Source organism: Peromyscus californicus, unplaced genomic scaffold, assembly GCF_007827085.1.
Source record: "Peromyscus californicus insignis strain IS unplaced genomic scaffold, ASM782708v3 Scaffold_16__1_contigs__length_79575227, whole genome shotgun sequence".
In the NCBI taxonomy this organism is placed as follows: domain Eukaryota; kingdom Metazoa; phylum Chordata; class Mammalia; order Rodentia; family Cricetidae; genus Peromyscus; species Peromyscus californicus.
The window spans coordinates 5554115-5615062 of record NW_026294458.1 but is presented as its reverse complement, the minus strand read 5'-3'; the positions used below and the strand labels follow the sequence as shown (position 1 = coordinate 5615062).

Genomic DNA, 60948 nt, shown 5'->3' with positions numbered 1-60948 from the left:
TAGAGTTAGGGTTACAGACAGTTGTGAGCTGCCATGTGGGTGATGGGAATTAAACTCAGGTCCTCTTGAAGAGCAGCCAGTGCTCTAACCATTGAACCACCGTGCCAGTCTCCCTGCCTTAGCCATAAATTTCTGGGGATCACAGATATGCACCTGTCTGTACACTAGGCTGAGATTGCTTCTTCCATTATTCCCAAATTTTCATGATTGACTTTTGCCTTTCCCTAGGAGCCAGTGATTTTTTTTTAAACAGCGAATGTAAAATTGCGTTTTTTTGTTAGAATGCGTCAGTTATTTTGGTGCAACATTCAATTTCCTTTGTTAAAAGGCCTATTAAAGATTAAAATCTAAAGTATTTTCAGAGGCTACATAATTTGTAGTGTACCATTTACTAGGGCAGGACTGCGTTTAAATTCAGCACTCTCAGCTCCCGGCCGTCAATTCGCATAGCACTCACGCGCTCAATAAATGCTTGCACAAAGTATGAATGAACTAAAGAACCGCCAGAGCCTCAGAGGGGGTCGGCCTGGGAGTTCCAAAGTTCGGGAGGGGACACGAGGGCGGGCAGTGGGCGTCACGTGACGGGGCGGAGCAAATCCCATGTGCTTCCCCCAGCGCCAGCGCGGCTCCGCCCTCTGCGCCGGTCACGTGGGGCGCCGGCTGCGCCTGCGGAGAAGCGGTGGCCGCCGAGCGGGATCTGTGCGGGGAGCCGGAAATGGTTGTGGACTACGTCTGTGCGGCTGCGTGGGGCTCGGCCGCGCGGACTGAAGGAGACTGAAGGTAAAGCCGCCATGTCCGGGCCCGACCCGGCCCCCCACCCCTCCCCCCGCATCCGCCGCCATCCGGGCCGGGGCCCGCCACCCTGCGCCGCCGCCCGGGCGCCCCGGCCCCGCGCCCGCGCCCAGGCCCTAGTCGCCAGGCCGATCCCCGGCCCACGTGTGCCGGGCCGGGCCCGGGTGGGGGTGGGGAGCAGGGCCCGGCCGGCCCGGGCAGGGAGGGCGCTGGGGCGGCGGCGCGACAGCCACCTCCGCTGGGCCAGGGCCGCGGCCCGGCGCAGGCTCCACGGCGCAGACCCGCCGCCCCCTCCCCCTGCGGGGCCCGGGCGGCCGCCGGGAAGTGACACGTTGTTCTTTGGCACTGGCCGCGTTGCGCAGGGCAGGGAGGCGGCGGCGAGCAGGGAGGAGCCCCCAGCCCCGCCCGGCGGCCGACCCTCGCCTGCCCCGAGCCGGCTCTGCGGCCGTCGCCGCCCGCCCTGCTGGTGTGGCCGGACTCGCGCCCTTCCTGGCTTGTGTTCCCGGGCGGTCTCAGGCCTCTCCGGCCCCGTGCGAGTGCCCCGCGGCAGGCTCCGAACCCGGTGTCCCCGGGTGGGGGGTGGGGACACCACGGCCGAAGCAGCCGGCTTCATTTGTGATCCGGGAGCCTGGTGCCAGCGAGACCTGGAATTTCCGGTCTGGTTGGTCTTGGGCCCCGTGGAGCCAGGTTGATACCCCTCACCTCCCAACCCCAGGCCTTCGGATGCCCAGAACCTGTAGGCCGCACTGTGGACTTATTCTTAACCGAGGGGGTGAGTGTGGGGGCTGTTTGGGCAGACAAGGGTGGGGTCCACAGTCTGGATCATTTCTGTTTTCTGCATTCCCTTGGCACCTCCCTTGATCGTGTTGGTCCTAGCTCTTGATACAACCTTCCCCCCAGCCCATTTGCCATGAGGCTTGGGTCCTTTCCCCGTTCCGAGCTCTGCTCTTTCCAACAGGTGCTGGGGGGACCCTGATGTGGCACCAAATGAAATGAACAAAGCTCCTCAGCCCACAGGCCCCCCACCCGCCAGGTCCCCTGGACTCCCACAGGTAATCCAGGCGAAATGAGCAGGACTCCGGTGGGGTGGAGGTCATGCAGCTCTCGGTTTTCCCACCCCCCCTCTGTGTCAGGGCAAAGTGCAGCTGCCTGCTGCCAAATTGAGATAGGGCCCCTGGCTGTCCCTGGGGCTGTCACAGGGAGGGAGCATGTGAACTACTGAGGCTGTTGCTGCAGGTCTGCTCCCCTTATTTCACCGGCTTGGGTTGCAGCCCCACCCAGGCTTTTCCCCTCTTGCTGAACTCTGGTCTCTCCCCTTCAGCCAGCGTTTCCCCCGGGGCAGACTGCACCGGTGGTGTTTAGCACGCCACAAGCGACACAAATGAACACGCCTTCTCAGCCCCGCCAGGTGAGGGAGGGGCTGTGGATAGAGTAGGTCGCTGGGTGGGAACTGGGAAAATGTGGTTTGGGATATGGAAACTATGGAGGCTGTGTGCTTGCCCCCAGTTTCCTGACAGTCGCTCTGTGTTCTTTCATGCTGTGTTAGTTACTTATGGTGGCTCGCCTTTGTGAAATTTGTAGTCTGAGAGTGGCATTACTGGGTCTTCGTACCTTTGAGAATTGGGGGTAGTGTTGTGGGCCCTGCTGCCAGCTCTTAACACTAGGAGGCTGCCATTACCCTCTTCCTCTTCGCTTTCTCTTTGAACTGTGATGAGATAAACATTCCAGCTGTGCTTTCATTTTTTTCTGTTCTCCAAGTTCTTCCCAAGTGGAAGGATTCTTTTTCCTACCTACTTCACTCCCCCTAAACCCCCTCCATCACCTTGGGGATAATTGTCGTCTTTCCTGTCCCCATGTGCTCTCAGGGAGGATTCAGGTCTCTGCAGGTAATATCCCTTTCCTAATCCTGAGCCACCTCTTGGTGTCACCCCATCCCCTACCCTAGTCCATAGCTAGATACAGATGGGGTATTCAGGGTGGGGCCTTGTTTGCTGTTTAGGTCTTCAGTTTGAGTCCAGAAACTGCATGTTAGAGGTTAACTGTTGAAGATCGAGTACCCCAGAACTGGGACATTGTTGCATGTAGCAGTTAACCTCGGTACTTGAAGTGGAATAGTGCATGCTGGGGAGTATGTTGCTCTCAAGGGCCTTACTTAGGCATGATGCATCTTGATGTTAGGAAGACTCTGGAGAGTTAGTCTAGAGGTGACAGAGTGTGCATGGCAGTGAGAGTACAGGATACAAAGTATTCATCTAAGTTTGGAGGCAAATGTTAGTACAAGAGACCGCTAGCCATCAGTTGATTATGTGGGTTGGAAGGATTGGTCTCCATGCTCTGAAGTTACAGTACTCTGAGACTGTATAGACATTGTGGAGTGCTGATTTTGCTGTTCACTCCTCCCCTTCTTGACTCCAACTGCTTCCTCCTTCCTAATAGCACTTCTACCCTAGCCGGGCCCAGCCCCCGAGCAGTGCAGCTTCCCGAGTGCAGAGTGCAGCCCCTGCCCGTCCTGGCCCAGCTGCCCATGTCTACCCTGCTGGATCCCAAGTAATGATGATCCCTTCCCAGATCTCCTATTCAGCCTCCCAAGGAGCCTACTATATCCCTGGACAGGTGAGGCTGGGGGCTGGAAGCCAGATTACCTTGTGCTTATCCTCCACCTCTCCTACCTGGCCTTCTGGATGCTTGTACATCTAGATCCTCTTCTAGATACTCTTGGTAGAGGTGGGACTTAGAGTCATTGCCCAGGCTTGGCTTACCCTACTTCATAATCACATGTGATGTTCGTAGCTTAGTTCCTCATCTCCTTCTTTTCCCTCCTCTCTCCCCAACCCCCATCAGGGGCGTTCCACATATGTTGTCCCAACACAGCAGTACCCTGTGCAGCCAGGAGCTCCAGGCTTCTATCCGGGTGCAAGCCCTACCGAGTTTGGGACCTACGGTAAGCAGGGGAAGGAGTCAGTGATGAGAGTGCCTCCTGGGGAACATTGAAGTGGTCTGCTTTCGAAGACCTTCCTAGGCGTGCTTCTTATTTTTAAAATGATAGGGTTAATAGATGATAGGGATTAGTGCCTAATATTTAACTGTTGGTAAGGGAAGGAAGCTTTGACTCTTTGCCAAGATGGTTGGAATCTTCTCCATTTTAAGAAACACAGGATCGGCCGGGTGGTGGTGGCACATGCCTTTAATCCCAGCACTCAGGAGGCAGAGCCAGGCAGATCTCTGTGAGTTCCAGGCCAGCCTGGTCTCCAAAGCAAGTTCCGGGAAAGGCGCAAAGCTACACAGAGAAACCTTATCTCGAAAAACCAAAAAAAAGAAACACAGGGTCAAGATAGGTGTGGTGGCTCCTGCCTTTAATCCCAACCAGCACTCAGAAGGCCAAGGCAGGAAGAACTCTGTAAGTTTGAAACCAGCCTGATTTACACAGTGAGTTCCAGGACAGCCAGGACTATGTGTTAAGACCCTGTCTTAAAAAACATAAAAGAAACGCAGGACCAGGACCTTCAAGATGGCTCTGTGGTTAAAGGCAATTGCCCCAAGCCTGATGACATTAGTCATTGATGAGTTTGGTCCCTGGGACCTGGGTGGACTGAGGAGAGAAGTGACTCCTATAAGTTGTCCTCTCACCTCCACTCATAAGCCGTGACACTCAGGCATGCATACACTAAATGAATGAATAAACCAATCATTTGAAAAAGAAAGGGCTGGAGATAGAGAGCTCAGTGGCTAAGAGGGAACTGCTCTTGCATAAGGCCCAAGTTCCTACCAACACCCATGTCAGGTAGCTCATGACTGTCTATAACTTTCAATGCTTGGAGATCCAAGTCTCTGGCCCCTTTGGGTACCTGCAGGCATGTGCATACCCCCACACAGGCATATCAGCATAAACTGAAAGAAATGCAGCTCCGATCTGAAAGCCAAGTTAGTTAGACTTCTTGCTGTTTCTGTCATAGTTGGGAAGCAATGACATGGGTTTGAGTGGTTTTTATAACTCTTTCATTATGTTCAGTGAGAGAATTATTATGATGTATATAGCAGTTGATTTTGTTTTTGAGACAGGGTCTTGAATTATGTAGTTCTGGCTTGGCCTGGAACTTGCTCTGTAAATCAGGCTAGCCTCAAAGTTTCAGTGATCCCCCTGCCTCTGATTGCTGGAATTACAAGTGTGCACCACCATGCTAGCTTACAATAGGATCTAAAAATTTTTCCATTGGGAAGATGGAAGTATGTACATTTAATACATTTATGATTGTATATATGTGTATATATGTGTGATTCGAACAGACATTGCCATTGGTGTTTTCAAAAGGAACAAGTGGGAATTAGGAATGAGTTATAAGTGCACCCCACTTTGGAAACAATTGCTTTAGGGAATTCTTATTTTTCTTGGGTCCAGTGTTACTTTTTGTTACTTTACCCCTTGTAAAAGGCTAGATTGGGAATTGGAGTCAGCTTGAGTGGAATGGTGTGAAAAACCTTTTTCATTCCCTGCCAAAGAGCTGATTGTGTCTCAAGTTGAGAGTGTACATGCGTGTTGCTTAGGTTGGGTACATAAGAGTGCCGTGTGGGATAAAACAGGTACCTTGTAGCATAGAGAGGAAGGAGTTCCTGCCTACAAGGTGTGTGTGTGTCTATGTGAGGAATTCTTGTAAATGCAGTTCAAACAGGTTCCCCAGCTTTGACAGACACCTAATTCCCTAGGGAGGCGGGCAGGGCAGGGCGAGGGGCCGGCTGTGTGTGATGAGAGGTTCTGCAGTGGGAGGTGGTCAGGCAGACATTAGTGTATGTTTGGGTCCTGATGCTGTCACGAATCCTCCTTTCTGTCCTCCTTCCCTCAAGCTGGTGCCTATTATCCAGCCCAAGGTGTACAGCAGTTTCCTGCTAGCGTGGCTCCTGCCCCAGTTCTGATGAACCAGCCACCCCAGATTGCTCCTAAGAGAGAGCGGAAAACCGTGAGTAGCAGCAAGGGGCTCTGGGATATCTGGGAAGGGAAACTCATGGTCTGGTGTCGCTGGGATGTTGTGATATTGTGCCTGTGGGTGCAAACCTTCATAGACCTTCCTCTGAGTTTAAGCAGAAATCCCGGTCTGTGGAGTACAAAGATTCCTTGTAAGGTGATTGCAGTGTAGAAGGAACTCACGGCAAGACTAAAGTGAGCAGCAGGGAAATTGCTAAGAGACTTGGACTCCAGTAGGTTCATAAGACCTGTGATTGGTTTGGGGTTGCTGGTGGTTAGCTTTGGAAATGGTTTGTTTTGTGCTCCTCGCCCCCTAGTCCTGGAAGCTCTGGAGGCCTACGCCTCTGCTCAGTCCTCAAGCCCTGGGCATGGTGCCCAGAATAGGGTGCCAGGGCTGGGGAAGCCGCTGAGTCACCCTGGCTCCACCCACTGCATCTGGGCCCTACCCCTCGAGATCAGGCCGACTAGCCACAAGTGAGCTAGCTGGATGCTAGATGGGGGGCTTGAGCCCCAGGGTGTACGGCCATTGACTTAGGGATTGCCGGTGGGTAGAGGGGAGGGGCATTGTGATGTACAGGGCTGCTCTGTGAGGTCAAGAGTCTTAGGGGTGGGGGCTAGGACAGTGACTACAAGAGCAGCCGGATGGGTTGACAGTAGAACTCATGGGGTTTCTGGCACCCACCCACCTGCTTCCCAGTAGGGGTGGGAGGTTGGCCCAGAGTCTTAGGAGTGGGACAGGGTGGAGAGGTGGGCTCCTCCTGCTTCCCACTCAACCTGTAGCATTTTTTCCCCAGATCCGAATTCGAGACCCAAACCAAGGAGGGAAGGATATCACAGAAGAGATCATGTCTGGGGCCCGTACTGCCTCCACACCCACTCCTCCCCAGGTACTGTCAACTCTTGGAGTGATACCTTGGCCTGGACAGCTATTCTGCCCTGGAATCCCAAACTCCTTGATCTTTGCCTTCATCTAAGGGGTTTATTTCCCTGCTTTCCTGGATTTCTAGGCAGAGCTAAAGTAGAAATGACTCTAGTAAAGAAGGGTGTGGAACTCTTCAGTGCAAACTTATAACGCTTTGTGTCCTGCAGACGGGAGGCGGTCTGGAGCCTCAGCCTAATGGGGAGTCGCCTCAGGTTGCTGTCATTATCCGGCCAGGTAAGGAAAGCAGTCGCACAACTTTTATGGGGAGATGATGTATGAGTGTTTAAACTTGAAGGAGGTGGAGTGATGTGAACTGAGTACCAGAGAAGACTGAGTTGGGTTTCGTATAGTAGGTTTGAAATTAGACTGTTTTGGAAGAGAAGGGAAAACAGCCTTAGTGGGAGAAGGTTGGGATGTGGGGTGAGAGTATTAAATTGGAAGTAACCTTGGCTAGGAGGAAGAACACTGTTGCTGTGAAGGACTTGCTGTCATGACTTCTCATTCTTGTTGTACAGATGACCGGTCACAGGGAGGAGCCATTGGGGGGCGGCCAGGACTGCCTGGCCCAGAGCACAGCCCTGGCACAGAATCTCAGCCTTCATCGCCTTCTCCAACCCCATCACCACCCCCGATTTTGGAGCCGGGGTCTGAGTCTAACCTTGGAGTCCTCTCTATTCCTGGGGACACTATGACAACGGGGATGATACAAATGTCTGTAGAAGAATCGACCCCCATCTCTTGTGAAACTGGGGAGCCATATTGCCTCTCTCCAGAACCCACTCTTGCTGAACCCATCCTGGAAGTAGAAGTGACACTCAGCAAACCCATTCCAGAGTCTGAGTTCTCTTCCAGTCCTCTCCAGGTTTCCACATCCCTGGCACCTCACAGGGCAGAAACTCATGAGCCCAATGGCATGGTCCCATCTGAGGATCTGGAACCAGAGGTGGAGTCGAGCACAGAGCCAGCTTCTCCCCCTCTTTCAGCTTGTGCTTCAGAATCACCTGTGCCCATTGCTCCAACTGCCCAACCTGAGGAACTGCTCAATGGAGCCCCCTCGCCACCAGCTGTGGACTTAAGCCCGGTCAGTGAGCCAGAGGAACAGGCCAAGGAGGTTTCATCTGTGGCACCAGCCACCATTCTCTCTGCCACTCCACCTGTGGCTCCTTCAGATACCTCTGCTCAGGAGGAAGAAATAGAGGAAGAAGAAGAAGGCGGGGAAGGCAGGGAAGCCGAGAGTGAGAAGGGAGCAGAGGACCTCCCCCTCGACAGTCCTCCTGTTCCAGCCCAGTTGTCTCAGAATTCAGAGGTGGCAGCAGCCACCCAAGGTGAGGTGTAGCTAGATGATGATGAATGTTGCCCATTTGGGCGTGTGCTCTTCCTTGACCTCCCATTTGGCACCTTTGCCAGCTCTTCTGTGTTGTTTTGAGACAGGGTACCTATATAGCTTGGCTGCCCAGGAACTTGCTCTGCAGAACAGGCTGGCCTCAAGCTCACGAGTTCTTGAGTGCTAGAATTAAAGGCGTGCACCACTTTTTTGTGCATAGCCTCCCACAAATGGGCTCCCATTTTTGGGCCTGTGATAGACCCTAAGAAGTAAGTTTTTTGAGACAAGGTCTTATGTAGCCCAGACTGATCCTTATGTTCTGTCTCCCAGTTCTGAGATTATGGAAATGTGCCACGATGCCTGGCTTACAGGGAGGATTTTAGAGCCTAAAGTGGGAGTCATGGGTAGAGGGAATGCTGTGGCTGGTTTTATTTTATTTTATTTTTCTCCATGTGTTAGGGATAGTTGGGTACTTATTAAATCATTCACACCTTGGTCCCCCTCTCCCTTCTTCTTTTTTTTTAGTGGCAGTATCTGTGCCAAAGAGGAGGCGGAAAATTAAAGAGCTAAATAAGAAGGAGGCTGTGGGTGACCTTCTAGATGCCTTCAAGGAGGTAAGGGAGCAAGAGAATTAGTTGAGGGGAGATGGCACAGTTTGGGGACAGTGACCATCCATGCACCTGAACCTGGGTGTTCATCTATGATTGAAGGTGGATCCAGCAGTACCAGAGGTAGAGAATCAGCCTCCCACAAGCAGCAACCCAAGCCCAGAGTCTGAGGGCAGCACTGTGCCCCCACAGCCTGAGGAAGCAGATGAAACTTGGGACTCTAAGGAAGACAAAATTCACAATGCTGAGAATATCCAGCCTGGGGAACAGAAATATGAGTACAAGTCAGGTGTGTTTAAGGAAGAATTGAGTGGTTGGTTAAGCAATACTTGTCTATTTCTGTGAGAATGTAGCCCTATAGCAGGACATGGGAATGTGACTGATGCATCCTGTCATGCAGATCAGTGGAAGCCTCTGAACCTTGAAGAGAAGAAGCGTTATGACAGGGAATTCCTTCTGGGCTTTCAGTTTATCTTTGCCAGTATGCAGAAACCAGAAGGATTGCCCCATATTACTGATGTGGTGCTGGACAAGGTTGGTGTTTTGAGAAAGGAAGTGCCTGAAGTCCACAAGGAGACGTCAGTAACCCTAACCCATTTCTAAGACATCCGCCTTCTCTGCAGGCCAATAAAACACCACTTCGGGCGCTGGATCCCTCCAGACTACCTGGCATAAACTGTGGCCCAGATTTCACCCCATCCTTTGCGAACCTTGGCAGACCAGCCCTAAACAACCGTGGGCCCCCAAGGGGTGGGCCAGGTGGGGAGCTGACCCGAGGGCCGGTGAGTGGGGCTGGCTGCGGGGCAGATGGGTAACAACAGGGTGGGATCTTAAGTCTGTCTTGAGACTGTGGTAATGGGGTCCCACACGGTGCCTGCTATTCTGCCTTCATTTGTCCTCCTCCCTTGTCCAGCAGGCTGGCCTGGGACCCAGGCGATCTCAACAGGGCCCACGAAAGGAAACACGCAAGATCATTTCCTCGGTGATAATGACTGAAGACATAAAACTGAACAAAGCCGAGAAGGCCTGGAAACCCAGTAGCAAACGGACAGCCGCTGATAAGGATCGAGGGGAAGAGGATGCTGATGGAAGCAAAACCCAGGTACTGGGACATCCTGCCTGTGGTCTCCATCCTGTTCTTCAAGATCCGCCTTCTGAGCCACTCTCCTAAGTCCACCATACTTATTACCAGTGTCTGGGCCCAGTCCTTACCATTTTGTCCTGTTTCAGCATCCTGTGTTTATCTTGAGTACTAAACTAGAGCCTGTCTACTCTGTCCTCTCTCCCCACAGGACCTGTTCCGCAGGGTGCGCTCCATCCTGAATAAGCTGACACCCCAGATGTTCCAGCAGCTGATGAAGCAAGTGACCCAGCTGGCCATCGACACCGAGGAACGCCTCAAAGGCGTTATTGACCTCATCTTTGAGAAAGCCATTTCGGAGCCCAACTTCTCTGTGGCTTATGCCAACATGTGCCGCTGCCTCATGGCGGTTAGTTTCCACTGTCCAGTCTTTCTTAGAGATTTTTTTTCATGCTTGTATTAATTTAAAATTTTATTTTATGTGCGAGTGTATGTATGGGTGCATGTTTGCTGCGGTGCCCATGTGGCAGTCAGGATAACTGGAGGTTGAGACTGCCAAGCTTGCATTGCAGGCTTCCTCACTCACTGCGCTGTCTTGTAGCCCAGTTCTCTAAATCTTACTGCGTAGCTTCTTACATCTTCCTGGGGATCCTGGAGTCCAGCTGTCCCTGGTGCCTTCTTGTCTTACGGCAGCTAAGTGTGTGGTGCAGTATAGGCATTCAGGGTCATGGAGACTTGAAAGGCCTGGGCTGATTTTAGTGTGATACTTACTCTCTTTGGCCAACAGCTGAAAGTGCCCACTACAGAAAAGCCAACAGTGACTGTGAATTTTCGAAAACTGTTGTTAAATCGATGCCAGAAGGAATTTGAGAAAGACAAAGATGATGATGAAGTTTTTGAAAAAAAGCAGAAAGAGATGGATGAAGCTGCTACGGTGAGAAAACGTATTGTCAGTTTCACTCTGTACTCACACCTCCCCACCAGTTAGACCTTGACTTTAGAGGTCTGGGGAAGGTCTCTTCTTCCTTAGAACACAAGGCTGGCTCTCTAGATAAGAGAGAAAAGGGGGTTTTAGCCAAGTAACTTTTGTTTTGTTCTTAGCTTTATTTTTGTATGTGTTTTGCCAGCATGTACGTGTGTATACAGTGTGCATGTCTGGTGCCAGAGGAGGCCAGAAGCAGGCACTGGATTCCCTGGAACTGCAGTTATAGATGGTTGTGAGCTACCACCTGTTAGGAACTGAATCCAGGTCTTCTACAAGAGCAGCAAGTGTTCTTCACCACCGACCCATCTCTCCAGCCCCCCGGTTTATCTTTTTGACATAATCTTTGTCCTATGACTGACAGGCAGAAGAACGGGGACGCCTGAAAGAAGAGCTAGAAGAGGCCCGGGACATAGCTCGGCGGCGCTCTTTAGGGAATATTAAGTTCATCGGAGAGTTATTCAAGCTGAAGATGTTAACAGAAGCAATAATGCATGACTGTGTGGTCAAACTACTTAAGAACCATGATGAAGAGTCCCTGGAATGCCTCTGCCGCCTCCTCACCACTATTGGCAAAGACCTGGACTTTGCAAAAGCCAAGGTAGAGGTCCTGGGATAGGGGAGTGGGTAAAGCATATGGGCCCTCCCGTTTACAGGCTGAGGACATACAGGCTGCTTAGCCAGTGTCGGGTGAGGTATGAGAGGTTATTGACTTGATCCTTTTTTTGCTTCCTAGCCTCGAATGGATCAGTATTTCAACCAAATGGAAAAAATCATTAAAGAAAAGAAGACCTCATCTCGAATCCGTTTTATGCTGCAGGATGTACTGGATCTGCGGCAGGTATGTCTTCCTCCACCTGCTGCTCCAGGTCCTGACACTGTCACCCCAAGATAACTGCTGTTTTCCTTTTGTTCCCAGAGCAATTGGGTGCCACGCCGAGGGGATCAGGGTCCCAAGACTATTGATCAGATCCACAAGGAGGCTGAGATGGAAGAGCACCGAGAACATATCAAAGTGCAGCAGCTCATGGCCAAGGGCAGCGACAAGCGTCGGGGTGGCCCTCCAGGCCCGCCCATCAGTGAGTGAGGCTAGGGCTAAGGAGGAGACAGTGAAGCTCCTGGAGGGTATGAGGGTGTCATGCTTTCCACTGATGACTTCCGTTAGTGCCACGTGTCTGGGCCACTGAGACCACATGATGGGATTGAGGATCTGAGGAAGAGAGGATGAGGGTGGCGCAGGAAGGGTTGTTAAGACTTGTTATTCCAACATTCCCCCCTCCTCCCCTCCCCCCGACCTTTTTCCCTTTTTTGTCTCAGGCCGTGGCCTTCCACTTGTGGATGATGGTGGCTGGAATACAGTCCCCATTAGCAAAGGCAGCCGCCCCATTGACACCTCACGGCTCACCAAGATCACAAAGGTAGGCTTGTATTCTGGAGTAGATGAGGTGGAGGGTGAAGAGAGATTAGCCGTGCGTTAGTCCCCATGGTTAAGTGGTGATAGCTGGACTTGTTAGACTAGTTGAATGAAGCGGCACCAGCAATAGTGTAAACTGACAGGAACACCAGAATCCAGGCAAGTGATTGAGAAAAAAAATAGTAAAAGCTGTAGAATTTGAATTCCACTGTCTCTGAGTAACTACCATGATATAACAAGCTATTCCTCGTGTATTAGACTGTTTCACACTGTGGTGGCAGAAGTAGACTGGGTTGTAAAGCTCTAAACAGTTCCTGTCAGACTGTAGCAACAGCTTGCCTCCCCCTCAGTTGGGCCGCTCATTACCAGTGTGGCTGTGTGTGGTGGGGTCGGCTAAAGGCTTAGCTAGGTCAGACGTGTGAGTCGACTGTCTGTCTGTCTTTCTGCAGCCTGGTTCCATCGATTCTAACAACCAGCTCTTTGCACCGGGAGGGCGACTGAGTTGGGGCAAGGGCAGCAGTGGGGGCTCAGGAGCCAAGCCCACAGACACAGGTATGGAGACCACTGTAGGGAACTGGGTAGTTGCTCTTCTCAGCTCCCTCAAGGTATAGTCTTTCCTCTACCGACAGGAAACTCAGAGTAAGTAATTAGGAATGAATCCAGGAGGCATATACATGTCGGGGTGAATTACTTCCTGTCAACATTATGACCAAGAGTCCTAAACGATCGAGGGGTGCATAAAGTAGGAGTGAGTGAGGCATGGCAGTGCTCTCTTGTAACCTCAGCTCCTGGAAGGTGGAAGTGGGTTCATGCAGTTTTTTGTCTCCTTAGCATCAGAAGCTACTCGTCCAGCTACTAGTACCTTGAATCGCTTTTCTGCTCTTCAACAAGCATTACCCACCGAGAGCACAGATAACAGGCGTGTTGTACAGAGGTGAGAGTTTTAGGGGTGGGGTTGTTCTCATAGACTACTGTGATTAGCTTTGGTTGTCAAAGCATAGAGATTTCTCATACCTGTATTGCTTGGACATGTCCTTGATGCCAAGAATGAGACCCAGTAGCTGCCCTGCATGTTGAAAGTGCTTGAACCGGTACAGATGAGAAACAATGTATCTCTTCCAGGAGTAGCTTAAGCCGGGAACGAGGTGAGAAGGCTGGGGACCGGGGAGACCGACTAGAGCGGAGTGAGCGGGGAGGTGACCGTGGGGACCGACTTGATCGTGCCAGAACACCAGCCACCAAGCGAAGTTTTAGCAAGGAAGTGGAGGAGCGGAGTAGAGAGCGGCCTTCCCAGCCCGAGGGACTGCGCAAGGCAGCTAGCCTCACAGAAGATCGCGGTCGGGATCCTGGTGAGAAGGAAGGGAGAAGGCTACCGGCCAATGTGGGACTGAGTGCTCCCCAATTTCCTTTGGGCCTCTAGACTCTGTTAAGATGGGTAACTGAAAAGTTCTTCTCCCGTAGTGAAGCGGGAAGCCACTCTACCTCCAGTGAGCCCTCCAAAGGCTGCGCTCTCTGAGGATGAGGTGGAGAAGAAATCTAAGGCCATCATTGAGGAATATCTCCATCTCAATGACATGAAGGTTGGCACTGGGAAGGGACTAGTGATTGCTGGGAAGGGAAGGGAGGGGAGCTGTGCCGACTGGCTCCCCTCCCTTCCCTTTCCTGATGGTTTTCTCCCTTGTGTGCTTTGCCCTCCTCAGGAGGCGGTTCAGTGTGTCCAGGAGCTGGCTTCACCCTCGCTGCTCTTCATCTTTGTGCGGCATGGCATTGAGTCCACGCTGGAGCGGAGCACCATTGCTCGTGAGCATATGGGGCGACTGCTGCACCAGCTGCTCTGCGCAGGGCACCTCTCCACTGCCCAGTACTATCAAGGGTAGGAGGAACTTCTGTGAGCCTTCCATGTCCGCGTACCCACTCCACTTCCTGCTCTCCTGTGGAATTCCTGGAACTTGGCATTAAGTGTACAGGCCAACCATTCCAGTTAGCTTTTGTGAGGGGTGAAGGTAGCTTTAGCTTGAGATTGTCTCATGTCTGGAAAATGTTTCTGTAGGGCTTCCATATTTGATTCTTGGTTGTGCTATACTTCCCTAGAAGGCAGGGTAATCTAGTCCATCTCCCCAAATGCGCTGACTTCTTCCCCTTTCAGGCTGTATGAAACACTAGAATTGGCTGAGGACATGGAAATTGACATCCCTCATGTATGGCTCTACCTGGCAGAACTGATAACACCCATTCTCCAGGAAGATGGGGTGCCTATGGGAGAGCTCTTTAGGTAAGTCCTCCCTGTCTCCCCTGTGGATGTGAGAGAGGTAATGGAGTGAGGCAAGTTGAATACCTGTGTTTGGAGAGGGATGGAGTAATACTGAGGTCTATGGAGGCCATCAAGACTGATTTCTCTTACAGGGAAATTACGAAGCCTCTGAGACCCATAGGCAAAGCTACTTCTTTGTTGCTGGAGATCCTGGGTCTCTTATGCAAGAGCATGGTGAGTTTGGCCTTTCAAAGGGGATATATTCAGGGACTGAGGTGACTTTGGCTGCCTCTGGTGACCATGGAGAGCTTCTTGGTCCATTGATAGCCTTTGGTACTTTCTGGTACTTGAGAAGAAAAGTTTAAGTAGGTAGTTTCTGTCATGACTTCTGCCTGGGCTGAAAGAAGATTGGCAAAGACCCTAGACCTGTGGTTAATTCATTTATTATTCATTTGATCAGTGTTTCTTTGAACATTCACAAAGTACTGTGCCCCTGGGGTTAAAGCGGTTAAACAGTATGAACTCCAACTTGGTACAGAAAAAGCAAGAGATGGCAGCTTCAGCAACTTGAGTGAAGTATATCAAAGTTAATGGAAGTGACTAGAATGTAAAGCCTTGAGAAAAGCAAGTTGGGAGTGTTGCCCGTGGTGGTAAGAGGTTGGGGTGTGTAGTTTGAAGAGTTTGGGTTTCTAGAACTTGGAGAGAGAAGAGAAGATTGAAAGGGACTCAAGGGGACTTTTTGTGAGGGTGTTGGGGGTGTTGCTGCTGCTAAGATTTTCTGAACTTAGGAAACCAATTCACGTATCTATTCTTCTTTGGTTGTTGTTTTGGAGACAAGGTTTCTCTGTGTGTCCATGGCGTTCTGGTGCGCCACCTCCACCTGGCAGTTGTTTTTGTTTAAAGCTGACATTCGTGTACTTGGGGTAATGAAAAAGCTCAGTGGTTAAGAGGGAGGGAAAAATGCATTTTAAAAATCTTAGATTTATTTCTTTTTGTTTTGTATTTTTTTTTTAAATGTATGTATGTATGTGCGTTCTCATGTGTATGCCATGTACCTGCAGAGTTGAGTGAGAAGAGTGTGTCAGATCTCCGGGAACTGGCCTTATGGGTAGTTGTGAAACTACCATGTGGGTGCTGGGACCCAAACAAGTGTTAATTGTTGAGCCATCTCTCCAGGTCTGTCAAACAATAATGAGTATAAAAAAAAGAAAAAAACAAAACAAAAAACACCTCAACAAAGCTGCTTTGGAAAAGAAATGTAGGTGAAATATATGTGCTAGGAATATATTAGGGTGAGGTCTCGTGATTTCTTAAGAGTCCTACAGATGCTAATTGGTTTTTTTTCCTAGAGGCTTTTCCCTCTCCTAATGCCACACCACTGTGGTGGTGGGTGAGTTCCCTTGCTTGGGATGTTGGCTGGATTTAGACAGGGAAGGGTGGGATCTATGTGGTATACTTAGAGGACTGTTGCAGACTGTTGATTGAGTCCTGAGAGCTAGAGGCCATGGGTAGAGAGGTAGATAGTGAGGTGCTGATTGGTCTTTTGTTTTCCAGGGTCCCAAAAAGGTGGGGATGCTGTGGCGAGAGGCTGGGCTGAGCTGGAGGGAATTTCTAGCAGAAGGCCAAGACGTTGGCTCATTTGTGGCTGAACAGGTTTGAGTTTAGTTATTCTGCATTTGGTGCTAGCTCATCTAGCTATCTCAGCTTTTTGACACTGTAGTCTTGACCTTGGCTGTGTGTGGATCATTTGCTTATAGAAGGTGGAATATACCTTGGGAGAAGAGTCTGAAGCTCCTGGCCAGAGGGCGCTTGCCTTTGATGAGCTGCGAAGGCAGCTGGAGAAGCTGCTCAAGGAGGGCAGCAGCAACCAGCGGGTGTTGGACTGGATCGAGGTCAGTTCCTCTGGGTAGTGGGGGAAGACGGCAGGGAGGTGCTTAAAGATGGGATGGTCTGGGAGGTTACGAGAGTGGGGGTTTAGAGGCATAATTATAACCTAAGGGCCTTTGTTTTTCTGCACAGGCCAACCTAAGTGAGCAGCAGATAGCATCCAATACATTAGTTCGAGCCCTCATGACAACTGTCTGTTATTCTGCAATTATCTGTAAGGAGCCAGGGAGACAGACGGGGGAGAGGGGCTTGGTCTTGGCCCTCTGGGCTAAGCCCAGTGAAGTCTTCGTTCCATTTGTTCTTGTCTTCTCCTGTAGTTGAGAACCCTCTCCGAGTGGATGTTGCGGTGTTGAAAGTGCGAGCGAGACTGCTACAGAGATACTTGAGTGATGAGCAGAAGGAGCTACAAGCTCTCTACGCCCTCCAGGCCCTTGTAGTGACCTTAGAACAGCCTGCCAGTAAGAGCCCGGCTGCAGGGGTGGGTGGGCAGAGGGACTGCCAGGCAGAAGAGGGTGGTCACGGAAGGTACTTGACCCAAGAAAGTTGGGTGAAGAACAAGATGCCCTGAGGTTTGATCGATGCCTTACCTACCCAATGCATGTTTCCTTGCCTACAGTGGAGTGAGTTCATCTAACCTTGAGGGTTGATATGCTGCCGGCTTTGTGCTTGGCTAGTAGGTGACAGCAACACGGAGGTGATGAACAGTAGTGTCTTTCAGACATGACGTGTCTGGCACAAGGCTGCAATGCTTGGCCCACCTTGCCTTCTTATCTCATAGCCATTGTGGGTTTATCTCCTTTTTCCACACTGGAAGACTGAGGTTTACAAATTCAGCACCTGGGTAGGCTGAGGGGTTTAGGTAACTGTAGTGAGGAAATAGAGCACAGTTCTGTGCTGGCCTCGAGTCAGTGACAGTGTGAGTGTTGGTCTGATAGGTGATGGGTAGGAATTGGTTGACTGACAGCAAGCAGGCGGGCCCTGAGTTGGAATGAAGACATGAAAAGAGCAGCTAAAGGAAGACTGCAGGAGTCATAAGAGGGGACTAGAAGTGGACGGGGCTGGGGGCTGGGGGCAGGTTCTTAGGCCACGTAAGTAGTGGTAGGGGCTTTTGTGGGATTGTAAGCAAAGAATTTGAGTTGAGCATGGTGCCTACACGCTGTGATCCTCACACCAGAGGCCCACCTATGCTGATTAGGCCGTTTGAGAGAATCTCCACTCTAACCCCTAGCTGGTCTTGGTGACACTCTGGAGACAGGATGGTGGGTCTCTTGAGTTGAAGACAGCCAGGGCTACAGACATCAAAACAAAAACAAAATCCAAAACAGCACTTGAAGCATAAATACCTTTAAAATGTTGTTAATTAGCTGTTTACTTCCATTTTACAGTGGGGGAGACAGGCTTCTTGGAAAGATCCTGCTGGGACTCTCACCTTCTCCAACATGTTGTTACAAAAGGATAATGGGATTGCCTTGAGGAAAGAGAACATTGGAGAAGCGGAGGCATACAGACAGGGCAGGGCACAGTGAACAAAAGAAAATTTAGGATAGGGAAGTGGTGGAAAATGCTAGATGCTACAGAGTTTGGTTAGGAGCCTACCTAAAAATTAAAGGCTGGATTAAAACATTGAGATCTTTTTAGTAAAATACAATATTTGTAGAGTAGGGGTCAAATTCTGAAATGGAAAAATTAAGATAGTTGGCTAAGACAGGAAGAAAACGGTATAAAAATCATGTTTAACTGTAGGGTAATTGAAAAATAGCTTTTATGTTTAACTTGGATAAATGTGGACTTAAATGTGTAGGGCAAAGTAGATAAGCAATTATATAGGGTCCTCAGAATGTGCGTGGGTTTTAGAGGAGAAATGTGGGGTAAGTCAAGGGTTAGTCGTGCCCACACACAGGTGGGATGCCCAGAGGCATGTCGTGGCTTGAACTCACTGGTGAGCCATTATTGATTTCACCTTACAACTAGGCCGAGGTCCTTGGGCTTCGTTCACCTGCTGTAGTTTGTGCAGAATTCAGAGTGACTCTGACAGAACGCTAATCTCATGACACAGGAGACTACCAGCCTAAGAATGAGTTACTTGGCCATTAGCATCCTTAGAAACAGGCATGTAACCCCAAATATTTGGGAGGCTGAGGCAGAAAGATAAGGATCAGACTCTGAGGAACTCTGCCTAAGAGTGTAGCACTCTAGAAGCCAGAGAGGGTTCAAGTGTGTGTGTCAGGATCTGTGCCTGGCTCGCCATTGCTGGACTCAGGGTTGAACTCAGATGTCTGGTTTCCAACTCTTTATTTTGTTTTCTGAGATCCAATCTTAAGTAGTCTGGGCTGACCTCAAACTAGTTATGTAGTTTAGGCTTGCCTTAACATTGGAACGTCTTGCCTCTATATTCCAAGTAATAGGATTATAGTTGTGGACCCCAGTGCCTAACTATTTTCCTTTCCTTTCTCTCCTTTGACTCTACATTTGATGTTAGCCAAAAAGTGGAGAATTGATTCTTCTTCCCCCTTCATAGGCTCATATGTAGAACTAGCTGGCCTGGAACAATCCGCCTGCCTCTGCCTCATGAGCACTGGGGTTAGAGGTGTGTGCCACCACGCTTGGCCTAATGTTTTCTCCCCTTTTCAGACAGTTTTGCTAAGCTACCAGAGCTGGCTCCGAACTTCTGATCCTTATCTTTCTGCCTCAGCCTCCCAAATATTTGGGGTTACATGCCTGTTTCTAAGGATGCTAATGGCCAAGTAACTCATTCTTAGGCTGGTAGTCTCCTATGTCATGAGATTAGCGTTCTGTCAGAGTCACTCTGAATGCCACGATGGTAGGTCAGGGCTGTTTTCAGAGTCTCTTTGGGAGGGATCTCTAGTACAGACTAGTCACCTAACTGATGTCCTTGTGGCTTGCAGACCTGCTTCGGATGTTCTTTGACGCTCTCTATGATGAGGACGTGGTGAAGGAGGACGCTTTCTACAGCTGGGAGAGCAGCAAGGACCCTGCGGAGCAGCAGGGCAAGGGGGTGGCCCTTAAGTCCGTCACAGCCTTCTTCAATTGGCTTCGGGAGGCTGAGGAGGAGGAGTCTGATCACAACTGATGGCGGGTGGGGCCGGGGACTTGGAGCCATGGACACGTGGATGGCCCAGCCAGCCAGCCGCCTGGACTGCAGGGGGGCGGCGGCAGCGGCGGCGGTGGCAGTGGGTGCCTGTAGTGCGATGTGTCTGAGCTAATAAAGTGGCTGATGAGGCAGGATGGCTTGGGGCTGCCTGGGGCCCCCCTCCAGGATGCTGCCAAGTGTCCCTCTCCTCCCCCCGGGGCACAGAGATATATATAAAGTCTTGAAATTTGGTGTGTCTTTGCGGGGGGGAGGGGCACTACCACCTGCCTCTAGGGTCCTTTTTTATTTTCTGAAATCACTCTTGGGACTGCCGTCCTCGCTGCTGGGGGCATATGCCCCAGCCCCTGCACCACCCCTGCTGCTGCCTGGGCAGGGGGAAGGGGGGGGCACGGTGCCTGTAATTATTAAACATGAATTCAATTAAGTTCACTGCCTCTTTACTGATCTCCTTTGGAGGAGTATGGGTAGGTGGACATCTTCCTTCCTAGACTTGGTACTCTATCAATGTTGATACATGCCTCTTTCACGGTCAGTGAATTTTTTGGGAACCCAGGGAGTTGGTTTTCTGGAGGGTTGGGCTCCCCGTTTTGACATGTGGGAATATTAGTGTAGTAGGGTGCTTAGGACCTTTGCTCCGATTGATCCAGGCCCTGGGGTTTAAGACCCTTAAAGCTATAGAAGCTATTAAAGGGCTGTCCTGTGTAAAAGGACCGCGTGGCCCACCGGCGTCTGTCTTCAGTGTGGCTCCGCAGTGGACTGGAGATGCAGGCTGTTTGAAGACCTAGGCTGTTACTGAGTGGCTGTGACGTAGACTTGCCCCGCCTGCTCTGGGTGGGCACAGCCCCACGCTTACGTCACCGGCCCTGTTCCCCTCTCCCGGGAGCGGCAGCAGACGCGCTGCTCCCACCCCCTCCCCTTCTCTCAGGCTTTCCCCTCCCCGGTGGTGACCGCGGCCCGACCCTCTGCAAGGCGATGGCCCGGGTCCCAAGCGCGGGCTAGCGTGCCTGGGTTCCCTGCCATGGGCTGTATTGGCTCTCGGCGCTCAGCCGGTCAGGGTAAGAGGCGGAGGCCGGAGCATGGATAGGGAGTCGGGCTACACAGCTGCCCGGTGGGGCCGTGGGTGGTAGGGGCGGTGAGGAGGGGGCTGGTATAAGGAGAGGGAGGAGCCTGCGCCAGGGAGGCGGGTCGGGCCAGATGAGCGAACCGGGAGGGGGCTAATCTAATGGACTGGCTTGTTTCTGTGGCCTGCCTTCTGCTGGGTTTTTCCGTGGTGTACTCGCCTTCTGTCTGTGTTCCTGCTGCTGAGGGTGGCTGCAGGGCACAGCCTGGGATCCGCTTGGCAACCTGCGGCCTCCACCTTCCTGGCTCCTGGCAACTAGCCTTTTGTATCTACATACTTCTTTCTGCCTACACAAGCTTCTCACCTCACTGTCCTAGGAGACACCCTTTGCTGTGATCCTGCCTCTCCCAGCTGGGTGCTGTCATCCTCAGGAGTCAGCCTGGAAAAACTGGCCAAGTTACCCTACCACGGAGTTTTTGCCTAACACTTGCTCCGGGCTTCAGAACCAGCTGGTTGATTAAAGGGACTGAAGCCCCATGTGGAGCATCTGTGAGCAAACTGATAAGTCTCTCATGCTCACAGACATTTTATTCCAATAACCCCCACCCCACCCCAAATCACCTTTACTCTGGGGGAAAAAGTCCAGGCAGGCCACCAGGTCTTCCTAAAGCAACTGACCCCTGCTCAGGCCTTAGTCTCCCTGTAGACACGTGGGGTGCACTGCCTTAGCTTTGGCCATCTGAGGTCTGCCAGCTTACCTTGCTTCTATGTCAAGGAATGGATTTGGAATGGGTCCTAGGCTTTCCAAGCAGGTGGTCAGTCACACAAAACATCAGTGTGGTTGATATTTGAGGTGCTCTACCACTAAATTCTGGCTGAGATTTGTACTTCCCTTGATGAATTCTGGGACTTGTAGTCCCCAGATTAACCTCATGGGTTATGAATTTGAGAAGCAGCAGGGTGCTGTGATTTCCCTGGTCTGCTTGGAGTTCAGAAAGCCATCCCTTTCTGTAGTTAGGGAAGACTGGCTGACCTAGCGCTAGCCTTGAGAGTCCCGAGGTACCAGCCGGGGGGGGGGGGGGGGGGTCAGGGATAGCCAGTAACCTGTCTTCTTTCTGGTTGGTAGCATTTCTGGGGACCACCACCTGGCTGAGGCTCAGGGACAGAGCCGGCTGCTCCAGCTAAAAGGTTAGTTGTTCTGTACTTGGCCAGTTGGCACTGTGTACGCTAAGGACGAGCTGCAGCTCCACAAGCCCAAGAGAACTTGGCTAGGCCCTTGGCACTCCCACTTCCTCAAAGCTATGAGACAGGAGGAGTGTTCTCCTTATGTGACTAGGCACAAGTTCCAAGTGGGGAGGGGACTGGCTCAGCATCCGGAGCCAAAACAAGAATAGAACTGGGAGCTGAGCCTGAAGCAGTTCGAGCTTTGGGTTCTCTGCATCGACATAGCCAGCATGCCTATGATTTCTGTGCTGGGCAAAATGTTTCTGTGGCAGCGTGAAGGGCCTGGAGGAAGATGGACTTGTCAGACAAGTCGCAGAGGTGAGACCAGAGACCATGGATGTGATCTGGGAGGTGATGGGAAGCTGAGGAGGAAGGTATACCAGATACCGAGAGGAAAATCACTGTGGTGTAGATATTGGAACCAGACTCAGGCGGGGGCTATTAGGGAATGACTTACAAGGGCAAAAACTTAAAAAAATAAATAAAACATGGTTTTTTTGGAAAAGAATAGAGTCCTAAACCAGTTGAGATTGGAGAGAGGGAGTAGGAGAGGAGAGGGAAAGTGGGAGATGGCAACAGTATTAGTGGGAGAATTTCATGCACTTTCCAAGGGTTGAGAAACTGGGGAAGAGTCAGAATTTACCCACGTTTTGGGCTTCACCTTACGTTTTGATGGCAAAATATTTGTAGAGGAAGGAGTTCATTGAACTGCCACAAAAGGGAAGAAATGCGGGATGGGGGTTTCAGGGTACGGGAGAGTACGTGGTGGTCTCAGATTGCCTGAGAGATGGGGGAAGGGTAATAAAAAATGACATGGCAACATGATGAAAATGGGGATCTTGGTAGAAGTGGGGATCCAGACGGAGCACCTTTTCCTCTCAATCCTCAGTGGCTTCGGACCCTGCCTGGGCTGTGGAGTGGATCGAACTCCCTCGTGGTCTTTCTCTGTCTTCCTTGGGATCTGCTCGGACTCTCCGAGGCTGGAGCCGGTCCCCGCGTCCTTCTTCTGTAGACAGCCAGGACTTGCCAGAGGTGCTGGGCCTTTTCTGTGCATGTTTGTGTGTGTGTGTGTGTGTGTGTGTGTGTGTGTGTGTGTGTGTGTGTGTGTGTGTGGTGGGGGATGTTCACATTTAGGGTTCGTGTGACCCCTCCCTGTTCCTGCCTCACCATCCTGCTTCGGACTCTCTTTTTCCTGCAAGCGGAGGCGCTATCCGGCAGGCCGCCCCCGCGCCGGTCTGCTCCGCTCGGCTTGGTGCCAGCGGGCTGGCTTGCTAGCGCCTTCGGTGCTGACGTCAGCGCATCCCAGGCCGTATCCCGGGAGACCCTGTTGCATGGTGATGGGTTGCCACGGAGATATACACCTTTTCTCTGGGCCAGGGCCGCAGCTGCGCGGAGCGTCGCCCCTTCATGGATGGCAGCGGCTAGGGGAAGCGAGGGGAGGGAGGGAGAGCGAGCCAGGAAACACCCGGCAGGTTCTCCTTCCCACAGGCCTGGCCAGAGGCCATCGGCGCCAATCTGGAGGCCCTGTCAGCCAGGTACTGAAGGAGAGGGACGGATTGATGGGCCTGAGGTCAAGGGGCAGGTGGAGGCCTCTTGTGCCAGGTGGAACCAACCATGATGGAGGAGAATTAGGTAATGCTGGGAAGGGGGTGTGTGCATCGATTATGTTCAGCCAAGGAAAACATTTGCTGGGGCTTGTCAAGGAGCATTAAGTCAAGTGCAGGATGGAGTTAGAAGCCCAGATGGATTAAAACTCTGACCCTACCTTCTCCAGCTCCCTCGGGAGTGACACAAGGCAGTATGGAGCAGAGCGGCACGCATGCCTGAGGGGTGGGGGGCAAAGGAAAAGAGTAAGTCTATTACGAAGTGACACTTGTGGCCTTAAGTGACAGGGAACAACATTTCCTAAGGCAAGGATGGCCCTCTTGGCCTAAAAAGCTGGTTCCTTTCCCTGGAGGCAGGCAGGCTGCTTGTTGACAGGGAAGGTGGGGGAGCCGGGATAGCACTGGGCAGAAATGAGTGCTGGACTTCAAGGAGGTCCAGGGAGAGGCACAGGTCTCCTTATGGAGTCCTTAAGTGCCCGACTAACAGAGGGAGAGCCTAGAAAAGACAATATTATTTATTTTTTTAAAAAAAAAACTTTAAAAATTTTAAATTTAATTAGGTGTATGCATCTGTTTGTGGGTTTGCCCATGGAATCCAGAGGTGTTGGATCTCCTGGAGCTGAATTAGCAGGAGGTTGTGAGCCACCTGATGTGGGAGCTGGGAATCAAACTTGGGTCCTTTGTGCTCTTAACCACTGAGCCTTTTCTCCATCTCTCTAAAAAGTTTTTTTTTTCCCCTAAAACACACACACACCCCAAAAAAACCAATTTTTTGAGATTAAATTTTAGTGAGCATACAAAATAATGGTTTTCATTATGACATTTCATGCATATGCATCATTGTACAAAATTTGAAATGACATTTTGATTCATTGTATTCTTGGGAAGATATATATATATAATCTTGTTCATTCAGCCCATACATTTACTTATTACCAGGCACTGTTTAAACACTGGGTTGCAGCAGTAACCATAACAGACAGAATTCCTTAAAGAGATAAAGTCCAACAAAGGGAGCCATATTTATACCTGGCAAGCTGGCTCCATGAATGGTGCAATGATATAAAATAGTGATTAATTGGAGAGTCCAGTGAGAGGACCGAGTGTCAGGAAGGCTCCTCTGAGGGGTGATATTTCAGTCAAAATCGGGAAGTTGAGAAAGCCAACTTGTGGGAAGTGCTGAAGCATGAAAGAACAGAAAAGATTGTATCCACAGCCTTCTAGGCTAAACAAGTAGCATGGATGGTTAGGGATCAGTGACCTGTGCCAACCTGGGAGGGGCACTGAGGTTCTAAGGGAAGTGGCAGTGGGAACAGAACAGACATGAACGGGGTCGGGGAAGGCTTGGAGGGATAATCAATAAGGATTCTCTGTTGTTGGCGATGTAGTTGTTTGTTTTGAGATAGGGTCTTATGTAGCTCAGGCTGGCCTCGACTTGCTAGGTAGCCAAGGATGACCTTAATCTCCTGATCCTCCTGCCTGCAACTCCCAGGTGCTGGCATTATGTACCACAGATGCTAGAGACCAAACACAATGCTTCCTGAATGATAGGCAAGCGTTGTACCAACGGAGCTACATCCTGGCCCCTCGCTAGGTTTTAAGATCAGATATGTACAGGCAAAGCTTAGGGGGAGAGTGGATGGTAATTCTGAGGCAGGGACCCCAGTGAAATGGAGAATGGCAGTTGATAAAAAGGATGTTGGGCCGGGCGGTGGTGGCGCACGCCTTTAATCCCAGCACTCGGGAGGCAGAGCCAGGCGGATCTCTGTGGGTTCGAGGCCAGCCTGGACTACCAAGTGAGTTCCAGGAAAGGCACCAAGCTACACAGAGAAACCCTGTCTCGAAAAACCAAAAAAAAAAAAAAAAAAAAAAGGACGTTGGAAAACAAAGCCACATGGGAGGGAGAGAATGGTTTGGCTTTGGTTATGCTGAACGTGTGGTTCTGATAGGCAGCCTGGAAAGAGCTGGGACGTGTACCTGGCGACAGCGGGGAAGGGAACCTTGAGTCTTTGCCTTAGCTGTCTCCCTTTCTTCCTTTCCTGTCTTGTTTTGTTTTCTTCTAGACAGGATTTCTCTGTGTAGCCCTGACTGTCCTGGAACTCACTCTGTAGGCCAGGCTGGCCTTGAACTCACAGAGATCCGCCTGCCTCTGCCTCCCGAGTGCTGGGATTAAAGGCGTGCGCCACCGCCGTCCGGCCTTTCTCTGTCTTCAGAGGTTCTATTCCATAATTCTTCACTTCTTCAGCTGTCTCCTTCCCTGCTGGGAGCTGGGGAACTGTTTCCTTGGGCCTGAGTCTCCATTGCTCCCTAGGAGTACAGTTCATAGACTCCAGCTTCTTAGCCTTTTCTGCATGCCAGTAGCCACTAGGGCCTGTGTGTCGTCCTGGCATTCTTCCTGCTCCTTGCTCCCAGCTCCCACTGATACCTTGGAATAGGGAGGAGCATGTTGGAAAGAAGGTCATTTCTGTCAGAGGGGCACTGACCTTCTGATGGTGTTACTCAAGGTGAATGTTGGAGATACAGTCGCGATGCTGCCCAAGTCCCGGAGAGCCCTAACCATCCAGGAGATCGCTGCGCTGGCCAGATCTTCTCTGCATGGTATGCACCCCACTTCCGTTCTTCTGCCCACTTTGTCTTTCCTCGTGTCTTGTGGGACTGATTCCTGTGGGAATTTTCTGGGATTTCTTTTTGCAAATCAATCCTAGCCCAGCCAGGCAGTGGTGGCGCACGCCTTTAATCCCGGCACTCGGGAGGCAGAGGCAGGCGGATCTTGAGGCCAGCCTGACCTACAGAGTGAGTTCCAGGACAGCTAGGGCTACACAAAGCAACCCTGTCTCAAAGAACCAAAAAAAAAAAAAAAAAAAAAAGAAAAGAAAAAAAGGAGAGAGATTTTGGTGCTGGAGAGACGGCTCAGCAGTTAAGAGCACTGACTGTAACCCGACTTCTCTTTCCCACCTCCAGGTATTTCCCAGGTGGTGAAGGACCACGTGACTAAGCCCACAGCCATGGCCCAGGGCCGCGTGGCTCACCTCATCGAATGGAAGGGCTGGAGCAAGCCCAGCGACTCACCTGCAGCTTTGGAATCAGCCTTTTCCTCCTATTCAGACCTCAGTGAGGGGGAACAAGAAGCTCGCTTTGCAGCAGGTGGGTAGCCGCCGCCGCCGCTGCAAGGGAATTAGCCCCACAGATTTGTCACAGGGCTGCTGCCTCTGAGCTCACTGGATCTGGCATGGGGGCTGGAGTTTTTCCACACACCTCTCTCTGCCCAGAGACCTCAGGGACATCTTGCCTTAGCTCAGCTCCTGTGCCAGTGAATGCTGTGTCTCTCTGATAGGAGTGGCCGAGCAGTTTGCTATTGCAGAAGCTAAGCTCCGAGCATGGTCTTCAGTGGATGGGGATGACTCCACTGACGACTCCTACGATGAAGACTTCACTGGGGGAACTGACTCAGGTGAGGAACGCTTTGTACTGGTGCTACCACTTGGGGTGGGCATGCCTGGTAGGTGTGGTGATTCACTCTCAGCCTCCCAGAGGCACCATAAGCCTTCCAGATAGGAGGAAATAGATGGCCTTGACACTCCGAGGCCAAAGATCACTGGGGAACCAGCAGTTTGGAAATGGAACAGCTTTTTCCTACAGGCTGAACCAGCTTTCTTCTCTCCCTGTGTGTAGTGGGCCCTGCAGTTCTCAGAGTAAAGCCCAGAGAACCTGGGCCTCTTCCCGACCCCCTAGTACAGTCATGTTTCCAGAAGGATCTGTGGTACTTTTGCCTTTACCTCTTTGAGGTGACTTTGGTTGGCCGTGGCAGGACAGATGAGTACAGTACCCAGCACCTCCCAGGGCAGTGATCCCAAGTAAACAGGAAGGCATGCTGGGCCTGAGTCGGCAGGGTTCTGGCTTCAGCTCAGCATCTGTGTATGCTAGCCTGTGGGTCTTGCTTGGGGCCAGTGCTTGCAACCCTGGGGGCTGTGCAGCTGTGCTCAGCTCTCCTTTCATCTTCCCGTTTCTCGGACTCTGTGGCTAGCTTTCCCTGCAGCTTCTGGTGTCTGGCTTCCCAGGACCCCTACCCCAACCCCCAACCCCCAACCCTTTGCCTTTGAACATCACCTATTAGTCCTGCTCCTCTAGATAATTAACAAGGTTTTCAAGGCCAAAACCTGCATTTAAAGCAGGTAAGAAGCTGCTGCTGTGGTCCAGAGGGGGCTGATTTGAATGCTTAAGGCCAAGGTGGAACTCTCAACCACAAGTATTTTCTGATTCTTTTTTTTTTTTTTTTTTGTCTTTTTAAAAGATTGGTTTTGTTTTCTTTTTGAGAAAGGCCCTCACTATAGCTCAGGCTACTTTAGTGTGTAGCCCAGGCTAACCTTGAAAGTGTGTGTGGAATCTTTGAGCAAACTTTTAAAAATGCATAGCTTTTTCTGGTGGGCACAGTCCCATGCTTAGGACGCCACACACGCCTTCACTGCTTTGAGCAACCTGTGTGATCATACAGTGGGGCCTGCATTTATTGCTCCTCTCCTCTGTTCCAAACTCTTGTTCTAACACTATAAAGTAAATATTATTAGAATTTCTAATCCACCATGAAAGGAACGAAGGCATCAAAAATAAAGGCTTGTTCAGGTTATCCAGCTCCTACTAACACTCATGTAGAACCCTGCCCCCACAGCTATGATAAATAAGGGTGGGAGGCAGGTGGGAAGTCTGTGGCCATGTGGCTTCCATATTGACCGACTGAAATGAGGTGGTTGTTTTTTCTTTTTTCTTTTTTTTTCCTTCCCTTCACAGACATGACTGGGTCTCTGGGGCCCCACCTCCAGGACCTCTTCACAGGTCGTCGATTCTCCCGGCCAGTGCGCCAGGGCTCTGTGGAGCCTGAGAGCGACTGTTCCCAGACCGTGTCCCCGGACACCCTGTGCTCTAGTCTGTGCAGCCTGGAGGATGGGTTGCTGGGCTCCCCGGCCAGGATGACCTCCCAGATGTTGGGTGAAGAGCTGCTCCTTGCCAGACTGCCCCCCAGCCGGGAAAGTGCCTTCCGCAGCCTGGGTCCATTGGAGGCCCAGGACTCACTTTACAATTCACCACTCACGGAATCCTGCCTTTCCCCTGCCGAGGAGGAGCCCGATTCTTGCAAGGACTGCCGGCTGCTCCGCCCACTGCCTGTAGGCAGCTGGGAAAGGCAGCAGCAAGTCTCTGATGTAGCCTCTTCTGGGGTCACATCCTTAGATGAGGATGAGGTGGAGGCTGAGGACCAGTGACTCAGACATGCCCAGTGGTGGCATGTTTCCCCTGGCTGCTGCCTGGGGCAGAGCCTCTGCGGCCAAAACGTGGGCTCTGGAGCTCCGAGGGCTTCCGGGAGCGCTCACTTCTCCATTGTGTGTTTTGCATGAAAGTGTTTGGAGAGGAGGCAGGGGCCAGGTTTGGGGGCGCATGTACTGCTTCCACTCTTGGGGTTTGCCGGGGCTTGCCCGGGACCCCTGGGGCATGGCTACAGCTGTGGCAGACAGTGATGTTCATGTTTCTTGAATCCAAAATGCCACATTTCCTTCTGGGACGTGAACCTGAGGGGGTCGTGTGGCTGGGCTGGGAGGGTGGGGATGGAGGAAGCCCGGCCACCTCCTCCACCCTCCCTTGTGCCCCTTCTCCTCTGCTTCTCTCTTCACCGAGTCCACGTGCTTGACTGAACCACCCGCACCCGCGGGCTGGCTCCCGCCCGCCCGCCCGCCCTCCTGGAGTCTACAGATTGAGCCGTCCCGAAGGGTCCCCTTGCCCAGCTGGGCGCTGCTGTGCTCCCCTCTCCACTGTCTCTAAACCTTTTTTCCTAAAGACAGGGGGTTTCTGGTCTGTTCTTTGAGCCGATCTTCTCTGGGAGGCACTGGAATGATGAAAGGGTGTGTCTTCCTCCCCCTTCCCTGCCCCTCCCTCCCCTCAACCCTGGCCCTTTCCCAGCATGGCAGGGTCCGTGTGGGCGTGCACAGAGTTCTCAGTAGGGCGGAACTGGAAAAAGGAAGGTCTCTGGTTGTTAGAGCCGAGTGCCATGTTCTTTCAGAGAGGACCACAAGGGGGCCACCTGGGCAGCTGGAAGGTTTGTGCCAATGAATGGACAGTCATGAGGGAGTAGCTGTCCTTGGGAAAGAAGGCAGTGCTTTTCTTGGCTGAATGGCAAGCTGTAGCCACAGTCGTCAGGGGTTAGGGGGCCGGCACAGTCAGGGTATTGCTGATCAGGCAGCGGAGGCCTCTGGCTTGTCCTACATTACTGGGACCCTGGGGTTGGTAGGTGGCTGTGAGTCTCATAGGCTTGGGCAGGTAAGAGGATCCAAGAAAACACGAGCCGACAGCACACGTGTTCTATACATGAGTGGCTAATTAGGTGTTTATTCTATTTATTGTTTTATTAAATTAATATAAAAATCTTTGTAAATTTCTATATACATCTTGTCATTGGAGGTTCCAGTATAAACCCATTTTAGTTCTGCCCTTTTCTCAAAAGAGTGGGCAAGGGCCACATGACCCTACCTCATCCTGCCAGGGAGGGCACTGCTAAGTGACATTCCAGGTAGGCCCGCTGGAGGATGGAGGAGCTGGCAGCCCACAGCTAGAGTGGACTCGGGTTCCAGCTTCTGGTTGCTGCTGCTTGCAGAAGGGATACAGGCCATCCAGCGAGGGCTCACTGGCACTTGTCATCACTATCGGAGGGACTGCCCTCGCGTGGGAGGCCATGGCGGGATCTCGGCCCCCAGAGCGCATGTACTTCGGTGGTCTCTGTGTCACTGCTGCTGGTGGCGCTGTCCCGGAAACTGGCAAGGGGTGGCCTGACTTTCACACCCTGTGCTGTGACGGAGCCCTCAATAGCCTTTCGGAGCTGGAAAGGTAAGAGAGTCAGGCATCTGCTCCCTACTCGGACCCCTCCGGCACCTCCCCTGGGGGAGCCACGTGGAAGTGGCTCTGGCTCTGTCACCTCACCTCCTTTAGGGTCACGATTCCGATGAGTCTGCCGATGCTGGTGACGTAAGCATGGTCCACTCCCAGCAGTGAGAATATGGTGTGGGTCTGCAGAGCAGGGAGAGGAAACACTGGTCTTGACATTCAAAGGGGCAGCTCAGAATCACAGGCAAAGGGGTCCAGGACAAAATGGGGGTGTGTGGAATAGAATCGTGGGAGGCACTGATGGAGGGGGACGCCACCAGAATGTTCCTGCATCCCAAAGCTCAGAACCCAAAGCCTCGGGGCTGCTTGTACTGTTGCTTCCCCAGTGATCAGATGTGACCACCTTCGCATATCAGCACTTTCCATTTGCTGTCCTGAAGACAGCTGTCAGCATTTCCTGGAATTCGTTATCTGCTGTTCTGGGTGGACTTGTGAGCCTCTTGACATAACAGGTGGGCCAAGATGTGCAGCACTAACGGCTTCCTGAGCACCTCAAGTCTTGTCTTAAATGTTTTCTTATACTAACTTAAGGGGAGGGGCTTGGAGAGTTTCCCCCATTTTCTCCATCTGGAGTCTGAACTTACTTATAAAGGACCAAGGCCAGAGTGTCATCCATGCTGGGGAAGTCTCCTACTCACTGAGCTGTAGCTCCAGGACAAGGTCAGTTTTGTTTCTTTTGGAAGGTCTCACTACTTAGCCCAGGCTGGTCTTGAACTCATAGTCTGCTCCTGCCCCGGCCTCCTAAGTATTGGATTATAGGTGTGTGCTACCACACCCATCTTAGAAATTCAGTTTTCTGGTGATGCACGCCTTTAACCCCAGCACTCAGGAGGCAGAGGCAGGCAGATCTCCTAGGTCAAGATCAGCCTGGTGGTCTGTAGAGCCAGTTCCAGGACAGCCAGGGCTGCACAGAAAAATGCTGTCTTGAAAAACCAAAAAAAGAAAAAGAAGAAAAAAGCAACTAAAAAAGTCATGTTTCTTCAAAACCTACAGTTGTCATGTAGTTTGCAATCTCCTGTTATATAACTTAAACCCTGCATGCTACAGATTAGCCTTAACAGGATCCTTGGGAGGAGGTCTGTTCCTATAAGGTATGTTACTGTAATCTCTTAGCCTGTGGTCATATAATCCACCTCACCTTCTCTAAGGACCCTGTTAAACAGTTCCCTTATACCTTCATTCCCAACCACAGCGACCTAGCAGCCAATGTGCTTTGGTTGGTCTGTGGACGATGTGTGCCTGGCAGCCGCCAGGCTGACTGCTCTACATCTGTGCCATCCTCCCCAGTTCTGCCTCATGGTCCTCACCAGGGCTGAGACAGCAGCAGAATGCGCTTCCCTGCTTCCTGCCTCCCTGCTCTCCAGCTGGGATCTGCCATTCTATGGCTTTTTAAAACTTGAGCAGCACCCAGGACCCCCTAGAATGGCCCATGCTAGCCTGCCCTTCTTCTGTGCCTCGTTTCCAGGCTTTACATGTCTTGATTTTTTTTGTTTTGTTTTGTTTTTGTTTTTGTTTTTCAAGACAGGGTTTCTCTGTGTAACAGCTCTGGCTGTCCAGCAACTCACCCCATAGACCAGGCTGGCCTCGAACTCACAGAGATCCGCCTGCCTCTGCCTCCCAAATGCCAGGGTTAATGGCATGCGCCACCACTGCCTGGCGAACTTTTCTTTTCTGAAGTAAGGTCTCACATATCTCAGGATGACTTGCTATGTAGTTCCCAGATGACTATCTGATCCTCCACCTCCTGAGTGCCAGCATCGGAGGCATACACCACCACACTCAGTTTATGCCACCTCTACTTTATAGATTTCCTTAACTTCTAGAGCCAAGCTTGGAAGCAGCAGGGAGAGGAGTCTTGCCGTCATCCTGGCACTCTGGCTTCCGCTCTGTCCACTGGAGCTAGCTGCCACCGAGAGGTTCCTAAATAGTCCCACGGGTTCTCACCCTCTGAAAGTGCCCCTCTGGCACCTAAGTGGGTTACTGCTTACTGCTCTCTTAATAAATGGATTCCAATTTAGACTCGAATCTCTAGAATTCTAATCTTTTATGTTATCATTCCAGCTCTTTGTACTTTGGTTAGCGGTTCCTCAGCGGCTTCTTCCCTTCCTGTCACAGTTTAAGTTTGTAACAAACACCTACTTTGTTCTTTTTCATTTTAATTTAATTGGACACCAGGGAGCCCTTTGGAGGGCCTGAATTTCTGAGGCCTGGGAACAGTGAATTGAACTGACAGGGAAAAGGACAGCGTGGCCTTCTGAAAGAATTCTGAGATCAGGGCCAGATCTGTGCCCTGGGCCTGACTCTGCTAAACCCATGCAGGCAGATGATTTTCTCATCGAATGACTTAGTTAAGACAGACTTTGGGTTAGACTATCTTCGGGTCGGGGCCAGCTCGGCTACTTCCCACACGTGTGACCCGTTGGCTAGCGTGGTGGTGAGAATTCAATTACATTCGTGAAGATCTTAGCATGGTACCCAGCACACAGCAAACACTCAAAGCACGCCAGTGTTCTTATCATCGAAATCATGGATGACAGAATCAAGGGCGTCACAGCTGGGTATGATGGCATGTGCCTGAAATCTCCAGAGAGACCAAGGGTCATGAGTTCGAGGCCTACTTGGGCTATGTGAGATCCTGTCTCAAAAAAGGAAAAAGCAAAAGATGGCTGATGCCTGGGGACGAAAGGCTTTGGAGTGCGGCTTATAGTACCGTGTGGCCGATCTCCTCTTCCTTCGCCACAGTTCCGCAGTTCCCCATCTTATCTAAGGTCTCTATCTAAAAGGGTCTAAGTTCCTTTATTTCTGCTGTTTTGTTTTTCTTTTCTCTCCTAACCTTCCCATCGTGGGCTCTGCTTGTACGTGCTATGGCTGACATTTCAGCAACAGTCTGTAGCTAAGCTAGCCACCCAAGCCCAAGTCTGGGGACCACTGACCCTTACCTGTCACTTTGGCCTGTACCTGCCGATGGAGGCTTACACATTAAGTCTGTTAAAAAATGTGATTAAAATACCCCTTGGCTTTGGCTGGGAAGCCTGCATTCCCTGCCTTTACGGGGCAGCTTTCAGGTACCCAACGGTGCCAGCTACCCCACTCTTGGGAGCCCCTGCCTTCCTCGTGTGTACGCCGCCGTCCACCTCCATCGATCTGTACTCATTCCTCTTGCTACTGGCGCTCTGCGGAGCAGCCTTTCTGAGTCTCCTCCACCAGCTTTCCTTGGACATGCCTGAAGTCAGACTCTCTGGGGTCTGACATTCCAAGCCCCCTACTGGTGTCTCTCATCTTTGTTTATCTCCTCCCTGCAGTCGCCTCACCCTTCTTGACTGTTTGTGAGCCTGTTTATTAGATCTTCTTATCTGGCCTGTTTCTCACCCCCCCCCCCCCCTTTTTTTTCCAGCGTGGGTGTGTATCAGCCTTGTTGGGTTCTGACAACCTCCTGCCTAGCTCTGACCCTGGCCTGGCCTCCTGGCTCCCACCCAGTTCAAGCTGTGTCTTTGTTGCTGCTTTGGTCCAGAATTCCCTGGGGTAAGTCTGAGCAGAGGAAAAATGATGCCTGGCTCCATCAAGGAGTAGGACAGGGCTAAGGAGGCCTGGCTCCCAGGCTCCCATGGCCTAAAGCAGTATGTTTTAAGAACAGCATCAAGTATACTGTCTCTCATGCCTTCCTCACACACTATCACACTGGTCCGGGTGCAGACCTACCCTGCCCTACCTTGTGCAGAGAGGTCCGCTCCACTAGCTGGAAGGGCGCAGGGTCGATTTTGCAGTCGCTGAAGTTGACAGGCTCATCTAGCTGCTGTTCTTCCCACTCTAAGATCTGAGAGGAAGAGACTGACAATCAGGGAGAGGAGCCTGAAGCTCCTCTCTCAGAAGGCTGCTTGCCCTTTTCCCTCCCTGTGATCCTTTAGCCAAGACGACAACACACCCAGGAAGAACATAGTCTCATCTAATGGCATCTTACCTCCTCGGGACTCATCTCGCCTTCCAGGTCTGAGTCACTCTAGGAGGAAGGCAGGAAGGGAGGTGGATGTAGCCCTGGCTCTGGGAGGTTTGTCCCACCTAGACCCTGGCCCTCCCTGCCTGATGCTCCTGAGCTGCAGGGAGAGGGGCACACGTACCGCCAGGGAGATTCGGACCCGCTTCAGCTTGCGCTTGTCACAGGATTCTGACTTTTCCAACTTGGTCAGAGCCAAAGCAGAGAGGTTATGGGGAGAGGGGTGTGAAGGGCGAGACGGAAACCAAGAAGAAGGGCACACTGCAGGGGCCGAGCTGACAGGAGGGCAGGAGGCAGGCAGAGTGGGAGAGTCAGTCAGAAAGGGAGCTGGGCAGGCAGGAGGGGAGTATCCGGCCTACTCACTTCTGAAGTAGCCTCCAGAGGCGGACTGCCACAGAAGAGGCTTCTGAGGGCAATGCCTGCTGACTCCATGTTGCCTGTGTTCCAAACCCAGAAGGGGCAAGTTGGATAGGGGTAAGGTGCAGAAGGCAAGGGGGGAGGCGTTTCCAACTCCACCTTGTCCGCCTGGGTAGCCTCATCCATGTGTGGCGGCCTCAGGCTTTGTCTGAGGTGGGGTAGAAATGGCTCACCTGCAGTACCTTCCTGGAGGCTTGTGCTGTTGCTGGGCCCTCTCTTTAAGGCAGGCTTCAGGGGCTTGTGGGTCTGCCCATGGGATCCAGAGAAGGCCGAGTCCTCTGCTTTCACCTGCACAGACAGGAAGGGGCCGGGGGCGGTGGTTCAGAACCTGCGGGATGACACTGCCGAAGTCTGTGTGGTTGTGGAACACTTTTCTTCACCTGGAAGCGGGTGGACGTCTCAGAACTAGGGGGGCTCTCCTGATCGGACGGTGGAGACGTTTGGGCTTTCCTTAGCTTTTGCATGTGCTGCCGCCGGCGTGCTGGGCTCAGCTGGGCCCCCAGTAATGCTACCACCTGTGAGCGTTCGATGGAGCCCAGCAGGATCATGGACTCTGGACAGAACAAGGGAAGAGACTCAGGAGTGGGGAGGGAGCTCCTACTTTCAACCTTCTTCCCACACCCAAGCTGGGGCCCTGGACACACACTGCACACCTAGAGAACCCTGCCCGTCAAGTCTTGACCGATATAGAACAAGGAGACCGGTTCTGGGCTCCCGATCTCTTCCCGAGCTGAGCCCCCGGGAGACTCTCATAACACCGGGGACCCCTCATGGCCTCACCAGGGGACTCCACTAGAGCCAACATACGGCCCTTGGTCCTGTGCAGTGCCAACCGCAGGTCTCGGAAGGTGCAGCTGAGCGCTACATAGGGCACATCCCGTACCATGATGTCCTCTACTCGCACCCGGTACTGCCTGGGGATAGAGTCGGGCACTCAGTGTGTGCTCAGCATGGAAGACTGGCCCAGTGTCATGAGGAGGGCTGGAGAACCACAGGGGACAGGAGTGGCGGGCCCAGCGTGTTCTCCACCCTCCTTTTGGGTCAGTACAGGCCAGCTACAGATCCCCTAGGGTGAGGGCATCTCGGACCCAGAGCAAAACAGCTGGGGGCTCAGCCTTGCTGGTTTGGGACCTTGCTGGCAGTGGGGCGAAGGGTCCTGGGAGGCCTACCCTCACTCCCACCCTCTTTTCACTGGGCCCCTCATACTGGTGGCGGCCCCAGCCCAGCTCAGGCAGGTAGGGCAGCTTCTTGATGCGGATGATGCTGTCATAGAGGGAGGGCTGTAGACTCTGGGCGACAGCGTTAGCCAGGATGACAGCGATCATGACAGGCAGAATGTGGGCGATCTGACCCGTGAGCTCGAAGACAATCACAGCCGTGGACACCGTGTGCGTCACTGCTCCGGCAAGTGCGGCTGCCCCTGGGGACAGCCGTGCTCAGTCTCCTCAGGGTGCTCAGTCCCCAGGAGACTTTCCCTTCCCCAGGGCAAGGGTTGCTTAGAGTCCCTCAGGGTGGCCCCATAGAGTGCCTGGGCCTATGGCCCTGCCAGCAGGGGGCGCCAGAGCCTCAGAGTCTGGCTGGGCCAGGGGGTCTCCCAATGCAGAGGCAGACTTGCGGCACTGCTGGACTGTAAATACATGCACAGCATGTGCAGTCCCCTGGGTTGGATCCCCAGCACCACAAAGCAAACAGAACTGGGTGCTCACCAACCACGGCATAGCCTCCAGGTACAATCCGGTAGGTACTGCTATCTGTGTGAATCCCATCAGGGAACCAGGCGGCCATGCTTTCACCCACCAGCCGCCCAAATGCTGCTCCTTCAGGGAGGGTTTTAGGAAGAGAAAGAGGTAGTGGGGGACACTAGGAAGAGAGAGGGTCAGAGGGTGGGGGAGGGGCCAGTGGGTGATTTAGTACGGGGGCGATCCCATGGGAGTGGGGGGTCTGGGCTAGAGCTGGGTAACACACACTCCTGGCAGAGAAGGGATCCACAAGGGACAGACAGAGGGCATGAAGGGTGCAGGCTGGAAGGCAGGCAGCTGCAGACTCACCAATGACAAAGACCGGCATGAAGGCCCCACAGGGCACTGGGATGGTGGTGGCCAGTGCAGACATCCAGAACTGTAGGCAGGATGGGTTCAAACCAGAGGCCTCAGGGAAGCCCACCTTGCCCATCTACCAGGCACAATCTTCCCAGCTAGCCCAGAATCCCCAGAGGTGAAGGGAAAAGAGAGGACTCTGGAACCAGAAGGCTGGGGTTCAAATCCTCTCACCCGACCAGCTGCTTGGGCAGTTACTTCGTGTTTTGACTCCCCATCTTTAAGACAGGGGTGAGAGTACCTTCCTCATAATGTTCTGAATCCCCGGTGAGTGCTTGGGACAGCGCCTGCGCCTAGTGGCCTGGGTAAGCATCAGCGATTCCAGCCCTGGCAGGAGTCTCACCTTCATGAGAATGAAGGTGACCAGAGTGAGGAAGACATTAGCGCGTGGTGGGCTCCAGGCCTGCGACGTGCTCGGGAGTTCGAGATCCTCTACCAGGCCCTGGCGGACCCATGTCCGGTTGTCAAACAGAGTGACTAGGGTTTCTTTCTGTGAGAGCTGGAGTGAAGAGAATGCTGTAGGCTGGGGCACAGCACCCCAGGAAGAGGCCCGTAGGGGTCCACGGGTACAAGGCATCCCGGTCACGCTGGGACTGTTGGCTTTGGAAAGGGATGCACCTGGGTATGTGTGGGGGTCACATTTCTGGGAGAGGGGCTACCTGTCCAGCCATGAACTGTCCAAAGCCAGGGGGGAAGGTCAGAGTGGAGATGAGCAGAGTCACTAGTGCCGGGAAGAGCAGCCGTCTAGAGATAGAGGTTTGACAGCATCAGACGAAAGGGACCCGCTTCCCGTGGACTGACCACAGGCCAGGCGCCCTTACACACCTCGGGACTAACATCAGAGCAGGGCTTACGTATCAGGGCACAGAGCCAGAGAGCCTGAGAGGTCCTTCTTACTGCATCTGATGCCGCAGCTCCGAGGGTGATGGTGGACTGGGATTATTGTAAGAGCTGGGAGTACAGGGCTCCTTCCCTGACCCCACAGCGCACAGCAACAGCAAACCCATCTCTCGCCCTTTCTTGGACAAGTCTGAGCTGTGACTGCCTCGGCTCTCAAAAGCCCCAGCTGACGGGCAAGTAGTACAAAGACTTAAAGAAGCCTCTGCCACTATCTGCTCTCAGTGGTGACTTAAGTGAGAGCAGTGTGAGCCAGGCACACTCTGAGTTCGAGGCCAGCCTGGTCTACAAAGTGAGTTCCAGGAAAGGCGCAAAACTACACAGAGAAACCCTGTCTCAAAAAACCAAAAAAAAAAAAAAAAAAAAAAGAGAGCAGCACTTCTGTCCCACGTGCCTTCCCATTCTCAGTTCTCAGGCTGTGTTCTGAGATTAAAAAAAAAAAATAGCCATCCACACTGGTCACGGGGTAAACTGAGGTACAAATACTGTCTGCTATCTGGACCAGGCCTGAAAACCTAAGCAAACCTTGGTCTTTTATCCCAAGTGCCCCTGCCACTGACAAGTTCAAAACGAACAGATCCCAGGTGGTTTCCATGTGTACAAGTCACAGCATCAGCCTGGAAACAACAGCTGATTTCCCAAGCGTAGCTGCCTTTTAGCTTTTCATCTGAGAGACCTAGCGTCACACTGGAGCCATAGCTGGCTTCGAACTTGCTACAATCCTGCCTCGGCCTCTGGAGTGCTGGGATTATAGGTGTGTGGCCCTGCACCTGGCTGAAGTGCCTGATTTTGACTGGGCCTCTACTTCAAACCCTCCACGGCTCCCTCTCTCCCCAAGTGGCCCTTGGACAACTCAGAACAGTCTGGAAAAGAGTCTGTGGCCAACGTACTTCCTCATGAGGAAGCGGTTGATGGTCTTTTGCTTCCGCATCACCTGGACGATCTTCCGGTTCAGGTAGACAAAGAGGGCTCCCCCGAAGCCACTGGCAATACTGGAAAGAAGGAAGCACCAAGGTGGAGGGGAGGTCTTCTCATGGAGACCCCCCCTGTCCCCCCGTCCGTTCCCCCCCCTCCCGTCCGCTCCTTACCCAATGACGGCAAAGGCTGGCAGCTCCTGTAGGTCAAAGGGGAAGTCGAGTCGGAACCGGGTTTTGAAGAGAGCAGTAATGGTTTCTGAGGGGAAGCAGCAGAGGGGCAGCAGGTAAACCTGTGCCGCACTTGAATTACCCCAGATGCCCTCGCTGCCACCAACATGCCCCACCTTCATCACGGTTCCAGACCGCCAAGACCCGAAAGATGAAGGCACTGAAGGTGGCCGCGAAGAAGCCCCGCCAGTAGTTCCTAACAGCGAAGAAGGTGGAGGTGACCTCAATGCTGAATAGGACCCCTGCAAGGGGGCAGAGGACATCGGCCTGTGGACTTGCTCCCGGGAGAAGAGGGGTGGAGGAGGAGAGGCCCAGCGCGGGGCGACGCTATGGGACTGGAGCCACGCCTACCTCCGATAGGGGCTGCGAAGCAGCAGCCCACTCCTACTGCGCACGCGGCAGCCAGCATCTCCGTGTTCCGGGATTCGTTCTGGCAAGGGTTGGGGACACCGTGTCAGTTTGGGCTCAGCACCCCTCCCCCCAGGTCTTAGGGCTCTCCTCTTACCTCGTAGATACCCCCAAAGAGGGAGAGGAACTTGCTGAGGAGGGCAGCACACATGCTGGCGATGTGCACAAAGGGTCCCTGGAGGTAGGGTGGGTTGTGAGTAGGGATGGGGCCTTCCGGACCTTGGCCTGACCTTCTCGTCCAATGGGAGGGACTCCTTCATTCCCCAGCCTGCAATTACCTCTTTGCCAAGGGGCATCCCACTGCCCAGGGCACACGTTAGCCCAATGACCTTAGCGACGAAGGTCTTGAGGGTGAGGTATTCTTTTAGCACCACTCCCCGAAGGATGGTTTTCATCTCAGGGATGCCAGATCCTGCAGAGGTACACATCCAGGAAAGTTGTCTGACAGGCCTCCTCATTCAGGAAGCTTGACCGCCCCCTCCTCCCAACCCATCCCGTCCTACCGACAGCCTGGGGGGCCAGGATCTGGGTGAATCCAGCAGAGAAAGTGATGAGGACTACGGGGTAGGTAACCCAAGCCAGGTACTGGAGTAAGATGTTGGTGTTTAAGCCCCGGGACATCCACTGCTGAGCTGTGGGCACAGGACATGCTTGCTGGACTTCCAGGGCACATATCCACACCTTGCCCGACACTGGGACACACTGATAGGACAAGGGCACAGAGCTGGGGCGCAGAGAGACGGGAAGGCCCTAGAAGGCATCCACTGGGACAAAGCCCATCACAGATAAGACGGTTGGAGGGCAGGCAGGAAGGTGTGGCCTATGCCAGTGGCAGGAACTATGCCTGGAGATGGGCAGTCAGCCTGGCCAGACAAAGTGGCCAGTAGCCAAGTTACTTAAACAACCGTGGCATGGAGGAAACAGGTTGGCTGTTCCCAGCCTTGGCCCTCACCCTGTAGACAGACAGCGATGGCATAGTCCATGGCCCAACTGACCAATGCCATGAGGAGCCCCAACAGGACCAGGAAGATCCAGTCTTCACCAACCCGGGACACTAGGAACTTGTGGCAGCGTACAGAACAAACTGGAAGCAGGGAAGGGAAGATCCATAGAGAAGCTGGTACCAAAGTGCTGCTACTCTTCTCCGTCTCTCCCCATCCCCCACGGGCAGCTCTAACGGTCTCTGCCTCCCCCAGGATAGAACAGCCAGGTCCCTGCCCCTATCCAGATCTCACTGCGGCATCTGGCACATCGGCTCTGTCCATATTCCAGGAGCTCTGGGGGAGCCCGGGCAGAAGGGGACCCCTTCCAGGGCTCAGGCCCTCCCAGGCGAATCCGAGCAGCTTCCTCTTTGGCAAAGGCCCCAAGTTCCTGAGTGTACCGGCCATACATCTGGAGCAATAGACAAAATGTGGCGTTAGTATGTGTGGCTGAGGTGGGGATCTGGGGAGGGTTCCTGGGCTGACTCCCCTTCGCGCAGCTCCCACACTTGTGTACCCCGTCTTGAATCCGGTTTTCACTCAGCTCAGAGTGTGGGAACAATGTACATTGTAGACTGCGGGGGCTGTCTTGGCCAGAGTGATGGGGACAGACAAGGTACAGGGACACAACTCTGGGGGTGGCAGAATAATCAGTCCTCTTCTAGTGAGCCAGGGGTGAGGGCACTGGGGAGGAGAGGAAGGGTCCAGGGCAGGGGCAAGATGGAAAAACCTAAGGCACAGGCTGAAAGTGGGAGGCGGGAAGGTCAAGGGCATGTGAGCAACAATAAGAGGCTGGTGGAGCCGAGGGCCGCCGAGCTGGGCCTAGGAGGTCCCAGCCCCAATCCTTATCACGTTCCCGCTGGGCCTTTGGCCTGTGACCAACTCAGCGGCACCCTTCCCACCCACCCTAATCCCTTGTCCTCATTCTCCGCTCCCAAACCCCCATGAGCCCGTCAGCCCAGCTGAAAGTGGAAAGCCTCTTTGGGTGTGTAAGGCAAGTGTTGGGTGGTTTCAGTCCTCCTCTGGAACTGCACTTGGGACAAGTGACAGATCCTGGGGGACAGCGGAGGCTGTGGATGGCAAGGCTGTGACTGTGGACACGAGGCTGATGGGAAGGGACAGAGTTATGGCTGGACCTGCCAAGCTGGGCGTGTGTTGGGGGGTGGGGAGGAGTAGAATCTGGCTGCCACCCGCGGAGCTCCAGGACACAAAGGGCTCCTGTTGGGGTTGGGGTTTGTGGTTGGGGGGGGGAGGGATGATAGAGACACAGAGTGAGACAGAGAGGGCAGGAGAAGCCGAGGGGAGAGGAAATACATAGGAAAGAAGAGCGAGGGCCGGGAGGAGGAAGAGACTGGAGTCTAGAAACACAGCAGGTGGGAGGCGGTGAGGGCAAGACAAAAGGGTAGGAGGGGAAGTGGGAGAGGCCAGAGCCGGGAAAGCCCGACCCTGAGAACTCATGTCACAGACGGGGAGATGGAGCGGCGGCGGCGGCTGGTGCAAGAGAGAGACCATTTCAGAGGTTAAGTGCCTGGCTTCCATGGCCAAACGTCCCTCTCCTTGACCTGTGGATGGCAAGGGTAACAGCCATCACCAACAAAAGAGCTTGCCTCCACGAGCGAGCGTCGTCACGCTTGCTCAAGCTACCACCTCTCCCGGTTATCCTGTTTCAGACAGTCTCTGGTAATTGGGCACCTCCCTGACTCAGTTACAGTCCTCTCTAAAAGAGGTTCCTCCCTGCCACCCTCCCGGGCAAATTCCAGCCTAAGCTGATAAAAAGGAGCCATAGGGCCAGTTTCTTCCTGCAGGCCTTGGGCCCCCCACCCTAGTGACAGGAGGGTGAATGGCTTCCCCACAGTGGTGGCCATGAATCATCTCAAAGCTCAGGACCCCTGCTTCTTATGAGGTCAAGGGACACTCCATGGGCGTGGGTGCTGGTGGGGGGTACCTGCCTAGATCCAGCCTGAACAAAGGTTCCAGTCCTCACACCCATTCCTACTTCCTGCATCAACCCTAAAGCTTCAGGTGACAAGCCACCAAAGCCACCTCTTTCCCAAAAGTTCAACTGAGGGGTTCTTGTCAATGCTGGACTTTGAGCCTTTAAAGGCAGGGGGGTAGGTTTGGATTTGATCCCTTGCCCACAACAGTCTTTATGCCCAGCTTAGTGCCATGCCATAGTAGGGACCCAGGGAGGGTGTTGAATGTGGATAGGCGTGTGGAGAAAGTTCAGAGGTATGGGTGGTACTCAGAAAGGGTACTGGGGTGCTGTAACTTTGGGCTCGAGTGGTAACTGGAAAAAACAAAAACGTGTATGCAGAAGGGAGTAAGGGGAAGGACACCTGGGCCAAGCACCTGGTGTCATTGTCCTCTGCAGGCCACCAGCCTCAGCCAGAAGCCAGCAAGCAGCTTTCCAACACCCCGAACCTGAACCTACAGCCTGTCGGATCCCGAACCTCAGTTTCCACAGCCGAGGAAGGCTGAGGCCGGGCTAGGGTAGGCCGCCTGTCCTCACACTTCTAGGGCAACCGGCAGCAGTGGGGCCATAGCGCACCCCTTGGGTTTCACTTACCAGGGTCTGCTCATACTGCAGCGCCCGAGGCTCCATCCCTTCCCCCGCCGCCGCCGCCGCCGCCGCGGCCGCTGAGGCCGCCATCTCCGGGCGCCCTGTCCTCCTGCCTCCCTCGGCTTCTCGGGCTCTGGCCTTGACTCAGCTCCCGGCCCGCCGAGCCCGCGCCCTCACCCGTCCCGTCCCCTCAGCCCCGGCGGCCGAGTGCAGAGTGCGACGGGTCCCCGGGCGCGCGCCGCAGGCACAGCCTCCCGCTAGCGTCCCCTCCTCGGCGGGCGGGCCGAGGGCGGTGCCCTGCTGGCTGCTCCGCCCTGGCCCATCTGCAGGGGCGTCCGGGGCCGGCCGGGGTCTGCATAGGAGCCGCCTCCCGGCCTCCGGAGAGGCGGCAGGGGGCGCCTGCAACGCGGTCGCGCACCCCTCGGCCCGGGAGGCGGGAGGCTGACCCAGCCCCGAGAGGGTGCGGGGGCCGGGCGGGGGCGGGTCCGCTGGCACGTGGAGGGGGCCGGGCTCTGGGGCGGCAGCAGCGTTGTGCGGGAGGGGCTGAGGATGTAGTGACTCTAGGGCTGGGGCAGGGGGCTGCTGGAAAGGCTCATTCGGGCTCTCCGGGCCAGACCCGACTGGGGCAGCCTCCGCTTCGCGCTTGCAGGCGGCTCAGATGGATCTGCGAAGATCCCTGAGAGCCTTCTTCCTTATCGCCTCCCTTTCTCCTTCTTTTCCTCTGGGTTCCCCCCCCCGGGAAGGTGCACCTGGAATTGCTAGGCCTGGAGAGAGGGGGCGGAGGTGGAGGTGGGAGGGGACGGGAAGGGGTGAGGCCCGAGGGAAGGGAGCTATTGGTGCGGGGGAGGCCGTTCCTGGGAGGCGGGCGCGGGGGAGCAGAGGTCGCTCCTCCCAGGCATCGCTGAAAGGGGGAACTTGAGTAGCTGCTGACGCCTCGGGGAAGCGGCTTACTGGGGCTCCACATTGTCTTTCAGGGTCCTTGGAGGGATAAGAACAGTGTGGCGTGGGCACAAAAAAGATGGGCAGTGTCCGGTTGGTGCCACTGGAGAGGACGGTGTCCAGAAGTCTCTGTGGAAAGAACAGTTGTACCAGGATGAAGACTCATTCAGGAAACAGGGTGCTCAAGGGGGAGGGTACGATGCCCAGTACCGGGGCTCCAATGAAAGGAGGTAGCACCTAGAAAGAGGGCACTACGAGCTGTCGCCTCCCAGGGAAAGGCCAATGTTGGGTGAAGGCGCACTAGATCAGTGTCCAGAAGAGGGTAGTATAGTGGGGTGACAGGCAGTACCAAGTTCAATTGGCAGTGTTCTAGGGGATCAGAGTGTGAGGTTAGTGCCAAGCAGGGCCAAGGGAAGACGGGAGTGCCGAGGAGGTGAAGCCCCAGGGGAGGGCACAATGCGGGCTTTCCTTTCCCTGAGAGTGACATCATGGCAAATTCCCAAACCGGACGGACCCGGCTCGGGTGACGTCTAGCTGGTCCGAGCCAGCTCGGACCAGCGTGGGGGACCTTGGTGGCAATCCGAGGTCCGAGGGGCTGGGCGGGCGCTCTGCGGGCGGGGTTCTCCTCCACCCGCCTGCAGCACGGACTGTGCCCTCGGCCGGCACGCGGACCGCAGGGAAGGGCTGGGCCGGGCTTCTCGGGGCCAAGGATCAAGGTTCCCGGCTGGGTTAGGCCCCCAAGCTTCCCCGAGCGTCGGCATCCCGGGTCTGGAGAGGGCGCTGTAGAGCCGGGCGCAGCGCGGTACCCGCCGGGGGTGGGACTTGAGTCTGTCCCCGCCTTGGGCGGAGTCACTGGGCTTTGAGACTCGCCCACAAGGCCCGAGCTGCTCCGAGGCGGCCTTTCCCGGCGGAAGTTAAGGAGCCCCGAGGGGGAAGGCGGCGGAAGTGGCTGCGTTAGGGCCGCCTGTGCGCATGCGCCCTCTGCCTCGGTTGCCGCTTTTGGGGCGGTCCTCCGCCCTGTCTTCTCTCCTCCACGTGAGGGGGTGCGCGAGTTCCCGGTGGTGGCCGCGCGCTCCGCACCTCTGCAGCCCTCGTGCCCCTCACGATGGCGGGCATCCTGTTCGAGGATATTTTTGACGTGAAAGACATTGACCCAGAAGGCAAGAAATTTGACCGAGGTAAGGTGTGTAGGGGAGGTTTGAAGGCAGAGGCCAACGTGCCCACCCAAGTGGCCCGTCCCACCCTCTCGGTACCTCGGTACCTCCCTCAGGAAACAGTTTTTTTTTTCATGATGAGAAACTTGAGACAGCTTTTCCTACGGTATCTGCGGTGTCTTGTGCCTGGGTGGCCCTTAGCTTTGGTGCTGGTAAACCCCCGGGCCCTTTTCCAACTCCCTCTTCAGTATTACGTGCTGTACCGTGCGCCTCTCTCACTTAACTGTTCTGGTAAGAGGGAGATAGGGTGCCTTACCGTATATTTTGTTACTTAAGGCTGTGCAGCGAGTTGCCTGCCTGTCTTCCTAACCCATAGTTTTGCGGAATTGTTAGCTCTCTTCGAAGTCGTCTTTTTTAAATTCAGCTGATCGCTTGGTGTATTTTCCCAGTGGTCCGGAAATTGTTTCTTCTTGGTGTCACTTTGCCTGGCGACAGTCCCCCCCAGAGTCTCTCTGTGTAGCTCTGGCTGTCCTGGAACTCGCTTTGTAGACCAGACTGGCCTCGAACTCGCAGAGATCCGACTGCCTCTGCCTCGCAAGTGCTGGGATTAGGGGCGTGAGCCACTGCCGCCCAGCATTTTTTTTTTTTTTTTTTTAGGCAGGTGTCAGTTCTCAATACACCCTGCAGATTCCCTCAGCAGAGTGCCTACCAGGAAGAGGGCATCTCTGGACAAGTAACTATCTTGTTCAGAGTGAAGTGTAGTTAGTCTAAATCGTCCAGGCATGCTTACAGCCCAGAGACAGGTTGCTGCTGGAGAAGTTTTGCTTCTTTCTTGGGATCCTGTCACCTGCTGAGTTTTTTAACTTTCTTCCTTCTCATGACCCGAATTCGGATTGCATTTGTGCTTTGGGGATGCAGAGCAAGGCTACGGGGTGTGGACCTGCTGGGTGGTTTGTTCTCTTGCATTAGACCCCCAAGGTGGCCTCTGTGATTATGTCTGTCACTCTTCCCAGTATCTCGGCTGCACTGTGAGAGTGAATCTTTCAAGATGGACCTCATCTTAGACGTAAACATTCAGATTTACCCCGTAGACTTAGGTAAGTGTTGAGCACAGGCAATAAAAGAGGCTTTATGTCCTTGGCTCCTGCTTCTTCACTCAGACATTGACACTCTTTTCAGGTGACAAGTTCCGATTGGTCATAGCTAGCACTTTGTATGAAGATGGTACCTTGGATGATGGTGAATACAATCCCACAGATGACAGACCTTCCAGGTGAGGCAGCAGGAAAGGAGGGACCGAAGAGCTAAGTAGTATACAGAAAGGCCTCTATTTAGTTCTAGGAAAAGACATGGTTGCACTTAGAATTCAGACAACAGGAACTGGGTATGATGCTTTGTGTCTGTAATTCCAGGACTTGGGGGATGAGGCAGGAGGATCAGGGGTTCAAGAACATCTTTGGCTTCATGTAAGTCTAACACCAATCTGGGCTCCAAGAGACCCTGTCTCTAAAAAATTTGAAAAAAATATTCACAGTCACTGAGAGCAGTGAGTGTGAGCTTGTGAGCTGCAGTTATTTCTTTAGTGGAGACACGGTCTCACTTTGTAGTCCTGGTTGGCTTGGACTTTGTGGACCACGCTGGCCTGGAACTCACAGAGGACATCTACCTCCTCTGCCTCCTCAGTGTTGGAATTAAAGGGATATGCCGCCACACCCTGCAGTTGTAGCCTTTTTTTTTTTAAAATTGGTCTTTCAAGACAGGGTTTCTCTGTGTAGCTTTGCACCTGTCCTGGATCTCACTCTGTAGACCAGGCTAGCCCCAAACTCACAGAGATCCGCCTGCCTCTGCCTCCTGAGTGCTGGGCTTTAAAGGCATGCGCCACCGCCGCCTGGCTTTGGTTTCTGTTTTTTTTTTTTTTTTTTAAAGATTTATTTATTTATTATGTACACAGTGTTCTGCCTGCATGTGTCCCTGCAGGCCAGAAGAGGGCACCAGATCTTATTATAGATAGATGTGAGCCACCATGTGGGTGCTGGGAATTGAACTCAGGACCTCTAGAAGAGCAGTCAGTGTTCTTAACCTCTGAGCCATCTCTCCAGCCCTGGTTTCTGTTTTTAAAGATCTCTTATGCTATTGGTCACTGTGAAGAATAACTTTGCGTATTGTTTGTAGGGCTGACCAGTTTGAGTATGTAATGTATGGGAAAGTGTACAGAATTGAGGGGGACGAGACCTCAACGGAAGCAGCCACGCGCCTGTAAGTAACATTGTTGGGGAAATCTTCCCCCTCCCTGTTCTGAAACTGGGCCATGCTTCTACATCTACCTTGGGTCCACTTTTTTCTGTACTCCAAACCCAGGCAGAAGAATTTGTCTTGGGAACTGTTTCCAGTCTATTGGTTACTTACATCACCTGTTACCAGGCTTTCAAGGCCCTGTAGTCCACAGGAGACTTTGGTAGTCTTGCTTGGTGAGGGACAGCAGAGAACATCTTCCTGGCAGACCACAGGCAGCATTTCATGACTAGGCCTTTTTGTTTTTGTGTTTACTTGTGTATGTGTGGCTACTCTGTAATCCAACCCTTGGTTCTTTGGTTTCCCTGCCTAGTTTTTGTTTGTTTGTTTTGTTTTGTTTTGTTTTTCTTTTCTTTAAAATTCTGTTAAACAATGTGGTTGTTAGAAACTAAAGCAGAGAAGTAATGTGAAAAAGAACAGAAGTCCCCCAGGAGAATGTTTTTTTACGTACAGTTTGAAGAGCTGGCGTGCTGGCGCACTCCTTTAGTCCCAGGACTTGGGAGGCAGAGGCAGGTGGATCTCTGTGAGTTCCAGGTAATCTGGTCTGCAGAGTGAGTTCCAGGACAGCCGGGGCTACATAGTGAGATCTTGTTTTGAGAAAACAAAAACAAGCAAGAGTTTGAGTGGTCTAGCTTTTTTTTTTTTCTTTGTTTACTTTCCCTTTAAGTTCCTTTACAACTTTTTTTTTTTGTTTAACATGTTTCCCCTTGTTAGTTGAAAACTCTCCGTCTTTTTTTTTTTGAGACAGCGTCTCTCTATGTCGCCTGGGCTGTCCTGAAACTCAATATGTAGACCCAGGCTGGTGTTGAACTCGGGATCTACCTGACTGCCTCTTGCTGCTGGGATTAAAGGCATGTGCTACCCTCCTGATTCCTTAACATTTTCAAAAAAGTATGTGTGTGTGTGTGTGTCTGTGTGTCTGTGTGTCTGTGTCTGCGTCTGCATGCGCACATGCACATGCACCTGGGTGTTTGTATGTGTACCATGTGCAGGCATGAGACCACCAAGGTAAAAAAGGGGCATTGGACACCATGGAAATGGAGTTATGGGGTGGTTGTGAGATGCCATGTGGGTGCTGGGGTGGGGGCGGTGAATCCTGGTCTTCTGCATTCTTCAAGGACTGTTAAGTGATCTTAAAGGCTGAGCCATCTCTCCAGCCCCTACCTCAGCAATCCCGTACCTATGTGACATGGCAGTGAATGGTGAGGCCTTCATTTGTGTGACTAGTCTCCTGTTTGGGGCACGCACAGCAGCATTTGCTCCTCCACTAGAGTAAGCAACACTGCTTTGTGCATGTCTGCATTCAGTTTTGTCCTAATCTTTGGTTCCTAATGACAGAATACTAGGGGAGTGCCTTTAAAAAAAATGATGGAGAGAGAGCTGCTGGGAAGCAGCTGCCTCAGAGCTCAGACTCAGGACCGGGGCCTTGTGTTTCAGCTCTGCGTATGTGTCCTATGGGGGCCTGCTCATGCGGCTGCAGGGTGATGCCAACAATCTGCACGGATTTGAGGTGGATTCCAGAGTCTACCTGCTGATGAAGAAGCTGGCGTTCTGAACCTCGTGGGAAACCTGAGCTGAAGCTGGTGGTGTTTGCCTGTGAAGGGGACTGGGCTGTGTGTCCACTGTGGGTACATCTTCAGTTTGTCCGAATTCAACGGAAAACTGATGTGTCTGTGAAAGACCAACTGGGAGAGCTTAGCATGAATCTGAAGTTGTGTGTGATTTTTTTTATTTTTAAATTAAAGCTTACTTTTTCAGACTCTTCTCCTGAATTGGGGGTGGAGGCATGCAGGGTTTTGCTTTTGCTGTGTAGCCCAGGCTGGCCTTGGACTCAGTCCTCCTGCTGCTGCCTTCTGAGTTCCTGAGATTTCCTCACACCTGGTGTATGCAATGCTGAGTCTCAAAACCAAGGCCTTCTGTGTGCTACAAGGGAAAATTAATCTTTCTCTCTCTCTCTGTGTGTGTGTGTGTGTGTGTGTGTGTGTGTACACACTTCCACCATCTGGGTCCTGGGGATTGATGTCAGGGCAAGCTCCTTTATCCACTGAGGCTTTTTTTTTTTTTTTTTTTTGCTGGCCCCCAGTTGGTCTCTTGGTGTCTTGGGTCTGTCACAGGAGCTGGTCGCCCTGCTGGCATGCCTGGGGTGTTTCCTTCCCCATCTTTTTTTCAGTCTTTACAAGAGGTGTCAGAAATAGTATTTAGGGAAATGGGTTGAAAATGAGTGGCCTCAGCAGGGAAGAGTGGCCTCAGCAGGGAAGAGCAAAGTCGTTTTTTTTTCTTTTTTTAAACCTTCCACAGTAGGGCGTGTGTGACACATTGGGGGTTGGGTTGAATCTTAACGGAGTCTTTTAGTCATCCCATGGAGTCGGGTGTCTGCAGGGTTGAAGAAAGATGGTTACGGTAGAAGACCCTCATCAGAAACCGTGATAGAATGTCGAGGTAGACAGTAGGCTGCCCCAGCAGAGAAGAGGGGAACGTAGTAGAAAAGTGCTTTTTAAAGAATTTTCAGACGGTTATTTGTATGCGGGTGAGGGAGAGCATAACTTTGAGGAGTCCCCTTTCACGACCGCGTGGGTCCCAGAGAGTGGACTCACGAGGTCAGGCTTGGGGTCACCTTCAGCTGTTCAGCCCTCTTACCAGCATACTCGTGTGTGCGCGTGTGTGTGTGGGTGTGGTGTCGGGCAAGAAAGGGTGCAATCAGCTGCACAGAATGATCTGGTTTAGACTTTCTGCCTTGGTTTTGATGGTGTAGGGGTCAACCCAAAGCTTACTGGGCAAGTAAGTGTCACATCACTGAGCTGAAAAAGTATTTCTTAAAAGGTGGAGTCTGAAACCCCAGCTGGTCTGAAACTTACGTAGTTAGGATGACCTTGAACTTGTGATCCTCCTGCCTCAACCCCACAAAGTGCTGCGCTTACAGGCATGCACCGTCACACCTAGTTTCAGGGTTAGTCTTAAGAGGGCAGATTTCAGATCGGTTTACATTGTAGAAACCGGTTTCTCAGATTAGCCCGTATCAGATGCCTGGAACATTAGCTATGTTGCAGGTCTGTGGCCTCACTTGTCTTCCGACCGATGAGAACCACAGTTTTTGGCCTCTGCCTTATCTTGTTCTGGGTGCCAACTCTTCTGTGATGTAAAGTGTTTGGCTTGATGATTATGGTGTTTTGTTTTGTTTTTATCATGCTGAGGATTGAACCCAGGACTTTGTGTGTGCTAGGCAAGAGCCCTACCATTGAGCTATGTCCCTGCCATGAAAATTAATTTTTGAGACAGTCTTGGCTGGGCAGTGGTGGCACACGCCTTTAATCGCAGCACTCGGGGAGGCAAAGGCAGGTGAATCTCTGAGTTCTAGGCTAGCCTGGTCTACAAAATGAGTTCCAGGACAGGCTCCAAAAGCTACACAGAGAAACCCTGTCTCAACCCCTCCCAACCCACCCACCCCCAAAAAAAAAGGAAAAGAGAGAGTCATAGTTTAGGCTAGACTGAAAGTCCTTATATAGCTCAAGGTGGCCTTGAACTCCTGATCCTCCTGTCTCTACCTTCCAAGTGTTGAGTTTACAGGCCATCATGTCCAACTTTTTTCCCCTTTTAACTTTGATTTATTATTTTCATTTGTGTGTGTGTGTGCGCGCGCGCAAATGTGAGCGTCATCATGTGATGGCGTGCATAATGGAATTGGAGGACAGCTTTTGGGAATTGGTTCCTTCCTTTCCCGTGGGCTCCAGGCGTCAAACTCAGACCAGCTTGCACACTAAGCACGTCCACCTCCTGGGCCATCTCACTCACCCTACGTGTATTTTTAAATGTTAAAGTTAACAACAAATTACAAATTATACTTACGTTATCCTAGAATTGGTGTGGATAAACTCCCTCTTGTGTACAAACTGACACTGTGAGATTTTTATAACTTTTTTTTTTTTTTTTTTAGCTTTGTGCGTTTGTTGATTCTTCTCCAGGTCCTGCCCACAGGGACACCTGGAGATGGCTGAATTGTCATCCCCACCACAAGCTCTGGTCTTCTACTCAAGAGCTTCTTAAGGGCATGTTTACTCTCCAAGGACGCAGAAGTCTCTGTGTTACATAGACTCACTGAAGGACATATCAGACAGGGCACCACACTGGGTAGATGAATGGGCTGCCACTCAGACTGGGTGTCTTTTTTATGCCTGAAGGCTGTGTGAGCATTGGGAAGCCCATCTGGCCTTGGTGTCACCATGTGTAAAACAAATGGATAATACCTACCATACAGAGTTGTGGGGGAGACTCTGGGGCACCTGTTGCCTCTGTGAAGAACACCTTTCCCTTGCTTTTTTTGTGGCAATGTTTGGAACTTTGCGATCCTGCCTTCTCTGCCTATGTGGTAGCCTTTCCTCCTTTTCTGTGGGACAGAAGTAAGGGAGATGCTCTCCCGAGCCTTCTCACAGACTCTGGGGTAGCTAGCAGGTTGCCCATGGCAATACAGTTTTCGGTTTTCTGCACCGTAAACGTCTATCACCAACAAAGCACTTACTTGCAAAACCCCAGAAGACTGCCTTCATTTTGGGGGTTCCCAGTAGAGTTCATGGTGGTCACACAAGGCTGCTTTTTAGATGCCTCCGCTGCTCTGTGCTGGTCCTGCTGTGTGAGCTGTGGAGCCCGACTCCTGCCACTTCCTGCACTTCCGCCTGACCTCCACAGGAGGGAAGCAGGAGCCCAGGCCTGGCCAAGCTCCTGCTGAGCTGCTGATGCACTTAGCTGTTTGCTCAGCTGCCACATCCAGGTCTAGTCTTCCTGAACCGCCTGCACAGCCTCACCTGGGGTGTGGAGTTCCCCAGGCTTCCTGTTAGCTTTCTTGGGAGGTAGGGTCCAGGAGATCTGTTGTCCCAGTGAAGAACATCGCTCCCTGACTTTAGTTGGCTTCTGGATGCTCTCATTTATTCTCCTCCAGGCTCAGTTTTGTCTCTAAACAGGGGCAGCCTTTCTGAGAGTTAACTTGCTGTTCCTTTATCAAGACCAGCATCTCTTGACCAGTCTCACTTAGCCTCACAGTGAGGGGAATGAGGGCATTGGGGGCTTAAACTTGAAGCAAAGGAAACAACCTTCTTGTTTTCTGATACAATGATAATCTCTGCCTCCGTTCAAAGACTAGGCCAGTCTAGCCCTTTGTAGAAAACACATATAGAGAATTAGTGATTTTCAAATTTATACAGAAAATAGACCAAAGATAACTAGCTGCTCTGATGAATATTGCTGATAGGTTAAAAAAAAAATAGCTCCTAAAGTTTTATGACAGCCTGTCCTGTGTACCCCTTTCCCAGGGAAAGCGGGACGTGTAGTGCAGATGCAGTGCCCTCTCGAAGCCTCTCCTGGGGAAGGAGGCTTGTGCCTCAGAGAAGTTGCAGATGCTGGTGGTGCCCATGTGCCTCATGCTCCCTGAGACAAATTCTGGGAATGAGGGTGCACTGGGATTGGATGAGGACTGGCAGAGTTAGGCACAGGGGTGGAGGGATCAGGGAAGGGGGCGTGGAACTGAGGTGGAGACCTGTAGGTGGGCAAGGTAGGTGAAGGAGAGAAGAGTGTGTGTCCATCAGCATGGAGAGGAGGAGGAGGAGGAGGATATCCACTTTGGAGGCTGAGTGGCAGGGAGCCTTTGTTCAAAGCTCCTGGCAGAATGTCTGGGGCTTCCACGGTCTGAAATGAGGCCGCAGCATGAGTTCCATTCACAGGTCCGTGTGTCCTGTTCAGGTATCCAGCGATCTGGTGTGGGAACCTGGAGGTTTGATTCAGCTGGCCAGGGACAATCTTGGTTCTGAGTCCTTGAAGCCTGCTCAGAAGCCCAGGGCCAGGAGTTCCGGCTAAAACACTGAAGTTCGCCTCCAACAATGCAGAAGTCCTGTTTGGGAGCTCGTTTAGGGTGAGGAGTTGGGCGGTACCGCGTGGGGCAGCTGTGGTGGGCGGAGCCCGTCTGACACAGAGGGTGGGGCCTTCTGCCAGCAGCAGGAAGCGCACCTTTCCTCGAAGCAGTTGTTGGAAGTTCAAGAAGATAGCGTTGGGATCCCTGTGAGCTGTGGTCCTGCCCTGTGGGGGAAGCTGAGGGCAGAGGATGGGCCTGAGCCCAGAGAGCAGGCCCACATACCAGCCTCTCTTGACTAAGGAGAAAAAGTTCATTGCCAGCAGCCAGGTGTCCCGGCTGGGAGGCAGCACTCCTGATGGGTCAGCCTTTCCACACTGAAAGTACCCAGAATCCCTTGTCTCCCCAGGTCTCTAGAGGGACTGAGTAAGGGTAGTTTCTAGAGATCTCTAGACTGCGGACTTACCTGGGTTCCCAGGAGGCCTTGCAGGGCTCCCAAGAGGAGGCGAACCTGCCCAGAAAGCTGTCCCAGTAGGGATGAGAGGCAGGAGGGTTCCAGCTGTCCCCGGGCTGCCACCACTCCCTCCAGTAGAAGGGTCACTGCCCCTAGAATGTCCTGTGCCTTGGTCTGTTCCTGGGAAGTTGGAGAGAAGTGGACTGCTTCAAAAAACGTGCTAATAATGGGTGGGGAGCCCGTAGGAGTAGCCAGCGGAATGAATCATAGGAGCTGAGAATTGGACAGGATGAGGCTCCCACCCATCACAGGAATTCCTTTGCAGCCTCCTCACAACTGGTCACTGGCCTCTGCTTTAGTAACTCCAGTGTCCATCAACCTAGCCTCGTCTTGCTAGACTTTTGGTCAGAAAGCCACCCCATCTTAGTACAGCTTTTAGCTCTAGGCTGCAGGGCTGCAAGCCTATTCTTTCTGCTACAAAATTGTTGTACTACAGCACTTCTAAGCTAAACGTAGCGACAAGACTGTCACAATAACCACCAAGATGATGGGAAGGGACTTAACAAATGGCAGAGCTGGGTATGTGGCACATGCCTGTAATCCCAGCACCTGGGGGGCTGACACAGGAAGGTGGCAAGTTCAGGGCCAGCCCGGAATGCGAAGTGAGACCCTGTTCCGAACACAGAGCTAGAGCTGTGATCCGTAGTACTCATTCTTCGCAGTACTCATCCTTCTCCAGACCCAGGGCCCCAGGAGACTTGAAAAGGAAGGGTGTTCTAGGGTGTACGGGCATGTGCCACCTGGCTTGATTTTGCTTTTATTTCTTGAGACAAGATCTCACTGTAGAGCCTGGGCTAGCCTGCAGCTCATCCCTCCGCCCTACCCTGTGAGCTGCTGGGATCCCTAGTTTGTGTCACCGAGCCCAGCAGGGGTTGGAATCCTGATCTTGCCTTTGTTTTAGTGGTACTTTCTGCTTTGTGTCACCTGTGGGCAGTAGATCCGACTGCCTCCATGCCTACTAAGGTTGAGGAGCCACTGAGATGGCTCAGAGGGTAAAGGTGCTTGTGGTCAAGCTTGCTGACCTGACTTCAATCTCTGGGACTTAACACGGTAGAAGGAAAGAATGACTCTTGCAAATTCTCCTCTGATCTCCATATGTACACCATGGCGTGTCCCCACCCCCATTTATAAATAAATGCATTAAAAAAAAGATTGAAGAAGAAAAAGAATAGGTCAAAGGTATAGTCATAAAAGGTTCTAACCAGCTTTTTTTTTTTTTTTTTTTTTTTGGTTTTTTGAGACAGGGTTTCTCTGTAGCTTTGGAGCCTGTCCTGGACTAGCTCTGTAGACCAGGCTGACAGAGATCTGCCTGCCTCTGCCTCCCGGGTGCTGGGATTACAGGCGTGCGCCACCACCGCCTGGCTTTTAACCAGCTTCTTAAGGCATTCAGTTTCACATCTATTTAGCACACACACACACACATTTTGAGATAGAATCTCATCCCTGGCTGACCTTGAACTCACAGAAATCTGTTTGTCACTGCCTCCTGAGTGCTGAGATTAAAGGCGTGAGTCACCATGCCCAGCCTATTTGATATATTGGTCAGAAATTTGTCACCATTTCCCCAAGATCTCATCATAGATGCATGTAAATTGGGTTAAGGTGGCCAAGTTGAAGGTAAGATTTTTAGGGAACTCAAGAATTTTAGGAGGCTAGAGAGATGGCTCAGTAGTTAAGAGCACTTGCTGCTTTTCCAGAGGACCCAGGTTCAATTCCTAGCATGCAGGCAAAACACCTGTACACATTAAAAAAGGGAAGAGGGCGGGATTTTCAAAGACTATGAGGAACAGTAGGGATCTGATGACGACAGGATTTAGGGAAAGAAAAGTAAGAGATTCCCCCCCCCCCTTTTCTCTTTTTGAGAAGGGGGTCTCACTCTAGCCAAGCCTAGCCTGGACTCAGTACATCCTAGGCTGACCTTAGACTGAAGGCAAGCAGTAGACTGAAGCCTCAGCCTACACCTTGCGTGAGTGAGGTAGGCAGTCATGGCTGCCGCCTCTTACCGTCTGGCCCTTCCATTCTCCCAGGCTGAAGTCCACAGCAGGTAGCAGGACAGGCGTAGACAAAGGGTTGATGTCAGGGCACTGATTCTGGTGAGAAAGATGGGGAGGAGGGGAAAAGCTGAAATGGAGAGCAGGATGGTGGCCCGTGACTGAGGTGGCCTCCCTTAGTACCATGCCCAGACTAGAGCTTCTACGAGACTCCAGTGCAGATCACAGCCCCAGCCAGGGAGGGACCGAGACATGGTGGACCAAAGGCGGCAACGCTGGAGTGAGAGGAAATGAAAGAGTCGGGTACCTTATCAGTTAAGGGGATAGGAGGCATAGTGCTTGAGGATGCTCACCAGCCGGCTGTGAAGGAGATGGGAGTCACGAAGCAGTTTATTGAGGAGTCTTGGGTCACAGGCAGGAGGAGCTGGGCTGGACAGAGTTAGTCTTGCAGTAAGGAGAAGCATGGCCACCAGGAGCAGATCTTAGAAGTGAAGTTGAAGGGTCAACAAAGAGAAAATCATTCTTAGGTGGTGACTTGGATTCCCATTTAGGAGCCAGACTTGAAGTACAGGCGTCTGCTGTCCAGGCAAACACCCTTTCTTGGGAGACTGGGTTTCCCAGCCCTCTGCTCATACAGCATCGTTCCCACCTCCTGCCCCGCCAAGCCATTCTTGAACTTGTTCCTAGCTGCCCGAGGGTTTTCTTACCAGTCAGCTCCATTCTGGCCAGGGTTTCTGGCTGGAGGGGCTCCCTGTATGGGGCCTCTCCCCTGAATCTTTCCTGGGGCCATGGAGGCGGCTTGAACTCTTGCACTTCTGCACAGAGTGGTGTGGGGCACAGGTGGGCTAAGGAATCTGTCCTGAAAATGACAGAAATAATGACTCTTCCATCAGGTTTCAAAGGAAAGACTGCTTGGCATGGGGAGACGTGCTCCCAGGCCTCGAGCTGCTGGCCGGCCAGGGCCAGAGCTGTGAGCGCTCCAGCTGCTCCCGTGTCTCCGTGTGATTGAAGCGTATAGTGTCTGTTGGTCAGGGCTCTTCAGTGACTCTGATAGGGTCTCCGTGCTCCGTCTACCAATTGTTGTCCTGCTGAGAACAGCAAGACATGACATATACACACATATCTTCATTGGACTCAAATTCTGAGCAGCCTTGGTTGTTAGTGGGTGAGAATGTGGGATGGGAATAGAGAAGGGACATGTTGTGCAAACCTGGAGAAGAGTGGAAAATGGCTTCTCTGCTAAGAGAGGAAGTGGCACATGTGTTGAAGACAGCTCTAGTGTTGGAAGTGGGTCTGAGGCAGGAGACTGGGTAAAGATATAATGGACCGCCAAAAGCAGGAATTAAAAGAGACACTGGCTTCTCATTCTTTCCCTATTTGCCCCACAAATAAAACCTGGGACTCTTCTTCGGACTGCCAAGTTTGGAAATGCCCCCGTATTCAAATCAAAGGGCTAACTGTACTAGGACTTCCTTCCTGAGGCAAGTGGCCCAGGATGAGGCACTGAGAGCAGAATGCAGCCTACCTCACATGGCTTATCTCACCTTAGACACTTGCCAATGCATCTGTCTCAGCCGCACCTGCCTCCCCGCCCCCTCCAGATCCCTTCCAGTGTCTTCATAGGACCCCCGCTTTTCACAAGTTGAGCAAAGAGGCATTAAGATCCTCCTCTTTTCACAAGTTGAGCAAAGAGGCCTGCACCTGATTCAATATTGGGATCTCCTGTAGGTCTGTCAACATCCACAAGCCCTCCTCCCATTACCCTCTCCTTGTGCCTTGGCTCACCTGACCCAGCTTTCCCAGTCCCAGGATTCAGAACCTTAAGCTAACAAGAATGACCATATGAGAATGGGGATTAGGATTATGTCCCTTAGTGCAAAGTTCTCTAGCCCCACATCCACTTCTTTTCTTATTTTCTCATGGCCCTGAGGCAGCCAGGACTGTTCTGAGTTCTACCAAGTCTGTGAATAGTCCCTCATAAACCAGCACCCAACCCCCTTCCCCTGCTCTGTCCCGCTCCTCCCATTCTGGGAAGGCTCCACTCTTCTTGACAAAGGTCAGTGCCTGTAGGTTCCAGTGTGCCTGCCCCTCCCCCAGCCAAGAGCCCGGTTCTGTTTTGTTCTTCAAACCATACCCTCACTTAACCCCAAATGTGCTTGTCACTCACCGGCTGGAGAAGGGCTCCAGGACCAAGGTGCACAGCAGGCCGCACTCTGGGGAGCAGGTAGGTAGGAAGACACTCTTGGGGCACAGCCCCTCCTCTGCTGTAGGGTCACAAGCCTGCCCAGGCCACTTCCACCCAATCAGAAAGCCCAGAGCCACCAAGTCCTGGTGAAGGCCCCGGAAATGACGAGTTCTTTTCCTACCTACTGGAACTGGAGCCCCTGCCTGGACCATGGTCCATGAATGGAGCCCAGCTCTTCCACACACACGCTCCAGAGAGGGTTTACATAGGGGGAGCTGTCTCATGTCCTATGGGACATGAGAACCTGGGATCTGGATGAGGGGGCAGGAGAGGGTTAGTCCAGGAGAACTCATTTGTCCATGGGAAAGAGAGGTCTTGTTTTAGATTGATGGAGTTTCAGTTCCTGGCTCTCCAAATTTCTTTTCCCTGAACACTATACCTGCTGCCAAAATCCAACAGTTCTTTAGCTTTCCTGGCATTTCCCTTTCCAACTGGCAATTTAGGTGTTGCTTATATTAGGGAATGACCATGTTATAGGAAAGAGGGTATGGACAGTTTGAGGGAGCTGGGGAGTGAAGGGGTATGCGTTTGGTTAAGACTGGTCCCAAAGGGCTGGAGAGATGGCTCAGAGGTTAAGAGCACCGACTGCTCTTCCAGAGGTCCTGAGTTCAATTCCTAGCAACCACACGGTGGCTCACAACCATCTGTAATGAGATCTGTTGCCCTCTTCTGTATACATAATAAATAAATAAATCTTTAAAAAAAAAAAAAGACTGGCCCCAAAGCATGCCTTTAATCCCAACACTTGGGAGGCAGAAGCAGGTGGATCTCCATGAGTTTGAGGATAGCCTGGTCTACTTAGTGAGTTCTAGGCTCGCCATGGCTACATAATGAGATAAAAAGGAAAGAAAAGCAGACAGATGGACTAGACTCAGGTGCCTTTCTTTCTACTGGGGGCACAGGCACCTGGACAGCTAAACACACTTAGCTCTGTGTGCAGGCCTGCCCTTGATTGCCCAATGGCTCTCTTCCATTCCGACCACTCTACATGTGACAAGAGAAATAACCAGGCCCATCTGTCCCCATCTTAGGAAAGACAGCTGCTGAGCCTCCCCCACAAACAGCTCTCTGCTGGCTCCTCTCTTTCTTCCTTTGGCCCAGGCTCTAGCTCCCATGCTTCCTCCTCAGTCCCTGTCTCCCCACAGTCTCTGTCCTCAGGGATCTCCTGGCCTGACCTCGTGCTGGCTCCCTTGTTCTTCCTCGGGCTTTCTCCTTCGCCTCCTCTGAGGATGGGCTGTCCACTAAGGAGTATGGCCCAGATCCCGGAATTCTCTAGTTCAATAAGAAGCGATGCCTCCTAAGATTAGGATCCTGGTGCTGGGACAGTGGGAAGAATGGTGGGGGTGGCAGGACTAGAGAAGCAGGACAAAGGAGGCTGAGAATGAGCTGGAGAGGATGAGCTTGGATGAAGGAGAAGGGTGAAAGTCAGGTGATGGTTGGGTGGGCTTGTGACCAGGTTACAAGGTGTGAGGGAGTTATTACTCCACTGTTTGGGGGTGCGCTTCTTGATTGGGGCTTGGTCCCTGTCCCTGGGAACTCCAGAAAGACAGAGAAGAGACCCTAGAAGGGAGGAATAGTCAGAGTGAACGAAGGAGGTGCTGTGGGTCTTAGGCAGGGGAAGACCGCTGTCCTTTTCAAAGACAAGTCATCATCCTCCAGCGGCCCATCCTGCCCATGACTGGTACAGGCCAGAGGCCCAGCCTCTGCCCTTTCAGTAGCCCGAGGCTCCGGTTTTGGGATGGACACCACAGGGGTGGCCGCAAGGAGTGTGTGGGGGGGGTGTCAAAGCCCGCCTCTCCTCCCCCTCTTTGCGCCCCCTGGTTCCTCCCTTCCCCCTGCCCACTCCGCTCCCCCCTCCTCCAGTCCCTCCCTCCTCCCCTGCCGGGTCCCAGCCTGTCCCCCTCCCCCACTCGCGATCCGGCCGCTGCTGCTGGGCCGGACCCCCCGGGCTCAGCCGGGCTCCTTGCGGAGCCGCCGCCGCGCCCCGTTTGCTGAAGAGGAGGCCCCGGGCCGGGACTCCTGGCGCGGGCATAAAACGGGCCGGAGCCGGCGCCTGGGGCACTAGAGCGGCTTACGGCCCGGGTCAGCGCCCAGCCGCCCGCGTCCTCCCGCCCCGCCCGGCCGGGAGCAGACTCGGCGACTGAGAGACGAGCCCCTCGCCACTGCCCCCCCTCCTGGCCCCGGCCCCCTCCCGCCGGCCCGCCTCCGGTCCGGCCCTACTCCCTCTCCTGCTCCCTCCTCCCGCCCGCCTCCCCAGCTGTCCGCTCCGCGTCATGCCGAGCCTCCCGGCCCCGCCGGCCCCGCGGCTGCTCCTCGGGCTGCTGCTCCTCGGCTCACGGCCGGCCGGTGGCACTGGTCCCGAGCCCCCCGCACTGCCCATCCGTCCCGAGAAGGAGCCGCTGCCTGTTCGGGGAGCGGCAGGTAGGTGGGCGCCAGGGGGAGGCGCGGGCGGGGAGTCTAGCTCGGGGCAAGTCTGCACGCACCGGGAGAGGGCCCCGGGCGCAGGTGGCTCGGCGCAGCGGGAGGGTGGGAGGGGTAAGCAGAGGCGGCAGGGCGCACGGTGCCAAGGGACCCAGGGCCTGGCGGGCAGAGCCCGGAGCAGGCATTACGGCACGAGCAACCGGACAGCGGCCGCCAGCCAAGCCCGTCCCCACAGGCTGCTCCTTCGGCGGGAAGGTCTATGCCTTGGACGAGACGTGGCACCCGGACCTGGGGGAGCCTTTTGGGGTGATGCGCTGCGTGCTGTGCGCCTGTGAAGCGGTGAGTGGATACCGCAGCTGCCCGCCCTACCCTAGAGGGTAGCGGAACGCTGGCGTCCTAAGCCGTAGTAGACTCGGAGATGCTCAGGGGAAGGCTGGTCCTCAAATCCGGGGAAACCCCTTTCAAGTCTGCGGTGTTGACAGTTACTGATCGCCCACTATGTGACTGGCTTTTAGCCAACTTCCCCCCTCCCATTACAACCGTGCTAGAGAAATGGCATTATTAGCCTTACTTTGCAGACAGGGACGCCAAGGCTCTGAGAAGTTAAGAAACTTGTCCAGAGCCATGTAACTTGTAAATAGCAGAGTTGACTGATTCCAGCAGAGGATCTTATCCTGGCGTCTGATGGTTGCACGTTACACTCACTTAATTTCCCTGTGTTCTCTGCCATCAGCCTCAGTGGGCTCGCCGTGGGAGGGGCCCTGGCAGGGTCAGCTGTAAGAACATCAAACCCCAGTGCCCCACCCTGGCCTGCAGGCAGCCGCGCCAGCTGCCAGGACACTGCTGCCAGACCTGTCCGCAGGGTGAGGCCCGATGTGCCCCGTGTTGTGGGTGGGTGGGAGGCTCCAGCACTAGGTTCTGTG

At 53.0% G+C, this 60948-nt stretch overlaps 6 protein-coding genes and 1 non-coding gene across 39 annotated transcripts in view; 5 read left to right on the top strand and 2 right to left on the bottom strand.

Moving 5' to 3' along the window:
• The first annotated feature begins 649 nt into the window (after nucleotides 1-649).
• Nucleotides 650-19754, top strand: Eif4g1 (eukaryotic translation initiation factor 4 gamma 1). 9 transcript variants are annotated; one of them, XM_052740110.1, is made up of 34 exons: nucleotides 659-780; nucleotides 1508-1564; nucleotides 1751-1844; nucleotides 2114-2200; nucleotides 2658-2678; nucleotides 3229-3405; nucleotides 3664-3733; nucleotides 5632-5744; nucleotides 6544-6636; nucleotides 6839-6905; nucleotides 7187-7996; nucleotides 8521-8609; nucleotides 8706-8892; nucleotides 9004-9137; nucleotides 9227-9385; nucleotides 9517-9705; nucleotides 9896-10093; nucleotides 10472-10618; nucleotides 11031-11267; nucleotides 11403-11507; nucleotides 11586-11745; nucleotides 11984-12084; nucleotides 12530-12632; nucleotides 12912-13014; nucleotides 13203-13429; nucleotides 13542-13660; nucleotides 13781-13953; nucleotides 14227-14352; nucleotides 14484-14565; nucleotides 15886-15984; nucleotides 16089-16223; nucleotides 16351-16432; nucleotides 16536-16676; nucleotides 19125-19754. In XM_052740110.1, exons 3-34 carry the CDS (start codon nucleotides 1785-1787, stop codon nucleotides 19307-19309), a joined length of 4779 nt encoding a protein of 1592 aa, XP_052596070.1. In that variant the 5' UTR covers nucleotides 659-780; nucleotides 1508-1564; nucleotides 1751-1784; the 3' UTR covers nucleotides 19310-19754. The 9 variants fall into 9 exon arrangements, with proteins under 9 accessions (XP_052596065.1, XP_052596070.1, XP_052596072.1 ...); XM_052740107.1 differs by having other exon boundaries at nucleotides 660-780; nucleotides 3634-3733; nucleotides 9520-9705; XM_052740104.1 differs by having other exon boundaries at nucleotides 660-780; nucleotides 3634-3733.
• On the top strand, nucleotides 11810-11884 carry LOC128112350 (small nucleolar RNA SNORD66). Its single transcript, XR_008218968.1, has one exon. It is a non-coding gene; the product is annotated as a small nucleolar RNA SNORD66 (small nucleolar RNA).
• A 575-nt stretch (nucleotides 19755-20329) lies between the features above and the next one.
• On the top strand, nucleotides 20330-29640 carry Fam131a (family with sequence similarity 131 member A). Of its 4 annotated transcripts, XM_052740140.1 has the most exons (7): nucleotides 20330-20385; nucleotides 21517-21578; nucleotides 22504-22646; nucleotides 25723-25816; nucleotides 26180-26362; nucleotides 26553-26669; nucleotides 28004-29640. In XM_052740140.1, exons 4-7 carry the CDS (start codon nucleotides 25747-25749, stop codon nucleotides 28471-28473), a joined length of 840 nt encoding a protein of 279 aa, XP_052596100.1. In that variant the 5' UTR covers nucleotides 20330-20385; nucleotides 21517-21578; nucleotides 22504-22646; nucleotides 25723-25746; the 3' UTR covers nucleotides 28474-29640. The 4 variants fall into 4 exon arrangements, with proteins under 4 accessions (XP_052596100.1, XP_052596097.1, XP_052596098.1 ...); XM_052740137.1 differs by lacking the exons at nucleotides 20330-20385; nucleotides 21517-21578 and adding an exon at nucleotides 21755-21932; XM_052740138.1 differs by lacking the exons at nucleotides 20330-20385; nucleotides 21517-21578; nucleotides 22504-22646 and adding an exon at nucleotides 22724-23149.
• Clcn2 (chloride voltage-gated channel 2) lies at nucleotides 29571-42851 on the bottom strand. 3 transcript variants are annotated; one of them, XM_052740126.1, is made up of 24 exons: nucleotides 42643-42851; nucleotides 40332-40488; nucleotides 40049-40180; nucleotides 39600-39728; nucleotides 39375-39508; nucleotides 39194-39271; nucleotides 39040-39118; nucleotides 38805-38930; nucleotides 38632-38716; nucleotides 38434-38535; nucleotides 37306-37390; nucleotides 36990-37145; nucleotides 36599-36668; nucleotides 36257-36367; nucleotides 35757-35970; nucleotides 35331-35464; nucleotides 34931-35103; nucleotides 34724-34838; nucleotides 34497-34570; nucleotides 34258-34317; nucleotides 34101-34139; nucleotides 33852-33956; nucleotides 30179-30265; nucleotides 29571-30077 (listed from the first exon to the last, which is right to left on the bottom strand). In XM_052740126.1, the coding sequence occupies exons 1-24, from the start codon at nucleotides 42724-42726 to the stop codon at nucleotides 29883-29885; spliced, it is 2724 nt and encodes a 907-aa protein (XP_052596086.1). In that variant the 5' UTR covers nucleotides 42727-42851; the 3' UTR covers nucleotides 29571-29882. The 3 variants fall into 3 exon arrangements, with proteins under 3 accessions (XP_052596086.1, XP_052596087.1, XP_052596088.1); XM_052740127.1 differs by lacking the exon at nucleotides 34258-34317; XM_052740128.1 differs by lacking the exons at nucleotides 29571-30077; nucleotides 30179-30265; nucleotides 33852-33956; nucleotides 34101-34139; nucleotides 34258-34317 and adding an exon at nucleotides 34328-34408.
• A 119-nt stretch (nucleotides 42852-42970) lies between these two features.
• Nucleotides 42971-48778, top strand: Polr2h (RNA polymerase II, I and III subunit H). Of its 3 annotated transcripts, none has more exons than XM_052740143.1 (6): nucleotides 42971-43096; nucleotides 43611-44753; nucleotides 45743-45826; nucleotides 45909-46002; nucleotides 46902-46985; nucleotides 48459-48778. In XM_052740143.1, the coding sequence occupies exons 2-6, from the start codon at nucleotides 44681-44683 to the stop codon at nucleotides 48574-48576; spliced, it is 453 nt and encodes a 150-aa protein (XP_052596103.1). In that variant the 5' UTR covers nucleotides 42971-43096; nucleotides 43611-44680; the 3' UTR covers nucleotides 48577-48778. The 3 variants fall into 3 exon arrangements, with proteins under 3 accessions (XP_052596103.1, XP_052596102.1, XP_052596101.1); XM_052740142.1 differs by lacking the exons at nucleotides 42971-43096; nucleotides 43611-44753 and adding exons at nucleotides 44829-45020; nucleotides 47770-47872 and having other exon boundaries at nucleotides 48459-48568; XM_052740141.1 differs by lacking the exons at nucleotides 42971-43096; nucleotides 43611-44753 and adding an exon at nucleotides 44838-45020.
• A 3411-nt stretch (nucleotides 48779-52189) lies between these two features.
• Thpo (thrombopoietin) lies at nucleotides 52190-59759 on the bottom strand. Of its 8 annotated transcripts, XM_052740136.1 has the most exons (7): nucleotides 57527-59759; nucleotides 56067-56218; nucleotides 55713-55840; nucleotides 55372-55458; nucleotides 53321-53488; nucleotides 53013-53093; nucleotides 52472-52896 (listed from the first exon to the last, which is right to left on the bottom strand). In XM_052740136.1, exons 1-7 carry the CDS (start codon nucleotides 57826-57828, stop codon nucleotides 52591-52593), a joined length of 1224 nt encoding a protein of 407 aa, XP_052596096.1. In that variant the 5' UTR covers nucleotides 57829-59759; the 3' UTR covers nucleotides 52472-52590. The 8 variants fall into 8 exon arrangements, with proteins under 8 accessions (XP_052596089.1, XP_052596090.1, XP_052596093.1 ...); XM_052740129.1 differs by having other exon boundaries at nucleotides 52190-53093; XM_052740130.1 differs by having other exon boundaries at nucleotides 52190-53081.
• Chrd (chordin) overlaps nucleotides 59650-60948 on the top strand; it is a 9171-nt gene continuing 7872 nt past the window's right edge. For 9 of the 11 annotated variants that reach the window (XM_052740121.1, XM_052740119.1, XM_052740118.1 and 6 more), the window contains exons 1-3: nucleotides 59777-60025; nucleotides 60261-60364; nucleotides 60759-60888. In XM_052740121.1, coding sequence (XP_052596081.1) covers nucleotides 59878-60025; nucleotides 60261-60364; nucleotides 60759-60888 — 382 coding nt within the window. In that variant the 5' untranslated portion in view covers nucleotides 59777-59877. Of the gene's footprint in view, nucleotides 60026-60194; nucleotides 60365-60758; nucleotides 60889-60948 lie in introns of all 11 variants that reach the window. The other 2 variants (XM_052740123.1, XM_052740120.1) reach the window with 2 other exon arrangements.

Coding starts and splice junctions, on each gene's coding strand:
- Polr2h (XM_052740141.1), top strand. CDS start 44,864: ATGATGAGAAACTTGAGACAGCTTTTCCTACGGTATCTGCGGTGTCTT. Junction 45,021..45,742: donor TCTCTCACTTAACTGTTCTG/GTAAGAGGGAGA, acceptor CACTCTTCCCAG/TATCTCGGCTGCACTGTGAG. Junction 46,003..46,901: donor ACAGATGACAGACCTTCCAG/GTGAGGCAGCAG, acceptor TATTGTTTGTAG/GGCTGACCAGTTTGAGTATG.
- Thpo (XM_052740129.1), bottom strand. CDS start 57,828: ATGAGACAGCTCCCCCTATGTAAACCCTCTCTGGAGCGTGTGTGTGGA. Junction 55,459..55,712: donor ATCTCCTTCACAGCCGGCTG/GTGAGCATCCTC, acceptor CTTTCTCACCAG/AATCAGTGCCCTGACATCAA. Junction 53,094..53,320: donor AAGGCCTCCTGGGAACCCAG/GTAAGTCCGCAG, acceptor CTCTGCCCTCAG/CTTCCCCCACAGGGCAGGAC.
- Eif4g1 (XM_052740105.1), top strand. CDS start 1,785: ATGAACAAAGCTCCTCAGCCCACAGGCCCCCCACCCGCCAGGTCCCCT. Junction 5,745..6,543: donor CTAAGAGAGAGCGGAAAACC/GTGAGTAGCAGC, acceptor TTTTTTCCCCAG/ATCCGAATTCGAGACCCAAA. Junction 10,094..10,471: donor TGTGCCGCTGCCTCATGGCG/GTTAGTTTCCAC, acceptor TTTGGCCAACAG/CTGAAAGTGCCCACTACAGA.
- Clcn2 (XM_052740126.1), bottom strand. CDS start 42,726: ATGGCGGCCTCAGCGGCCGCGGCGGCGGCGGCGGCGGCGGGGGAAGGG. Junction 38,717..38,804: donor GGTCTGGAACCGTGATGAAG/GTGGGGCATGTT, acceptor GCTTCCCCTCAG/AAACCATTACTGCTCTCTTC. Junction 37,146..37,305: donor GACAGTTCATGGCTGGACAG/GTAGCCCCTCTC, acceptor TCTTCACTCCAG/CTCTCACAGAAAGAAACCCT.
- Fam131a (XM_052740137.1), top strand. CDS start 21,845: ATGCCTATGATTTCTGTGCTGGGCAAAATGTTTCTGTGGCAGCGTGAA. Junction 21,933..22,503: donor TTGTCAGACAAGTCGCAGAG/GTGAGACCAGAG, acceptor CTCAATCCTCAG/TGGCTTCGGACCCTGCCTGG. Junction 25,817..26,179: donor GGCCAGATCTTCTCTGCATG/GTATGCACCCCA, acceptor TCCCACCTCCAG/GTATTTCCCAGGTGGTGAAG.